At 44.5% G+C, this 72,089-nt stretch overlaps 1 protein-coding gene across 1 annotated transcript; it reads left to right on the top strand.

Annotated features, from left to right (window-relative positions):
* The first annotated feature begins 36,147 nt into the window (after positions 1-36,147).
* IGF2 (insulin like growth factor 2) lies at positions 36,148-59,900 on the top strand. The gene is made up of 4 exons (XM_083425750.1): positions 36,148-36,545; positions 48,227-48,389; positions 54,568-54,734; positions 55,518-59,900. The coding sequence occupies exons 1-4, from the start codon at positions 36,342-36,344 to the stop codon at positions 55,758-55,760; spliced, it is 777 nt and encodes a 258-aa protein (XP_083281876.1). The 5' UTR covers positions 36,148-36,341; the 3' UTR covers positions 55,761-59,900.
* The last annotated feature ends 12,189 nt before the right edge of the window (positions 59,901-72,089 follow it).

The following is a 72,089-nucleotide window of genomic DNA, read 5'->3' as shown; positions in this document are numbered from 1 at the left end:
TCGCAAGACGAAAAAACTCGCATAACGGAAAAAACCTCGCAGAACGAATTAATTTCGTCTTGCGAGGCACCACTGTAGACTATTGTATTTTAATATTCTGTTGAAAGCTGCCCTGAGTGGCTGGGGAAACCCAGCCAGATGGGTGGGGTATGAATAAATAAATAAATAAATAAATAAATAGCTGTGTGGAAACAGCCTTTATTGGAATATTCTGGATGAAACTTCATCAGCTTTCACATGGGGCAACTGGACTCGGCTCTGATTTGGGAATCATTTATTCATTGAAATTGGAAGCTCTTTGGGGCAGGGACTGGTAAACTGAAAGCAAAGTATTATCCCTTATTTTGGAAGGGCAAAACGAGTAACCTTTGCAGAGGGCAATTCAGCATCTTTCATCGTTCAACAGTTGCCAGGTTAAGTAGGGGGATTCCTGAAGCAGGAATGCTTCATGGCCACAAAACAGAGCATCCATTTACACTGGGGGGGAAAAGGTTTGTGTGCATTTTTTTTTTTTACATTGTGATTCTAGAGAAGAAGGGGGAAAACACTATATACACATCCACAGAGACTAATTTATTCTGACTCAGCAACTGCTTTTAAAGCAATTTTGTGGTGGCAGCAAGGCACCATGCCCGGCTAAAATATCTTGGCTCCACTAGGCTTAAAACAAATATGCCAAGGTCTCATGCCAGTGGCAGAGGGCAATTTGAAGGGAATGCAAATAAAGACTTAAGTTCATTCATATTGTTTGCACAGAGAGCTTGAAAGCTAATCTGGAGAGTGGGTTTTGTGAGATGGAAGCCTTCAGGCTGAGGCATTGTTAGCATTGCCTAGAAAGGCCAGGAGTCCTTTTTCCTCATCTGTGTTTGCCAATGCATACCGAAAAAGATCTTGCTCAAGTTTCTAGGAAAAAAGGTTGAATCATTTTGTGATTACTGGTCCAAATATAGGACGCTGGGATCTAGGTTGCCTAACAATTCTGGAAAGTAGTGGCGGGGGGAAGAAACGAGATCCAATCCAAATGGTAGAGCCCTTCCAGAGCCACATGTACAAAAGGAAATTCCAATAAAACTCTCCACTTGTGCAATCAGTAAGGTCAGGTGTTGCGTTCTCAGATAAACCTTGCTGCTCACAATAATGGTCTTTAGCTGTATTTGAAAAGGAAGGGGGAGGTGTTTTTGCTTTCCAGTTTGCTAAGGTCAGCATGGTATGTAGCAGACATTGTTGGACTTTGCCAAAGAAGATGCGACTCCAGATCTCTTGTTCACCTGTGAAGCTCACTACATGCCCTCGGGCCAGTTACTATCACTCAGCTTGACCTCCATCATAGGGTAGTTGCGTGGCAATACCCGCCCCCTCCCACATGAGTAGAAATAAAGACACGGACACCAGAATTAAGGTTAATGGGCGTAAATGGCCACAACTTTATTGATTACAGGTAAGAGAGGTATTGGCTTTAGGCATTGGCCCTAACAAACTATCCGGTCTGACCGGGAAGGGTTAAACACCAACAGGGGGAGCCCCCCGTGATGCACATCCGTAGGCGCCCCCCCAGGGGTTACCGCTCGGGGGCGCGCTTTAGGCCCTAGCCTCCGTAGGTTTCGGACGAGGCGACGCCCCTCGGAGTCCTTTAACGAACTACCCTTCGTGATATGGGGGAGGTGATGGCGCTCCTCCCCCCCGACCTCATCTGCATGACAATACCCCTGCCAATGCCTAACCGCCAAAACCGGGAAGTTGTGACGTTTTGCTACGAGGTAGGCGAAAAAACCAAGAGGCTTCAAAACATAGCCAATTAGCCAAATGGAAAAACTCCTACCAGGCCCCTTGCGGCGACCAGCCGAAGCCCATAGCAAAGTCCAGGGCAAGCCTAAAGGGAGGGTGGGTGGGAAACAAGCTGCTGCTGCTGCGAAGAGAAAGGGGCGAGCCGGGGGCTGCCCCGACCTTATATGGGCCTAAGGACCGCCCCCCGAGCCAGCTGATTGGCTGACCCGGGGAAACCTATGATAATGAAGGGGAATCCCTTGGAATCCCGCGGGGCTGACTGGCCCCGCGATACTGTTGTCGTGGGCGCGAGCCCGCAACCCCACCCCCTCTCTATATCGGGAGTGGCTTTGTGAAGAACAAAATGGGGAGCCCCCTGGAGAAAGCAGGATATAAAAAATGTACTAATTCTTCCCCCTATATTTCTTTCCTCCTCCTGAAAGTCATTGATAAGAAGGGGATTCCTTTGTGTCTTGCAATGAAACATCTATTTCAGACCACTATTTTGGTTCGTTTATTCTTTGCTGGCCACAGTATTTTGGAGAACACGTCCTTTGCTACAGGCAGCAAAGTGTATTGGACTGTCCCTTGGAATTTCATGTCTAACTTCCGTAACCACTACACTTCGCAAACCTAGTAGCACTCCTGCCTTGAACAATAGCTGGACTGAAGACATCATTTGAATGAGATGGTGAAATCTTGCTGGGCAGAGGGTTAGCATTGCTAGTTTGTTCCCATTACACTGAAACATTCATCAGTCAGGGTTGAATGTTTCCTTCAGCCATCGCTCTGTCGTGTATTTTCAGTATCCTGGCATAGGAACACAAAAACAATTCAGCCCTTCTCACCATTTGCTCTGGAAAAAGGTCTTAAGTATCTACATTGTATTGCAGTGGTGAAGCCTCTGGCTCTGATTTGAAGAACCACTGGGGTGGTATGGAATACTCATAAACATCCAAACACTAGGTGAACAAACCAGTCTGAGGATTTGCTGTTGAGCTTCTGTGAGAGAAAGGAAATTTGTTTGGCTGGAATTGAAATATCAGAAAAGTCCAAGAGTTTCAGCCTTTAGGAGCAGGCATAGGATTGGGAAGAGGTTCCAGGAGGCAGGCAAGGCACTGAAAGGCAAGTTGAATGAAGAGCACAGGCTAGTCAACATACTGAGAAAAATAGGAATCTGATCTGAGGGATGGGCAGGGGAAAGGGCAGAGGAAAAAGGAGTCTTGGTTGGAATTAACCAGCCATCATTTTCACAGCAGACATTTATTTTTTCTTAATTATTTGGGTGTTGGGGGCCACCGGAAAGCTCACTATAGATCACTAGCAGGCTGCAGACTATCATTTAAAAAAATATATTTTCATTCCTCTGCTTTTTAGAGTTCCTGGAAAATCGTAGGTGTTGAGTTTGGGTTCAGGGTCACTGTGATGGAGAGATCAGGAGATACATTCTCCAGCCACCTCTGTTCCTTTTTTCTGCTTGCTACAAGGGGGTAGCCATCTCACTCCAGCCTCTCATCCCTACTGGTCAACAATGGAGAATCCCAGCCCTCCTTGCACTAATAATATCACCAGTGAGTCATGTGAAAACCTGCCAGCCCAAAGGCATCCTCGTTTGGGGATCTCTCAGCTGCTGAAGAGGCAGGGGATGGCGGGGGGGGGGGGGAGAGAACCAAGGAAGAATAGAGCCTGCCGATGTCTGTCATGAGGGGAGACCACAGCTGTGGATGTGCCGGTGAGGCAAAGCAGGATAGAAATCTCTGTTTTCCACTCCAGCAGCTGAGAAAGAGAGTGTAGGGAAAGCCAGGCTGTTGTCTGTCTCCATCAGTTTGCGGTCTGGCAAGAAGGAAATTCCATCTCTCCTCTGTCACACCAACAACTGTGTCGCCCAATTTGCCATACGCAATGAGCAGAAATAGAAATCTGAGCACTTGTGCTATGCCCACATCATCATCACCCATATTAAGGGATGAACATTTTTGCAGGAGCGCTGCAAGCATCCCAAGACAGAGAGTTATCTGGTTGTTATTGTGGGGGAGCCTAAACATCAGGCGCACACTTCCAAAATCTTGGCCCCACATCAACATGACAAAAGTTCTGGGGAAATCTACTGTGAAACTGCTTTTGGGACACAGCCCTAGTCGCGGGTACAAGTGCTCCTTCTGCACCTTACTCTCCAAGTGACAGTGGGGAAATCGAAATATTCAGTTGGCCATTCAGGAAGTAGTCATGCCAAACTGTGGCAAGGAAGCCATCAGGTGCTGTGTGGTGACGGTGGCCACATGCCCTGCTTTATGGAGGACAATCCTCTGCCTAAAGGTGTCCTCTATTTAAAAGGCTGTCCTGTCCAAATCTTTAAGATAAAGAGCCATCAGTCAGAACAGCAAGCTGAGCAGGCATCCAGCTTGCCTGGTCAGTCTTCTTTCATGATGGGGAGATATATCTTATTTCCATTTAAATCACAGTGGTTATCTCTAAACTTGCATCTATACATGTAAGTTAGCATAAGCAAATTTTATGAAAATCAGTGCCCACTTTTGTCCTCTTTCTTTTGGCAAGTTTGCTTACAGTCAGGTGGTGTTCTGGCCTGGCTGGCTGGGGAGGGCTGTAGGCTGTGGACTGGCCAATTGCAGGCAGGCTTGGGTACAGGAATTCCCCAGGAGGCAGGTCCAAATGGCCAATGGGCAGAGCTTAGCTCTGCTCCCAGGGGAATAAATTGAGGCCAGTCCAGCTCCCCTCCCCAGCTTTTCCATTGGATCTCATAGGCATAGCTGTCAACTTACAAATTTGAAAATAAGGGGCCAGCAGCCTCGAAAATAAGGCAGCAGCAGCCAAAATAAGGGATTTTCCAAGCACAGGTATGTTCAACTTCTGAGCCCCTCCGAGCCAAAGGCAGAAAGCCCAGCCAGCAGCCAAACGAAGCCTCAAGCCTCAAGGAAAACCACCGTCATCTCTCCGCTGGGAAGTGCTGAGCAAAGGCAAGTCGCCAGGCAACGCAGCTGATTTGATCAGCACAAGGCATGCAAGCTCTACCCCCCAGTCGTTCTTAGACTTCTTATTGGGTGAGCAACGCAGCCAAGCAACACAGTTGGAGCCTCCCTCCTCCGTGGCCGGCAGGAAGGGAGGGAGAGGAGCTGCTTCCTTTGAAACCTGTGAAATTTAAGGGACATCATCAATAAGGGACAGCAGCGGGACATGGTGCTGGGATAAGGGACTGTCCTGCCAAATAAGGGATGCTTGACAGCTATGCTCATAGGACAGAGATTGTCCATCGTGGGACAGAGATTAAGGACACGGAGCATCATGAAGGAGCATAAGGGGTTGTGATCTGGAGAAAGGCTCCCTCTTTCATCCTCTTTTTTTGGCAATGTATAATTAGCCACCCAATATGCGGTGAGCCTGGATGGGGTCAGGAATGCCTTTGAGCCTGGCTATGGCATGAGGTCCTGTCTTCCCATGTGCCGTGCTGCTGCCTGAACCCAAGCTCAGTAGACTAAGTGTTCCAGGGTTCGGAGTGGTCAAGGGCACCCCAGAGACGGTTTTAGGTTAGCAGTTTCACCACATTGGGTGCCGCACTGCAGGGGGCACTGCAACAATGATGCAGAACAGAGTGCAAGAATTGGTGCTGAATTGTAGCGTTGCACAGGGCCCCAATAAAATTTGATAGCCCCAAGTCCTCCAGTGGGGACCTTCCTGAGCCCTTCTTTACCTTCAAGGAGCAGCCTGTGCGAAAGTGAGAATTCTTTGATTTGGCCTCTCGGCTCCTTGGCTATGCCAACAGTGCAAAGGGAGAATGCTTGACCCTGGCAAATGCCACCATCTGGAGCCAGCTCTCCAAAGCATGGGGCTGGCAATGTGTCCTGCAGCATGCATGAGGGTGGCAGCATCTCTGGACATGACTTAGGCAGCACACTTGCCAGAAAGGTCAGCCACCTTTGTACCGCTCTCTCCCTCCCCAAGAATCCCTGGCGCAGGCTGTGTCAGAGCAAGGCCAAGGGTCTGAATTCCAAAGTCTAAAGCCCATCGCAGAAAATGCCCCGCCAGCATTCCCTTTTCCTGTGACCTGGCAGTGGGGACACCGGTCATACGTCTTAGGTTGCTGCAATTCCTCTGCTCCCTTTGCACTTTGCTTTTCAAATTACTCAACAATGTAGCTTTTGGCACCCCACAGGAGAGCAGGGACATGCTGCAATCCAACAGGCATCTATTAAGAATGGTGTTTGTGGCTGGGGCGGAGCATGCTATTTTCTATCTCAGCTTTCAGATTCTGCCCCAAGAAAATCCAAAATCTTGCACTGACAGTTCAGATTCTGTGATCAAAATAAATCATCCATGGTGATCATCAATAAGCTTTGTGTAATATTGCTTCTGTTATGTTAAGTGGCTCAGTTTCCATAATGCTGCTCCTTACTGAAACAAACATGGTGGTAACTGGAGGAAAGGTTCCCAGTAAAGATACAAAAGGAAGAAAATCTACATTTCAGGAGGTGTGCTTCACTCATTTATTGGTTTGTTTGTTTGTTTTCAAAACTTACACCTCTCCTATTTAATTATAAAATAATTCAAGGTCTCTCACAGCCATTCAGTATCAAGCATGCATTATACCACCATAATAACAAAACAACCAAGGAGCCAAAATAGGAAGCAAAAAAATCTAATAAGCGGGAAACCAGAAACAAATGGAGGGCAACAGAAACAGCATTGATATGCCCACATAAGAAGGAATACTGGAGGCCCTCATCATTAACCAGGTGCCAAAGGCATACAGCATTGAACGTTGGCAGATCTCAACTGAGGGAAGATGGGCACCACCACTGAAAAGGCCTTGCTGCCCACTGCACCTCAGACGACCGAAGGAAAACTTTGTGAAACTTTAATTGAAAACGTGGACACATTTTCAAACAATGAGGATGAGAAACTTGCTTGTTTAAAAATGATAGCTGGCATTTTCAGGTATTCATCCCAGGAAGCAGATAATCAACCAGTCATTAGATCCCACCCAAAATGTGACATGTGCATTGCAGAAGGCCAGTGGCCTTGTGTTTAGCACATTGCTGCTACTGAAATCTGCCCATCTGCCTGTGAATGCTAGGCAGAGCCCTGCTTTTAGCCACCGTCCCCACCACCACTGCTTACTGCAGCAGCTGCACATTGCATGCAATGGTTTGTTGAAAAAACCCCAACAGCCAAGGACCTGTAGAGACTCCTGGGCCACCAGGTGTCATGATCACATGGAGCTACTACAAGCAAATAGGTCCTCGTCCATTGGGATTTCTCTGCAGACAACCTTCTGTGACGTGTGGTCGCTATAGTAAGCTGTTACAACATCAGAGGGGGGTGGCTCTGAGCAGGGCCCTGTTCTGCAGTCGCCACAGAAATGTCCTACATATGAGGAAATCACAAACTGGGTTATTTACATGTTCCCCTTGAATATTTGGGGAGCATGGTTGTCACCCCACCATAATTAACTTGTGTGCAACTTTATTTTTGAAGGGAGGTGTTCCTTTTTGGAAAAGAGCAAGTATTGTTTCAATGCAATCTGACTCCAAAATAGCTTAGAATTGATCATACCTTATATTTATTTGTGAGCTGTGCAATTATGCTAGAGAGTGAGTGGGAGAGTGCAAAGATGCTCCACCAGTGAGCTATGATCCTATCGGTTATTGTTATGAGGTATTAACAGTGGAGATTGGTCCATGGGGGCAAATGGGGCACTACCCCACCAACTTCAGCCTGCCCTCAGCCAATCGCCACCTGCCTACCTCCTTATTTACAACCAATCAGGGGGTGTCTCTGCCTGTTGTTGGCTCTGACTTCACCTACCCTTGCTTTCTTTGCCTTACACCCAAGTGGCACCAGTCACCACTGGGTATTAAATAGATCAGCCACAACGAATGTCCTTTAAATAAATGGGGGCTTGCTTTGTTGAAGCCTGAATGTATCTAAGAGGGGTCCTTTGACCCTTGCTGTGAATGCTGCCTCCATGCCAGGAGACCCGCTCATTTTCTCCTCCTAAAATGGCAACCTTCTCCCCACATTGCAAAGCTGTTGTACTGATAAACTGGAAGTGCAACTGTACGCAGGCATAATCTGGAGGCAAATCTCATTCAGATTAACAATTTTAGGACTGGGTGACAAAATTTGATTTGTAAAGCACTTTACAGTGGTACCTCGGGTTACAGATGCTTCAGGTTACAGACTCCGCTAACCCAGAAATAGTACCTTGGGTTAAGAACTTTGCTTCAGGATGAGAACAGAAATTGTGCTCCAGCAGTGCGGCGGCAGCGGGAGGCCCCATTAGCTAAAGTGGTGCTTCAGGTTAAGAACAGTTTCAGGTTAAGAACGGATCTCCGAAATGAATTAAGTTCTTAACCCGAGGTATCACTGTATGTGGTGAAAAGTGCCATACTGATGATGGCAGTCGCCTTTTTACCAAGGTGCTCGGTGCTCACCCATTCAGAGAAACTTCCAGCTCTGCAAATACCACTGATTCAATAAAAGTTATGCACAGGGGAAAATAAAGGACCCCACCTGCATTTCACAGTCATTGAGCAATCCGTGTTTTAACAACATAAAGATATTTAAGAATGCTGCCACACCGGCCATGTAAACAATAAAAAAAGGTAAAGGTAAAGGACCCCCGACAGTTAAGTCCAGTCGCGAACGACTCTGGGGTTGCAGAGCTCATCTTGCTTTACTGGCCGAGGGAGCTGACATTTGTCTGCAGACAGTTTTTCCGGATCATGTGGCCAGCATGACTAAGCTGCTTCTGGTGAAACCAGAGCAGTGCACAGAAATGCCATTTACCTTCCCGCTGGAAGAAGAAGAGGAAGGGTTTGGATTTGATATCACACTTATCACTACCTGAAGGAGTCTCAAAGCAGCTAACATTCTCCTTTCCCCTCCTCCCCCACAACAAACACTCTGTGAGGTGAGTGGGGCTGAGAGACTTCAAAGAAGTGTGACTGGCCCAAGGTCACCCAGCAGCTGCATGTGGAGGAGCGGGGAATCGAACCCGGTTCACCAGATTACGAGACTACTGCTCCTAACCACTACACCATACTGGCTCCTGCCGGAGCGGCACCTATCTACTTGCACTTTTGGGCGTGCTTTTGAACTGCTAGGTTGGCAGGAGCTAGGACCGAGCAACGGGAGCTCACCCCGTCACAGGGATTTGAACCGTCGACCTTCTGATCAGCAAGCCCTAGGCTCAGTGGTTTAGACCACAGCGCCTATGTAAACAGTAATGTTATATAATAAAATATTCCAGGAGAAAATTTGACCCATTTCCCATCCACAGCTAATGTTGGATTTTAAAGGACCAGAATGTCTATGTTTTGTGGTACACCAAGAGTGACTTCTGCTAGGGTTTGGACTATGGATGCAGACTTTTCCACTGCCAGCAAAATCTGTTTTCCAACAATCCTAACCTTGCAGTCCCAGACGCATCCAGGAGATGGAGTAAAAGTTAACCAAAAGAATACTTCTGAAGACTTGGCTGTGTTTGGATGGAGAAGCAAATATCTGTCCCATGGCCATTTTGAGCTCTCTGATCAGTAGCAAATGCTGCCTGACGTGACACATGGAACTGCTCGCCAAGTGGAAATAAAACCCATGCTTCATGAAAGGAAAAACATGTTGTTGTTGGGTTTGTTTAAAAAAGAGAGAGAGAAAAAAGAGAAAGAGAAGAAACATCAAAAATTCATAGGACGTATGATGACTGGCAAGCTGGACTCATTAGGCTCAGTTCAGATCATGTTTACACTTGCATAAATCCAAAGCGGTGCCACTGAGGTCTAGAGGGATGCTCCAGTAAAGCAATCTGACTCTTCTCACTAGCTTTAACCATATCCCAGGAGAGGGGCCAGAGCTCAGCAGTCAAGCATCTGCTTTGCATGTAGACAGTTCAGTCTCTGGCATCTCCAAGTATGGCAAGGATACAGCCCTTTCAGAAACGCTGGAGGGCTACTGCGATTCAGTGTGGATGGTTCTGAGCTAGAGGGACCAATTGGCAGCTTCATATGTTCCTACGTTGTGCAGGATATTAGATATGGTGTGGGGTGTGGGGGCATGCGCATGTCCCCCAAATCTGTAGAGCATGGATAATACGGTATGACAGTGCCTGTTACCAATAGCTGTTTGAAACTAGCAAGATGACCATCATTAGGATGCGAGATGAGTCTGCAAGTGCACCCATGTGGTCAACATGGTGCCGTCCAAATGCTGTTGGACTCCAACTCCCACAAGCCCAATGGGCAAGGATAATGGGAGTTGGAGTCCAACAATATCTGGAAGGCATTACTTTTACATTACTGCCATGAATGGTGGTGCCATTCTGTGGTGCTTTGCAAGCGCTTACTTATTGCTCTGCCTTGAAGCAAGCCTTCCCCAGTGGCAGGCTTGAAGAATAAGCTTTGACCTCCCTTCAGCATGGCCCAAGTAAGCTCCTTTTCCCTCCTGCAGTGAATGGCTTCTGTTCACTTGTATGGAGTACATGGGTGTACTCTGAGATGTCACTGAAGTGAGGATTAAGCCTGCTGTTGTGAACCCCCAGCTCTTGTGAAGCAAGCCTGCTCTGGCCTGTACAACCTCTGCTCTTTATTTGCACAGATTCTTTCTCTCCCCACCCCCACTAAAAAGTGGGACAAAATGCTAAGCCATAGCTCAGTAGTGATGCAAAAGATACCATGTTCCATCTCCAGCATCTTCAGGTAGGGCTGGGAAAGACTCTCTGAAACCCAAGAGAGGTGCTACAGTACGCTAGTACAATGGTCTGACTCAGTAGGCAGGATCCAACTAATGCATCTCTTCAGTGGAAGGATTTCGGCTAGCGCAATGGGACTTTATCCCTCTCTTCTTCCCCCACGTGTGCCCTACAACCTCCCCAGATCTTCTTGTCTGGGGAAACCCCTACAACAGATTTAGGGGCTATGCAGGGGAAGGTGGAGAGACAGCCTGTTGCACAAGCATGACTCCTTATGCTGATGGAACATTTTACCCAGCACTACTTTGGATACAAGGCAGCTTTCTATGCTCAAATACACATCGACGCCCTGCTCAGGGCGTCATGCCTCAACAGGAAATTTCCACCCGCGTCAAAGGTAGGAGGACCACACATGCTGGGCCCACTCCCAAAATATCTGGCTCTGCCTGCTCATTCCCAACCTTCGTGCGTCGAATGGGAAAGCTCTGAGGGGGGCATTTGCCCACGTTTGCTTGAATGTGAATAGAAAGCTCCCACAGGAAGGGGAATCCAGATTAAACAGGGTTCCTGGTCGCCCAGGGAGTTATACTTGCATTTAAAGGAGGGCAATGCACCTGGCCCAGGCCTCCTGCGTGGGTATTATGCCTCTATTTATTGAACCCTAGAGAATGTTCACCACTATATCAAAAGACACAGAATGCTGTCATCTTGCCATTTCAAATTTCTGTAAATATTTATCAAGTCCTAGGGGTACGGCTTGGGAGACTGTGGCAAAACTGGGTGATGTGTTTGCTTTGTCTGCCATCTGTAAGATAGACAGGCAGATACCGACAACCACAGACCCGGCAAGTGACATTGGGTCATTGTGTTTCCATGGGCCTTCCGCCATCTGTTTCAGTCTGCATAGTCTAAACATGAAGGCCACAGTTCAGAAGAACCTGACAAATATCTCTGTGCACCCAGCAGATCTGAGTTCTGTGTTTCTCAGAGAGCCCTCCCTGCCGCTCAGCAAAGCACTTTTCAAATCAAAAGCCGTTTCTGGTGCAGCAGGTGAGGGCTGCCCTCGCAAGAAAATAAGCGGAAAGCAAGGCTATGCCAAACTCCCTTGAGAAATTTCGCTCATCTGATCAAACTTTCATTTGACCTCTCTCAAAATTCCTCAGATGTTTTGGCTGGAGAGGGGCCTCTGTAGTCACTTGAATTTTGCTTTAAGCAAAACCTGGGGCTAATCCAGGAACGATACATGGAACCTGGCAAATCCAAGGATAAAACTGCCTGGATTTGGAAGGCAAGTGCATTTAGAGTACTACTCTTCTCCCAGACATACTAGCAATCCACACGCAGGGGCATTTGATGTAGGCTTAGGGGTTTTTTTGGGGTGGGGGCAGGTGACAGAATTCAAACCAGCAATCCCCTCCACCAACATTCTGAGATGGTGCTCTGCTCTCTCATAAGGATATTTTCTGAATGCTTGTACCAGCTCTCAGTTAAGTAACAAAACAACAGAGATCGCACCTGCAGCTCACTGTTAAACAGATCAGAGAAAATAATAAATATAATGATCTAGGGCTGCCATACATCCAGGAAAACCCAGAAATGTCTTCTTTTGGGGGGCCAACATGCCCATCTGGGTGGATTTTTACATTTTAAAGGAAATGTCCTTTTTTTGGGCTTGGGTGGCTAAGGCTTGGGCTGCTCTGCACATTACAGCTGTTGCCAGCCTGAGCCAGCGAAAGCAGGCACAGTGGCAGCCCCACATGCCTCTTTCTCCAGCTCAGGCTAACAGCAGCTCAGGCTGTCCTCTTTTTTTTGCTCTTCAAGATATGGCTAAGGCTGTTTAAACTGTGGCGCGGCTGGGGAAGCAGCCTCCTTTTGCCTCCATTCTTGGAATCTCCCAGCCCAATCACCCTCTTTTCTTGTGTGGATTGACTATGGCCTTGCTATCACTAATGTCGGTCGCCTGGTTGTGGGGGAGGGTAGGAATTTTTCCACTTGGCAAAACTGGCCATTTGGTTTTTGCCTACCTAGTAGCAATTGTCACAACTTTGTAAGGTTAGGCATTGGGTAAGCCTTATTATGGGAGGAGAGGTTGTTGCCTCCGCCTGCCCCTCCTCGTTAAAGATATCCTGTTAAAGGGATCCGGTTCTTGTCCGAAGCCTGGGCGTGGGTTAGGGCCATGCCATGACCCCAACGGTGACCCCGGGGGTGCTCTTAATTGATGTATATCATATGGCTCCCCCTTCCAGTGGTTGACCCTTATGAGACTTCCTGCAGTCGGGCAGGAGTCAGGATATAGTCTTGCTTCATCCAGTTGCCTAAGCCAAACTGCTCACATCTGTATCCAACCAAGTTGTGGCCTTATTTTTCCCATGAACCCAATATACTTGTGTTGGTGTATTTATTTCAGAGTGGGCTGCAGGGCCCTGGGCCTTGCTGTGCAATGAGACATCTTTCTTATTGTGGATTCATGGTGATTTCTGCCCCTGATATTATCAGGGGAGTTAAGTGCAAGAATGTTTTCAATAATGTTTGCATCTTCAAAAGTTTGGGGTGCTCATCCATTCTGTGCATGTCCTGTAACTTCCTGCTGAAATCCTGCAACTTTTTATACCTCAGTAGTTCCATATGTGTGTTTTGTCCTACTTTTGTTGCGCTATAGTGCAAGAGTGCCCATAATGTGACAATATTAAGGAAGCATTGTAGAACAACTAATAAGGTGGAATGTTGTGTGAGTGGCAGACCCATGCAGAGAGGGCCTTAGAGGGCTAAGCCGGCTGTGAGGCATGGGCTGCCAGGCGCCTGCCAGACTTACACTGTCATACCAAAAACTTTACTTTAACAAGACTCCTGCCCAGGGCCCCAGACAAGCTCTGCAAGAGCCTGGTGGGTTGCCCAAGTATAAATCTACCACTAATGTACTATTAGGGCTTATTGACACTTTCCCCCTGGGGAAAACTGCTCTTTAGCACTCAATCAGAGCAAACAGCAATTGGGGTTTCCTTCCAGACTAACGTTTGCTCTGATTTAGCAATAAAGAGTGGATTTCCCCTAGGAAAGAAGCAAGGAAGGGGGAAACCACTTGGACATGTGCTTTCTAGGCCTGGGACAAGCGAAAGTGTGAACAAGCCCTTAGTGTATAAATGGCATGTTGCAGAATACCCTTGCAAACACATGCCAGTCTGGAAGGGCACTATATCTGTGTTATATCAACCTGTGCAAATTAACTATGTCTTATTAGATTTGCAAAGAAGATCACTCCTTGGAGGCAGAAATGCCTTTAGGACAGACCTGTAGATGAGCGCAACGCAGATCACACCTTTTGACTCTGCAAAATCTGTTTGACCAGAGGCAACAATGGGACAAAAGAAATGCGTGTGTACACTGAAGGAAGTGATGCCTCTCTTAAAGCACTTTCAACTCTTTTAAGAAATAAGTGATTCATGATACACTCAGCCCCCTATTCTCTGCTAAGCCACTGGGTATAAGGTGACCTGGAAAGCAAAGCGATTACGATCTTCTGATTAGGATTAGGCCGGCCTGGCAACACAATTATCTTCCCCCACTTCTGCTCTTCTGCCTACCCTTTGTAACTCTGGCCAGTAAACATCATTATCATTGGTTTCCCCGTGAGAAAGTCAGCTTGTTGCTGCACCATGCTTACGGCATCAGTCAAAAACAAAAACCAAAATGTACATTGGAGGTGTCTCTAAAACAATCGCTTTGCGCAAGAGACGGCATAAAGTGCTAGCACCAAGGACAGAAGGCAAAACAGTAACTAGCAACAACCTGACTAATGAAGGGAATTACACATAAATTCACGGAGTACTTCAGATAAAGAATTCAGCAGTTTTCAGAGTTTGGTAAACAGGATACAGACAACACACCATATCTGTTTGTAGAAGCACATTTTGTGACCTCAAAGCTGCAGCAGCGAGCAATTTTGTTAAGAAAGGCATTTGGTCAAAAATAAAGATATTCTACATTGTAACGTTGCATCTCTCATGTGGAGATTTGTTTTTGCAGCTAGTGGCATTATTATTCAACTTTAAAACAGGAAAAAACCTGATACTCAGATATAAGAAATACCTAATTGCCAGAGATCTGGACATCTTTGATTGAGGATGTGGAAATAAGGGGGTGCTAACAACCTGACCTTAGGCAGTATTTGTGAAAGGTCACATAAAGAAAAAGCCAAGGTCTTAGAGAGAGATACAGAGAAAGTGGCAAATCCAAGGATAAAACTGCCGCTTTCCAGTCACTGTCATCATATTCATGACATCAGACTAACTGGCCTGGAGGAAAAATGATATTGTAAAGAAAATAGCTCACTTGAAGTCATTTGGAGCTGGTCCCTTCACCCCAGAATTGTGCATGCACTCTGCCCCAGTGGAGGGAGAAATGTCTTGTGCTAACTGGCTCTGCTATCTAACAGCCAATATCTCACAACTGCGTAAGGCATCCCAGGCAATCAGTTTCACTTTGTAACTTTGCAAAGGAAAGTTCCAGTACAAAATGGTAAAAAGGTGAAGGACCCCTGGACGGTTAAGTCCAGTCAAAGGCGACTATGAGGCTGCGGCACTCATCTCATTTTTCAGGCTGAGGGAGCCAGCATTTGTCCACAGACAGCTTTATGGGTCATGTGGCCAGCATGACTAAACTACATCTGGCACAACAGAACACTATTACGGAAACCAGAGCACATGGAAATGGTGCTTATCTTTCCACTGCAGCGGTACCTATTTATCTACTTGCAGTGGTGTGCTTTCGAACTGCTAAGTTGGCAGGAAAGAGCAATGGGAGCTCACTCCGTTGGGGGGATTCAAACCACCAACCTTCTGATCAGCAAGCCCAAGAGGTTTAGTGGTTTAGACCACAGCAGCACCCATGACCCTAGTACAAAATTACATATACTGGCCATGCTGGTGTGTCGGTGTCAGGGCAAAATTATGAGTTCTGCTGGTTATGTTGAGTGTTCCTTAACTGAGGCAATCACCCATTGGCAAGGGGAATGAATAAGCTCAAGTCAAACTACAATGAAATTTCACAGCTCCCATGTTGACTCAAAATGGGTATCTTGGAGCATCTCCAGTCAACTCCTTAAAAAGCATTTACCTCTTAACAGCAGATCTTAACTGCAGATCATGCTGTTAATTTTTAAACAAACCTTCAGGTGAGATGAGTGGAAATATAATCATCGATCATGTGCTGGTATCACTTTGAGTTACTTGGGAAGGATCAACCTGATTCATTTTATTATTTTAAAATTAAACCTAGGGGATCCAGAACGTGCGTGTGAAGTATTTCACACAAATGGGTGCCAAATAATTTAGGAAATGATAGGGCTGAGGAGCAGAAAGGGACTGAGATGTTTCTAGGGAAAGATATATCCCCAAACTCTTTATGAGTAAGAAGCGGCATATTTCTAATTTTTTTAAATGCCTTCTGAAAAGAAGGAGAAATGTCTGTTTGAGATCCTCTGCAATCTAGGGAGCCAATGTTGAAGATCAAGTTGGTCTATGTGGATCTCAGAAACCCACAGATCAGTGCATGATATGGATGCAGAAGGTTCCAAGAACAATCCCTAGCGTCTCCAGGTAGATAAAACCCTAGAGAGCCACTGACACTCAGGGATCAGGGATCAGAGGCCCTCAGAATGTTGCTGGACTACAACTCCCATCAGCCCTAACCATTGCCCATGTTGGCTGGGGCTGTTGAGAGATAGAGTCCAACATCTGGAGGGCCTTCACTCCTGGTACAGATGATACTGAGCTATTGTATAAGACTGCTTTCTGATCTTTGGCTCCTCTGGATGCAACACCGCCTCAAGAAAACGAGAAAATCAAGGCTATTTTACTATTTTTATCCCAAAAGGTATAGGGAATATTAGGTCAATTTTCCAGTTGAGAGGATCATCTTTAGTCAATAATTTACCAGATGAATTAAGCTTCTGTTTGTGGAAAGTCTCTAGGCAGAACTGGGATTCTCTCTCTTTGTCCTCCCGCCCTTCAGTCAATCAAATGTATTTGCTTTTTCTAGCTACTGCAGGGATAAAATACAGATAAAATGTTTTGCTGGAATTTCCAAGGTCCCAACAGCATAGTTCCTGAAAAGTCTTCTGTGCATTCCTGTGAGGTAAGGAAATTCTGCAATATCCATTCTGAAGGGAAGAAGAACGATGTAACTAAACTAGGTGAAAAGGCACATTATAAGCCCATCAAAGGCCACAAAATCAACTCAGTCATTCTGTGGCTTTTGCTCATTTTATGGGAAACAAAACTGTCTTTTTGTACAATACGTGTGGTGTGTGTGTGTGTGTGTGCGTGCGAGAGAGAGAGAGAGAGAGAGAGAGAGAGAGAGAGAAATATCTTTATTATGTACAGGCGGCGAAAAAGAGATGTTTCTTGACATCTAACTTGTAAAAAGCCCAGCTTAACATCCAAACCACTCAATGCCTGAGGGCAACGGTGCTCTTAGGGCAGCAGTATCTAACATGGCTCCCACCCAGATCTTTTTGGAATGCAGCTCCCACCAGTCCCATCCAGCAAAGTCAATGGTGGTGGTAGTTGTATTCCAATGACATTTGGAGGGAACCATGTTGGCTACCATTGTGTTAGGGAGCGACCCATGTGGCTCTGTGCCTCAGTGCCAGGCCCCAGATCTCACACTCCTTCCCCTCTCTTTTCTAAAGAATATTTTTTATAAAAGGGGAGGGGGAAGCATTATTACAGGGTGCAAGGCCGGCGCAGAGCTTCAGGCTCACTCTCTGTTCTGAGAAAAGAAGTGATTGCTGTTTTCTGCACCACAAACTGCTTTCACCTTGCCTGCTTCAAAGAAGCTCATTATCCCCTAAGTAAAGTGATGGGCACAAACAAGCAATGGGAAAGGGTCAGAGTAGGTCCCTGCAGATATGTGGGGTGGGGGAGTTCTCAGAGGTATGCAGAAAACATTGCTTTATTGAAGGGAAAAACTCTCCTCTTCCTCTTCCTCCTCACTTCACATCTACAAAAGATAGGGAGGGCCAAGGCTGCACTTATGCATTGCCTTCATGCTGTCTGGCAGTACAGAGCAGTACACAATCCATGAGCCCACAGCTGCTGCCTTAGGTCCATCCAGGGGATACGCAACTTTCAACACACATTCCCTTTGAGCGCAGTGCTGCCCCTTTATGCTTCAAGGGAAACAACCTTGGAGGAACAGAGAGAGGGTCAACAAATCGTAAGGCCTGCGTGCCTTTGGACATGCATCCTCTGAAGCCAATTCTCTCCCTCACCCCTTTTAAGCCTTTTCCCCTTCAGCCAGGCCAGGACTCTGTGATGGCCTCAGGGGTATCACTGTCCATCCTGATTTCATTGTTGGGTTTTGAGTCCAGGGGATGAATGTGCTGTGTTCATTCCCTAAGCCCAAGACAAGTCGTCATCATGGTTTCAGGGTTGAACAGGGGGAGGGAGCAAGGTCTCTCCCCCCCCCCCCACATACACAAATCTTCAGACCCTGAAACCATTACAGGAGTTGGACAGCTGCCATTCTAGCCCCTCTGTTTAAGCAGGGAATTACTTTGTTCCCTCAGAGTTCTCCCAAGTCTACTGAGTCCTTTGTTACCCAAATGGCATAAAGAGGCTGATGTGGATGGTTCTACTTGCTCTGCCTCTCTTCTCTTCCCTTCTCCCTGCTCCATGGTGTAAGAACAGGCATCCCCAACCTGCGGCCCTCCAGAGGTTTTGGTCTACAACTCCAGTGATCCCTAGCTGACAGGACCAGTGGTCAGGGATGATGGGAATTGTAGTCCAAAACATCTGGAAGGCCAAAGGTTGGGAATGTGCAGACAGGCATCCCAAGCCCCGTGTCCCATTTAAAGATGGCAGCACGCAAGGAAGTGATGTCAATCTCCACTGGGCTCATCCCTGATCGAACCTGGACACACATGTGTCCTTCTTGTTATGAAGAATATTCTTGTCTAGAATATTCTTCAAAATTATCATCATAGAGAGTCATTTCGCACAAAATTTCCAAGACAAATTTCACATTTAACACAAAAATTCCAAGACACACTTTCCTTTGTGTAGGGAAAGTGCATGTTTGCACACTGAGATGTGTACAACAGGCACATGTCCCTGAATGCATCTGTTTTGGGTGAAGAAGCAGCCATTATCCAATCCCCCAAAAGTGATAAACTACGGGGACAATGTTCAGCTGCCTCCTACAGCTTCAGATAAGTGTGCACTAAAGACAGGGGTTTGGTTCAGTTAATGACACCAGTGGTATGAAATCTGTAGACTCCTTGGAGCTTGGTTTAAAGCTTTTCAAATGACTTTTCCATCATGTTATATTAATTCACATAATTCACTCAATATGTGTCCATGCATATGTATTTTTCCTTTGAGTCTTGAATGTCAACATTCCCTGCACAGGTATTTATAGTTCCTCAGCACATTTCCCCCCACAGACTGCTGCTGCTGTGTAAGTGTGAGGGGTATTTCTCTGTCTCCCCCCTCCTCTTTTTTTTTTTAAAAAAAAGCTATTTTCAAGCCTAGTTGTCTAGATAAACAGCTCATCCTGTAGTTAAAGTGTTTCTGGACTGTACCACTTCAAGCTGCAGGTAAAAGATTGAATGGTTGAATGTTCTCCCAAATTAAAAACTACCATCACATAGAAAATTAGATTCAAAGAGAGCAAGAGATCTAGTTTAACCTTCTCTCCTAGGCCTTCAATATATAGGATACGCCCCCTCCAGTAGGGAAACATTTATACAGTCTGAAATGGTATAGTCCAGAAACAGTTTACCACATGCTGAGCGTTCTGTGTTGGGACATAGGAAGCTGCTTTTTACTGAGTCAGTCCAGTGGTCCATCTAGCTCAGAATTGTCCACACTGACTGGCAACAGCTTTTTTGGAATTTCATACAATGAACCTCTCCAGTCCTACCTGGAGATGCCAGGGATGGAAACTGGGACCTTCTGCATACAAAGGAATGTTCTACCACTGAGCTGTGGCCCTTCCCCATATAGCCTCCTCATTTTCACCCATTGCTGCCATACTTCCTGTGTGACCTACTTCACCATGCCTCTGTTTCCCTATCTGTAGAAGCAACAACACAATTTCCCCTCCAGAACACCCCCACTCCACATCTTGGGATGACACATCACCTCCCTAAGCTTCCTCTCACCATTAACTTCTGACCCCAATGCATGTCTTTATGACAGCATTTTATTCCCATTCCCTGTTGACTTCAACATTCACGTTGACATCCTGTCTCCACTGCTTCCGTCTTGCTAACTCCTCGATCATCATTATGGCATCTCCCAACTGGTTTCCCCAGGCACTCCAATGACTTTTCTTAAAGTCATCTTCAGGGAGTTATTCTAAATTCTGAAGAAACCACCTCTTGACCTTCTTTGGAAGTGCTCTGAACATTTTGCCTAGGAAAAGCATAAAAGCGTACAGTGGTACCTTGGGTTACATATGCTTCAGGTTACAGACTCCGCTAACCCAGAAATAGTAGCTCGGGTTAAGAATTTTGCTTCAGGATGAGAACAGAAATCGTGCTTCGGTGGCACAGTGGCAGCAGGAGGCCCCATTAGCTAAAGTGGTGCTTCAGGTTAAGAACAGTTTCAGGTTAAGAACAGACCTCTGGAACGAATTAAGTACTTAACCTGAGGTATCACTGTATTTATGCATTTATGTGAAATTGTGTTTGAGACTTGCCAGCACAACCATGTAGTGGGGAAGGATTGTACGTCTAAAAATTTGCCCACCTGGAAGAGGGTCTTATCTAGCCAGATGGAAAGTTTTACCCCTGGTGGGAAACTTGCCATGAACAGCCGTGTCTAAACAACGAAGAACATCTTAAAGGCTAACAGAATTACTGAGCGCAAACCTTTGTGGACCAGAATCCACTTCATTAGATGTGTGAATTGTAAGTATTATCCACAACTGGTGTTTGCATGCATACATATACAAAGGTATAGATGGGGTTGAATGGGGCCAAATAACAAAGAAGTGCAAAAAATTAAAGTCTTTGACAAATTCTTTCAAAGCTTAAGATAGGCAAAGTAACCATTCACAACTGCATTAATGGGTGATGACACAAACACAGCCATTGGGATGGGTGATAGCTCAGAAATCTCTGGCGGGATGATTGTGTTATCCTCAGTTACAGCTATTGTGAATGATCGCATTGCTTATCACCAGCTTGATACAGAATTGTACATTTTTCTCATTTCATGGTGATATGGCCCTATTCCCCCCCTCTATTGATGGATGCTTTAAAGATCCTCTGTATGTGATGTGAGAGAGAAAGATAAAGCACCAAGTGATAAGACTTCATGCACTAGATGCTTTTAGGCCATTAAAAAATTGTTATTATTTAAGGTGCCACTGGGCTCTTTTCTTGTTTTACATCCAAACAGGAATTCAGAAGAGAGCATGGGCAGCAAAGAGAAAAATGGGTAACATGACAAGAACATTGGAGGAAGAAGTGTGAGGAAGAGGAAACGGTAACCAGGGTGCAACCTAAGAAGTATCAGTCTAAGCAACAATGAGTTAGGGAAGTAAGCTGATAAGTTTACTGGAATAGTCTTTGAATGTTGATGTCCCTCACCTTGTCTTAACCCCATGCAAACCCCTCTTCTGCAAGCTGAGTTGCACAATTATAAAAGACATACCTTTTCTAAATGCAGGACACTTCCAGACTGTCACTAGTTTTTCAATGATATATCTCCAAATTCAGGTTGGACAATTCAAGTTGATGGGGAAGTCTTGGGCAACAAAGCCATTTCCACCCAAAAATTGGACTTGTTGCAATAAGGAAAGTGGCAAGGAGAGGCAATGGCAAGTGTGGGATGATGCTTGTCACAATTGTCATCTAACTTCTCTGAAAACAAACTAGAATGAATTCTCAATAAACAACCAACAACATCTGCTCTCACGGCAAACAAATCAAGATGGATGTTCAACAAACGGGTCATCCAGAAGTGACTTCAGATTTTCTCTTGGAGAAGACTGTCAAGAGTTTGAAATGTATTGGGTTTCTGTTACATTTTCTTGTAGCTTAGCTTGGATTCATTCATTCTGATGAGCTGGTCCTAGCCATCTCCCCTCTTCTGCAACATAAGATCAATGCTGTCGTCATCCTCAAAGGAGAGACAGTTGCATCTGCATAGCCAGCCAAGGTGTGCAGATAGAGTTGCAATCACAGCCGTGGTGGAGAGAGCTGTCAATGGCTTCTAGTCATGATGGCTATGCTCTGTCTCCACAGTAAGAGGCAGCGATGCTTCTGAGTAGCAGTTCCTGGGAATCGCAGGAGGGGAAGAGTTCTTGTGTGCTTGAATCTTGCTTGTGGGCTTCCCACAGGCATCTAGCTGACCACTGTGAGAACATGATGTTGGGCTAGATGGGCCATGGGCCTGACCCAGCAGGCTTTTCTTATGTTTTTATGTTTGGTGTTGTATGGTAAACCATATATTAATCAGATGACAGATGCTGAGAACTTGTGACCAAGACAATTGTAGGGTCTGTATGCAAATCTCTAGATCCAATGAGGTAGATCATATGCTCATCACAAGGTATTTTGTATGAGAATCTTGCATTTATTAAAGTCAAATGTCTAGCCCACATAATTACTGAGGAAATGATTTTTTTTGTTTTACAAAAGCACAAGAACATTGATGTAGTGAAAATGGGATGAATTTGAGCAACAGCTTGCCCCATAACCTGCCCAGTATGGTGGGTGGGAACTATTTTTCTTTGTCAGAAATGATTTAAACATAAAATGCCATAAGCAAGTTTCATAATGGTTAATGGTTGGCATATATATTATTTGCAAAATCACTTTGCACCAGGATTTAGCGAAAATGCTTGTTTCTCAATAGGTTTTGATGATGAGCTCCTCTTTTTATTGCTATAGGTTTAAAACATCGGAGGAATCACTAGCATTAAATGAGAGCATTAGGGGAGAAATGTTAATGGACTGGATCACAGGGTGTAGTTTGCATAGAGAGGTTTTTTACGAAGTACAGCTTCAATCTTCTTTGTACTTAGATCGAGTGTTATCTTTTATTACATCATAGTTTTCCTTTAAGCTGTTGGGATGTTGGATTAGGTGAGGAATTCCACCGTCCTTTGCTTTTAAATAGCATGGCTATGATATCACTAGATTCCTTTCTGAACCCCCCACCCTGAATTCTCTCTCTCCAGTTCTCCACCCTGGTTTCAAAATCCCATTTGACCCTTTCATTACCATGGTCTACAAACCTTCTTGTGGCAGTAAAACAACATGGGTAATTGTGCTGAAAATACCAATACCAACAACACAGTTAAAATACATAAATCTCCGAGGACCAGACCATAAGATTTCAGTTATTTGGGTGAATGAGAAAGACTTTTACCCAGCACAAAAATGACCATAAGGTGGCAGATGAACCATAACCAGGGTGCAAGTACCAACAAGGTCCTCTCCCTGGTAGTTACCTGCCACATTTCATTTAGTGGGGGAATTCATAGTGGGGCTTCTGAAGAAGATCTTGCAAACTCTCCCCATACACTACTGCTCAGTGGTTGGACTCCTTGCACACATGGTATTGCCGGGTGCATGAGTGACACTGGCAATGCCTCATTCAGTCAGCGAAAAGCTCAAATTAATTAGAAGTCAGTGACTGGTTTCTGGAGGAGTAAAGCAGCACATTTCAGAAGGAATCTCCTAAGTGTACAGGAAGCATTCTCAGTGCTCAAAGTCAGCATTCACTAAATGCCTTTATGCAGAAGAGGCTTTCACTAGAAAGGAAATTGTTTGGAAACGTTTCAGTGAATGTCCAGAAATCATTAGATCTGATAAGGACGTTGTCCCCCATCCATCCATTGCTTAGCTATGATGTAGACTGGATTCAGATTTCCAGAGTCTGGCTGAGACCCTATCTGCCTGCAGACTGCCTCGCCAGAGTGGTGCATGTTCTGGTTATCTCTCGCTTGGACTACTGCAATGCTCTATATGTGGGGCTACCTTTGATGGTGACCCGGAAACTACAACTAATCCAGAATGCAGCAGCTAGACTGGTGACTGGGAGCGGCCGCCGAGACCACATAACACTGGTCTTGAAAGACCTACATTGGCTCCCAGTACGTTTCCGAGCACAATTAAAAATGTTGGTGCTGACCTTTAAAGCCCTAAAAGGCCTTGGCCTAGTATATCTGAAGGAGCGTCTCCACCCCCATCATTCTACCTGGACACTGACGTCCAGCACCGAGGGCCTTCTGGCGGTTCCCTCACTGCGAGAAGGCAAGTTACAGGGAACCAGGCAGAGGGCCTTCTTGGTAGTGGCACCTGCCCTGTGGAACGCCCTCCCACCAGATGTCAAAGAGAAAAACAACTATCAGACTTTTAGGAGACACCTGAAGGCAGCCCTGTAGGGAAGCTTTTAATGTTTGATGTATTACAGTATTTTAATATTTTTTTGGAAGCCGCTCAGAGTGGCTGGGGAAGCCCAGCCAGATGAGCGGGGTATAAATAATAAAATTATTGTTGTTGTTGTTGTTGTTAGTTCCTATTTTAATTATTGTAATTATCTCTAAATTTGAATTACATAAGCAGATAAAGCTCCTAGGTCCTAAGCAACGGTAAGGACATAATCAGTGCAAAGCATATTGGGCACGTAGAAAACTCTTTCATGCCAAGAATAGGGTGCTGCTTGCATCCCCTTCTTTTTTTACATTAGGTCTCAAAGATGGGCATTTGTGAGGGACTGAATTGGTGGTATGGGGGATTTGACCCCAAAGAATGTTGTTTTGTGCTATAGCCCAACCTCTAAAGCAGGTGTTGCTAACCCATGGTGGGCCCTTCATAGCAATTTTTCTGGGACACTCCCAACACCCAAACAATTTTGGCGGCTGGAGGAAAAATCATAGAATAATACAGTTGGAGAGTTGGAAGGGACTATGCTCAACTCCTTTCAGTGCAGCTATTATTTGCCCAAGGTGGGGCTCAAACCCACGGCCCTGAGATGAAGAGTCTCATGCTCTATTGACTGAGTAGATATGGCACCCCCTCACACAAACACCCTCCTAAACTAATCCACTAGAGAGGGCTGTATCCTGATTGTGTGGTATACAGTATGCATGCCATGCATATGAGAGAGAGAGAGCACATGCCCACATTTGACCACTCCTGCCACTGGCATGTGGTACCCGGAGGATTGGCTAAGGGTGAATTGGACCAAGAAAGATTAGCCATCCTTGCACTTAAGGTCCTGTTCAGATCCATTTCAAAACAGATCCAGATCCAAAATAGATATGTGAATATGAAGGGTGGAGTCTCAAGATCTGGGGGAGGAGGGTGTTTGAGTCCAGGGAGGTTTCGTGAAATTAATGGGCATCTTTTAACTTGGGAGACAGGACTCTAGAATTATGTAATTGTCAAACAGAGATTATATAAAACTCTGGAAGATTAATATTTTCTTGAACTGCCCTACAGAGCCAGTGTGGCAAAACAGAATGGGGGCTGAGTTTAAAGAGGCAGAAAGTTCAGATCTTCCATGAAACTCTCAGGGTGGTCTTGAACAAGCCAAAATGCCTCCTCACAGGGGCTGTCTGTAGGATAAAAATAAGATAGCCCCATGTATACCACTCTGAGCTCCTTGTACGAGCACATGCCATAAATATAGACTTCATAAAGAAGGGGCACTAAATTCCCAATCCACCACTGATAAAGGTGCCTAAAGTGGTTGACGGCTCTACAATTTCTGATAAAAGCCCATACGAGGAAGCAAATGTTCTTAATAAGCAAAACCCACACAGTCACCATTATCTCTCCAGTGCTTAACATTCTGCTCTGCGCTGGACAAAGAATAAAACAAAAGCTGGCTGGAAAGTCTTAGCAATTTAATAGGAAGAAGGGTTTGGAGTGAGAAGGAGGAAACAACCAAAATGAAGTACATGAAAACTGTATAACATAGGAGCCAACTCCTAGGGTCCGAGGTCCCTTCACCCCTCCAATAAAATATTTGAGGGGGCGCCCCCCCCAATTTGATGGGCATTGCCATTCAAATGGTGTGTGTGACCATATCATATGATCAATCATGTGGGGCAGGTACCCCCCCCCAATGTTTCATTCAAGTTGGCACCCTTCCTGTCCAGTAACCAGGTGGTCACTAAAGGAATGAGTTCTTTGACAGGCGGGGCCAAGAGGCAGTTAATTGCTGCTGATTTGACAATCCCCCCCAGCCCCAAATCATTCACACACAATGTTTGTGTTTGTTCCCAACCACCACTTTCCTCCATTGCTGCCACTTTGGCACCATTTTGTTTTCTTTAATCTCAAGCAATCTCAGCCAATCGGGGGACATGTAAGCGATGTAATGACATATGCAGTGGTCCATTAGGGAGAATGGTGCTGCCTCACCAACCTCAGTGTGCCCTCACTCAGTTCTCACCTGCCTGCCTTCTTACACACAACCAGTTCAAGGGAGGGTACTGCCTATCGGCTCCCTCACCCCGAGCCTCAGTTTTGCCCTTGTATAACTCAGCAGGGAGAAGGGCAGCTGGTTCCACCTATCATTATTAGCTGGTTCCATCTGTTGTTGGTCTTCTGCCTTTCCAGCCCCACTGGGCACCAGCCACCATGGTGTCATGTGTGGCACCTGTAGCCAATCTGGTTTAGCTACCAAGGGCCAAGGCAACAGGGCCAATGCTTTTGTTTTGCCCTGCTGCGCTGTGGCGGTCTTGTTGTTGCAACACAAGGAGCCTCAGCTTGATTGTCTTGGCAACCAGGACATTTTTCTTCTCTCGCCCTCTTTTGCAAGACTATGAAAAATCATCAAAAAGGGGGTAATTCCTGTACCCCCACCCACCCAGAAACAGTATTGGTTCCCTCTTCCACTTTTTGGCTGAGCACTTGTTTTCAACTTCTCTTTACTTGATCCAACAGCATGAATCACTTGATCCAAATGAAGACTACAAATGTTATGGCTGCCGCATTGCTTAGATTGCTTCACAAGGTGACTGTTCCCATGTGATAAGCCATTCATATGGATCAGGCTATGGTCACCATGCCATTGCAAACGGCTTTAAAAGAAAAAAAGTGTCCGCATTGACATGGACAAAAATCATTCAATCAGTAGCAGTTGGAGAAATTTAAAGTGACAGCACACAAACACACCTGTAAAGTCATACTTTGCAGTAGTCCTTGGATTGCAAAGTTTTCCATTTACTCAAGAGAGATAGGGGTCTAATGAAACCAACAAAGAAACAGTTAATAACATCATGCAGATTGCAAGTTACAGAGAGACAAACTGCCCCTGGAGCTACCTAGCGGGTGGGGTCTTTTGCCTTTCAATCTGGCCTCCTTTCCTGAATTTTGGAGCAAAGCACCTACAAGGCACTTCAATGGTGGGGTGGGGTGGGGTGATAAACCCTCTAAATGGCTTGTAAAAAAAAATGCCACCACTATATTAACAAACTATTCAGTGATGGTTGTCAAGTAGCTCAGCTTGTCCTCCACTCCGCTTTGGGAGTTTTCTTCTCCTGCAAGACAATAAGAAGGTACAGGGAGGGATCTTTATGGCCCCATAGCCACAACCAAACAGCCCTAGAATAATGGAACCACTGGAATGTTAATTGGTCAAGCAAAGACTCAGAAAGACTTTCTGCTCAAACAAAAAAGTGTTCCGTAATTATGTTTCCTTGTTGGTGTGACACCTCCATAGACCCTACTCAGCACCAAAAGAGGCACTATTCCAGAAGTAAGGCAGTGGGATGACGCCCCTGCTCCCTTCTATGAGGTCAACAACTTAGGCTCAATGGAAGAGTACAAGCTTTTTAAGAATAAACATAATTTAAAACAGGGAGGGAATCATCCCTCAACATGCCTGAAGAGAACAGAGGATGGAAGTTAGTGATCTTGCTCCCCTTTATAAGTTGGGAGGCAGTGGTAGGGCTGCAGCAGGGAAGGGGTTAAGGATCACCAAGTTCATACAAAAAAATTCACAATGTGGTAATAGGAGGGAGCTGAGCACTCATCACTAACTTTGTCAGGGGCAGTATCTAATGTGACACTTGCACTACCACATTCCACATTGCAAACACAACAGCAGTTGCAGTTTTCCAGGGTTGTTTTTTTATCCTTATTTTAAAAAAAAAAAAGAATCCACATGGTGCCAAGAAAATGTGATATCCCCACAACAGAACCATAATCTTGAGCAAAAGCGTCTGGGCTGTTTGCAAAATCCTGTACGCATTTACAAATTACTAACAAATGTGCATCATCCTTCCAGCTAAAAAATAATCATCATAAAAAATGTGATAAAAAATGAACATTGGGTTGTACAGCATGGCACCCACCCAAGGTGTGTAATATTCAGATTTGGGAAGTTCCCAATTGCAATGATTGCACTCAGTGTTTCATTCAGTTTCCTTGAGTGTGGCCTGAGTTTCCCAATGGTGTAGCATTTTCGGGAAGAATGTGCATGGTTGAAATATGTAGGGAATTCTGAAGAGGGGAATAAAATCTGTTTTTCAACCAAGTTGGGGCCAGCATCAGTGGTTTGATCTGATGCGATTTTGATTTGATTTACTATTTGTATCCTCCTTTTCCAACAACAACGTTGAGGTCAAAGCAGCTGAAAGAGCTGAGCATTAGCCAAGGTCCGCACCACATCAGGAGTTCCACTGCCAAACCCCAGAGCCCCCTGACCCTACACCTCTCCCTCCTTGCTATTGAGGCTTGTTCACCTGCCCTCTCTGAACATGCAACCACAGATAAAAGGAAGGAAAATCAGAAACCCCGGCTTGCCTTCGCCTCTTGCTCTCTCTCTCTCTCTCTCTGGCTAGTGTTACTGATTGGTCCTAGAAGGAGAAGGCAAGCAAATGGGCATTGACAACCCCAGTGAAGAGGAGGTGGGGTTACTCAGGAAACCCCACCCAAAGAGCATCTGCCCAAGACCCCCCCTCCAACCCAATACATGTTCTTTATTTTCCTGCTGCTTCGTATGTGCCTCCTCTTGATTACTGTTATTACTCTTTGTGTACCATATAATAGAAATATATGTGATCAAGCAAAGACATAGGTGGCATTTCACTGGTACAGTTAACTCAGGCATAGGCAAACTCGGCCCTCCAGATGTTTTGAGACTACAATTCCCATCATCCCTGACCACTAGGGATGATGGGAGTTGCAGTCCCAAAACATCTGGAGGGCCGAGTTTGCCTATGCCTGAGTTAAATCCTTGTTATCTATGGGTATTGTGCATCTTCCATGTTTGCTGCAGCATGGGGATGAGACCTCAGCCCTGAGAAAGCAAGTCTCTATGCTGTTCTCAGCTCTCAGCTTCTGTCCACTCCACCTCTCTGGCAGCACGACACTCCTAGCTGCCTTCCCTTTCCATCAAGAGCCAGAGCGGTGCAGCGGTTAGAGAGTCAGACTAAGACCTGGGAGACCAGGGTTCAAATGCCCTACTTGGCCATGAAGCTCACCTGGTCCATTTACTGCCTCTTTGACTAACCTGACTCCCAACCTAACTTCCTCCCCTTGCTGCATGCAACAGAACTTAAATTTGCCCGGCAGCATGTTGCGCAGGGAACTGGAAGAGGGAATGATGGCGGAAGAGGGTACCAGCATCATTCTTACACTGATATCCCATATTCCCTCCAAGGAGCTCAAGGGGGTACTAAGGAGAGGTAGGAGGCACAGCAGTGGCCAAGGAAGCATGTGAGGGTTGACACAAAGGTACCACCATCTTTGGGTGAGGACCTAAGGTATTTCCATTCCTGGAAAGATTGCTCCTCTTGAGATTTGGCATGTCATATAGCTGAAAGAGTGGCAGAAACCCTGCCAGAAAAAAAGTCCTCACTGATATGCCCTTTAGGTTTATTCAGGGGCCTTGGTAGCACCTGGGGTCAAATATTTTCTTCTTTTTTGAACACACAAACACACACTATTTTCCAAAAGGAAAAACATCGCAGAGGCTCACCTCAGAACACTCACTTTCTTTTTTTGACAAGTACACATGTTGGATGCCATGCCATACACACCCTGCTCCCTCTCTCCGATCCCCTATCATACTTTTTCAGCAGCAGAATATAAACATTTACAACAAAATGCACTTAGCCTCTGTGGTTATTTGCCAAGAGCTGTTGGCTCCTCACCTTGATTATGAGAGAGCCCATGTTGTGGGGCTTTGTGTGTGTCAGAAATGGGAAAAACAAATCATTCAAATTCCTCCTACACTGCTTCTCCATTTACTGAGAACATCCGTTTACAAACGGTACAGGATATTTTATGCACTAGCACTGCAAAGCTATTTTCGATGGGAAAGTCAGGTAAAAGCTATCAATAAAATGCCCCCCCTTTCACCCACCCACCCAGTAGATTCATTAGGCTCCTCCAGACAACCTGCTCATTAGAACTTATTAGAGATTAGACTTCCCCAGTCTTTATTGAGCATTTGTTCTGATTTGTTTGTGGGGAGGTTATACAACCATGAGCGTTTGATCTTTATTTCCTTGCACAAAGCTCACACAATGGTTAGACTACGTCTAACGTTTATTAAGCATTCTCTCTCATTTGTTTACAGCATGGTTATAGGAGAAGGAGCCTTCCACCCACATTCACCCTGATTTGCTCCTGGGGTGTTTATATGTCCTCCCAGGGTTGGCCCAAGACCTTTTGACACCTGAGATGAATCACAAATGTGGTGTGCCTTCTGCCAGGGAAGAAGGAGCGAGTGAAGATCAACGTCGGGAACAGGTGGGGGAAATGAAATCAACTTTAACCAGTGGTTGAAGTAGGAATCAAAGGCCGTCCCAGGGAGGAGGGAAGATGGGGCCTGCTGGGGGGGGGGGGGTGCAGAGTCCAGGAGACCCCAGAGGCCAGCCCCTGCCATTTCCTCCCTGGGGGTAAGAGGAGACCAGCAGTGCCTTCTCTTCGTTGAGAGGCCACCTTGGGGTGGCACTGAGGGGGCTGCTGAGGAGGAAGGAGATCCACTCTCTGGCAAACATCTCACAGCTGTTGTTGTCACTGCATCAGCAGCAGACAAAACACTACGTGGAGGCTGGATTTGCTGCCCCTGTGGATCATCTCACCTTGCCTCTTGAGTGAGCCAGTTCTGTGTTTTCCCATTAACCATGCATTCATCTCACACATTTCAGTGCATTTAACTGTCAATTTCCTAACTGCCAAAACTCTCTCTCTCTCTCTCTCTCTCTCTCTCTCTCTCTCTCTCTCTCTGTGTGTGTGTGTGTGTGTGTGCGTAAGTAGATTCATTGCACTATGGTGACAGAGCACTTAAATCCATTTTAATTCTGCAACCCTAAATGTCTGGCATATACTTAAATTCCTCCCACAAAATAATGACAATCTGGAGGCACCCCTAGTCTGGCCAGATAGCAAGTCTCCAAACTAAAATCCAAAGAACCTAGAATTAAGTATCTGCAGCAGAGGGTTGTTTTTTTTTTTTTAACTTTCTACTCCCAGAGAGCACTTCTCACATTGATTTATCTGCCTCCACCCCCTCCCACCCTGGGATGTTGCTGTGTTTTCTGGAGTGCGTTGCAGGGTGCAATTTTAATATATGTGGCTGCTGGCTGGGCTGTCAAGAGTTCAGTGTTACCCCACACATAACAGCAACACATAACACGGGAAGAAAATATCTTACAGATGCATACCTGGCATTCCAGAGCTTTTCCGAGGTATTTCATTTTAGCCAACATGCTCTGCTTTTAAAAAGCCATTAATTTCACAACCCAGATGTATCTCTCACCACCACACCCAGCTTTCACGGCAAAAAAAATTAAAAAATTAAAAATGTATGTCTTCCATAAAATGCATAAAACACAACCTCCCAAGATCTGCAAAATATTAATCACACATATACACATCCTGCCCCAGATGTGCCCTGCATGCCCTGGCAGATAACCCAAGAGCTTCCATTGAATAACAAAGTGCAGGAAGAAAAGGCCTCAATCCAGCAGAGCCAACTCACACCAATTGTATACATGGGTCTCTTGAGGAATAGCTCCCCTCTTGCTCCTTGCTTGAGAGGTGAGCCACCCACACATTAAATGAAGCTCCTCACTCTTTCTCTTCCACTGCATGGAGGCTGCTTTGTATGGTAAGCCATTCATGGGTGCTGCTAACACGATGTTAGTTTACCTGCAGAGATGCCAATATAGGTTTCTGAGCATATGAAGATGCTGAGGTGCTACTGGCTCTAATAGGGGATCCCAAAGGCTGGGAGCTGGGCTCTGCAGGATCCCAAATAAGTCTCATGGGCATTAGCTGGAACAGGTGCAGCATCAGGTCAGGATCAGGCCCAATCATTCTGCATCGCCCATGACGGCTGTTGTGAGCAGCAGGGTTGCAGATGTCACAATCTTCCCTGCTACAGAGAGATGTATTATATTTTTAAATTATAGTAACTGTTTATAAGTTTGCATCTGTACACGTAAATGAGCATGTGCACATGGAAACAAATGTCTTCTTTTGCATAAATGGTTACCCTAGGCTGCACCAAAGGACTGCAGACTGAGACCCTTGCAAACTGCCAGAGTAGACAGTACTGATTTCAATGAACCAGTGACCACACAGCTTCCTCTCCTCCTGGGGAAGAGTTTCCCACATGGCTAATGGTGTGTTTGTATGGGGCCTTTTTCCTGGGACACCAGTTTAACCTCATCAATCAGAATGCCTTGGCTCCTGGTGCTAACTTTCTTAAAGAATTGGCTAGTTGCTGTATGGAATGAAAATTAGTTTAGAAATTAGCTTCGGAGGGTAACTTCTAACTACAAAATGATGGAAGCTGGGGAACAACTTGAGAAAAACTGGTATACTGTTTTGAACGTTGGGAGACCAGGGTTCAAATTCCCACCCAGCTTTGAAGCTCATTGGGCCAGTCACCGTCCCTTAGCCTAACCTACCACACAGGGTTGTTGGGAAGATGAACTGGGGATGAGGAGAGCCATGTACAGTACCTTGAGCTCCTTGGATGAAAAGGTGGTACAGGAATGTAATAAATAAAGGCAACAACTAATTGACGCACACCTGATCAACGTGTAATCATGCATATGATCAAGGCGCCAAACCCGGAAGTGACCAGAAAACATCACTGAAGCATCACTAAAAGGACAGAAAGGGGGTGGGGCAGAATGCTTTATGCAGGCCCCACTGACATGCATGGGGCCCCAGAATGTAACCCAAATGCTAAATGAGGATTGACTGTAAATAAAAACAAGTACTTAGAGTACATACCAATCCATAGAAATAAAAACAGATTTTGCCACCCTTTAACTGCCAACCTTTTCTCACAGCCAGTGTGGTTAAAGAGATGAATTTGCCCCCCTCTCCATGCCTGTATCCTTTCTATTCATTCTTATGGATGGAGTAGGCACTTGATTCTGCAGAATGGCAGTGGGGTTGGGAGATGGAGACTGTTCATCACGGAGCACAACGAATGCGAATGCTCTTGTAGATGTGGTTTCAGAGCTTGCTTGATACAGTACAATTTTTAAAATTGCCATCTTGGATGAAATGGTTAAATGTAAATGCAACCATGTATTGACTGTGGGTGGTGATGCTTCAAAGTTTTGATGTGATTCTTGCCCACTGTTAGACTTCCAAACAGGAAGGGAAAACAACCTGTCTCTTGTGATCAATAGCTCTTGTCTTGGGCCATTCTGTCCTTTGTGCCTTTTTCTTCTCCAGCATGTCCTATTTACTTGCACTCAGGGAAATCTAAGCTGCAATTAAGATCAAAGAAACAAACACAAGCACACCAATGGCAGCTTGTGACGCTAGTTACGTAGCTTGGACTGGTGCGGAGACTTGTCAGTGCTGGTTGGCTTTTACAGCTTTGGAGAAACTAACACGCTCTGGAGAGTCTCCATTTGGTTAGAAATATTCTGCTGTATTTTCCATCCTTCTGCTTGCAGTTGTTAGCTACAAGCCTATTTTGTCTTCCTTAGGGCACAACCCCCCACCCTTTATAAATTTCCTTTATCTACTCAAGGGAGATGCCTCCAACGGGCAGAGGGGAAGAGAATCAATGGGTCAGCTCTCTCTCTAAACCATTAGCCATTAACCACAGATTACAGACCAAAGGACCCTTTCCATTACGCAGTATTTGTCATCTGTATCTATCTATACACATTACGTACAGAAAAAAAACATATGTGGACATTCACCATATCATTTCCTATATTGGAATATAATTTGTTAAGAAGTTTAACCTTTCTTTCTAGCTAGCTAATGGGTTTCACCGAGTGAATAAATAACCGGCGCCTTATAATTTTGGACATAGTTTTAGGGAATGATAAAGCATTTAAAATCATCGTCACCCTCTGGGCAGTAAGGTTAGCTTGTGAGTAAAGCATTCCTAAAAGCAGTGACAGTGGCTTCAGAGACCAAAGGAAAACAGCTATGTAAAATCTCCCCTTCCCTCTGTCCTAATTTTCCTGACATTTACATCTTCTCAATGTCACAAATATTCCAGCATAGAAGTACGTATTTGGAAAACAGTGTTGTGATGCTGATTCTGGAGACACTAGGTCACCCGGTTCCCTCTCACCTACTTTCAGATTATCCGGTCTCTTAGACATTGATCCTGGAGACAATGAAAAATCCTAGCAGGTAAGTGTTTACAGCATGGATGTGTTTTTGGTGATGCTCCTCTGATTTTGCATTGTGTGTTTTTGCAGCATAACCCATTTGATCTGTGGCAAATAATGGGCAACATTACTAGCCAATTTAGATCCCATTCATGCCAGGACTAACTTCAAACATCTGGAAAAATTAGACCCCATTCATGCTGACTTTAAACAGGCGAAAGAGCCCCACCGGCTGATAAAAGTGTTTGTGACTAAGCCCTGCTCAGGATCAAGAGCTTCATAAGCAAAAGCTTGTTTACATGTGAATGTGGAGCCAGTGTACCTTCCAAGGTATATAAGGATCATACTATGTCTCTCTGAACAGGCGAGCCAAATCAACAGCGATGTTAATGAAGTTATGAATGATTAACAAGGATGCCAGTCACAAGGAACCAATCCCACCATGGATTAATCTACACCGGATTTCAAAAATGGAACCGCATCAATATGTAGGCTATATATTAATGGTGTGTTACTCAGCTCGGCTAACTGAGTGATTGAAGTTCTGTATGCACTAAAGATGTATCATTAAAATAAAGATAGTTAATAATTCAAGGTTTGCTACTCTCAGGCAGCACCAAAGCTGAGAAGAAGCAGCTCTATCCAGCAAGTGCCAAACTCTACAATTCTACCAATTCCTAGATTTGGTGTTTCAAAGGTTAATAAAAGTTTTGTCTTGTTACCGGGGGGGGGGGGGGAATAATGTGGGGAGCAAGAATTGTGGACCTATTTTGATATAGAAGAAGATCGTCCTACATTTTTCATAAAAAATGACAAAAGCTTATCGGTTTAACACTGACTCCATTGTTTAGATTTTTATGGGAAAATAAGACAATTGATCAAAAGAAAACTGAACTGTCAATTTCAAGGAGAAAAACCCATTCATAATTAACAGCACCTTTTAAAAAAACAAAAGTTTTTAAGTTGGATACGGCCCATAGAAACAATTTATAACTAAGCTGCCCTTCCCAGGTTCTGTGGGGCTACAACAGATCACCACTAGAGGACAAGAGGGCAGGTCTTTTTCCCAAGGGCTCCCTTATTGGATTGTGGGAGACTGGTGTTTGTTTTGTTTTTTCCGTTCCTTTACGGCTTTCTGCTATGCTGACTAAGAATCCATCTGAAACGGCGTCTACCTTGCTTCTGTTAAATCCACATGAAGGCTGTTACAACTTTAGACAGGGATAGTGTGGGGCTGAGTAAACATACTAAGAAACTGGCAAGCACCCTGGGACATCTCCCATAGAGGAAACACCTTGAGAGCCTCTTGTAGGGGATTGAGAAGTTGGTGGGTGGGTGTGGCAGTGGCCAAGATCTCCTCTTGGGTCTGCCTTTTCTCCTATAGAAATTGAGGTGCACTTGGGCGAAGTAGATCCCCTCCACATTGCACCCACTCTTCCTAGGACAGTAAGTTGGAGTAAGATCTTGAGGTCAGGAGCTTTTGGGTTGATCTCCCTTCCCCAGAGCAAGTTGGCAGGGCCTTTCTTTAGTTGCACTTACATATAACAATTTAGGTGGGCAATAGCCACTGATAAACAAGAAGCGATAGGTGAGCAATAGTCATTGATTAACAAGATCAGTGTGCCTGGAGCATGACTGCAGAGATCTTTCCTTGACCTGAGCTTTGATTACATTAAAAAAGAAGGATTAATTCAATCAGTGAGATGAAAGGCAAATCATTGTTAAACATTGGGTAGCCTGAAGGTGCTGACATCTCTCAATCCCAATAGCATTTATTTAGTTCACCAAAGAAATATATAGCTATATAGCCTGCATGCATGCAAGCAAACCCACCCTCCACATTTCCCCCTCTTTCCTGTGAGGGGGGAGGACGAGGAATGCTCTCCATGAAGTAAGAGCCCCCAACCATACTATTGGAACTTTTTTTTTTTGTCTTCCAAATGGGAGTCTCAGGAGAGCTTAAAAAAATTAAAAGGGAGGAGGTTAAGAAAGGAGGGGGGCGAATGAGAGGGGTTAGATAACCTCTGCGATTTTATTGGCTGCTACCTTGATGGCTGGAAGTTTGAGCATGCCCATTGGATGGGTGTATAAAAGAAGGGACAGTGAGCGCTCTCAGTCTGTCTCCTCAGCTGTGGAGCAGTTAATTGAGGCTCTAGCTGCTACTGGGAAGCCCCACCAGCGCTGCCTCTGGAAACCAGACCCACGCAAAGAGGCAGCAAAGACAGACAGGCAGACAGAGAAAGAGAGACAGAGAGAGGTGGTGGCGGTGAGGGAAAGGAAACCTCTTAAATATATGCAGACAGACAGAGATTTCTCTTTCAAAAAAGGGACTTGCTATACCAAATACAGCCAGAGAACCCAGCAAAGCAGCCTCACGATGTCAAGAGAGCAGAGGAACCACATGGATGAATGCTACAGCCACCCAGCCTTGTTCCAAATCTGCACGCAAGAAGTTGAGAGCGGCGGCGGCAGCAGCAGCAGCTGTGGCAGTTCAAAGGTAAGGGGAAAAGCAAACCAGCCGGGACTTATCTCCCGTTTGCAAAGCAACCGGGCGGACGGAGGGCAGCGAGCGGGAAGGGTGCAGGGCGCGGAGGGCAGAGCAGCAGCAGCATCTCGGAATAGCAGCTCTCCCCGAGAGCAAAGCTGCCACATTCGTGCGGTTTTTTCCCCCCTGGGATGCTCTTTTTTATTTTATTTTTGCGCGCTCCGTCTCTTTCTCTCGCTCTCTCCCGTCGCTCCGTGGGCTCTCGAGTTCACCGAAGGACACATCGATTGCAGAAAAATAGAAGCCAATAGCTGGAGTCCGGCCGGGGATGGGGAGCCCGTCTTGGAGAAGAAGCACAAAAGTTTCTGCGCTCGGCTCCCGAGAGGGACGCGAGCACTTTTCCAAGTCCTGGGCTCCTTTGGCCACCCACAACTTTGCGCACTCTGCCTCGGAGTTGTGCGGTCCGTCTCCCCGCCCCGCCGCCTTGCACACCTTTTTTTTTCTCCCCCCCCCCCCCCTGTGAGGCGGTTTTCCCCTTCTCGCAACGGCTGTGCAAGCATTTTGCAGAAAGTTCGCGCTGCAAAGGGGACCGGCTGCACGGAGCGAGAGTTTGCATACTTTTTTAAAAAAACCAACCATACCGCACAAACACACACAACTTTCGGTGGGCGGACTTCGGGTTAGCGGAGCAGTCAAGAAAAACAAACCCCCTAAGACCCCCGTTCTGCAATATTGGCCTGGTGACGCTAGAGGGACCCCGAGGGATGGGTCAGAGTCCCCTGTTTTGGACTCCTTGCAAAGGTTTGCACTCTTCCAGTTTTTGCAAGCGTCCAGCTCCGGGAACATTCCTGCGCTGTAGGGGCTGGGGGCTGCAGGACTGTTAATACCCAGAGCGATGAAACGGGAGGCAATTTCACGGGGAAGGGGCTGGTAAATCTCACTTGAAGGCGCGGGCTGCACAATACACAACGGAGAGTTAGATCTGTCAAAGGAGACTGGAGGCAACCCTCCACTCCTTCGTCACTTTTATGAATGGAGGTGTTGCTGCTGGCCAGAAATTGTTTTGCAAAAGCTGTGCGCCTCGTTTTCTGCCCTTTGTCATTGTTATTACTGTTGTTATTTTTTAAAAAGCAACCTAGGGACATTTTTGTATGCCAAAGGTCTTAATTGCATTTATGGTGCTTTGAAATGAAATAGCCGGTAGTCCTCAGGTTGTATGTGGACCTTTTGGGTGGAGTACCGAAGGTGCCCTTTGTATTTTGCCTGTGGAGAAGTGTCTAGATGAAGTTAGGCGTAAGTCCTCCTACATGTGATTTGGAGATCTGGATTGCTATTCTGTGCACAGGGACATGTAAGGTCATGTACTTGTTTGCTGGACGGAACACTAAGTCGTGCTATTATTATTACTGGTATTATTATTACAAAATTATTGCCTGCTTTTCTCAAGCTGCTTAGAAGTGGGGAGGGGGTGTTTGAAGATTTGTGCATTTTGTATGAAGAACACACAGTTCCTTAGTCCTGGCAGTTAAATTCACTTCTTAAAAACAAAACTACAGCATGTTAGGTCTCTGAGGGATGAAAACACTGAGAAGGAGGGGGGTGGGGAGAAAACTGGAAAATAAAGCCCAAAACTGACCGAGAGTTAACTGCTGGCACATGGCCTTCTACTTTGTATAGATTATTCTTGTTGTTATTCCCTCTCCTTTTCCTTTTCTTTTCTTCCAACTGCTTTCCCCAGAAGTAATTGTTTTTGAGAAACTTGGAAAGGTTTTAGCACTCTGCTGAGCTGGAGGGATTTGGGTGACCTGAGGAAACTGTAGTTTTCAACATAACTGTACCAGCAGATGTGTCTGAACCGCTTTCAGCCAGGAGTACGCTGACAGGGTTCCTAATCTGTGGCTTAGAATGCTGAGTGTTTAAAAAGAAGGGAAGGAGGAAGGAGGAGTGGGCGGGGGAAGGTTTGCATTGGTGGTTTTAGCTGAGATAGTCGTAGGGAGAGAAGAGAGCGATGCTTCAAACCCTGCGGCTGGTGCTTCACTCTGCCCTACTGTAGACGACTGTTTACAACTCATGCCTCCACTTCAGCACCACTAGTGTTTGTCAACAGTTGTTCAGGTTTCGGGTTTTTTCTTTTTACCCCAAGAGATTTTAGCCAGCCACGGCACAAAATACTGTCTCGAGGGGAGACAGTTGAGTTGAGGGGTGTGTGAGGGAAAAGGGCTTCCCTTTGCTAATATCCAGATCTTTATTGGGGAACCATGCAACGTAGCTTCTTGCAGAAAGAGACATCTTCTCCGCAACTTTCTTTAAAGTGAAAAGCTGTTTACCTGTGGTTTGCACAGAAGGCTGTTACTAGAATAGTTCTTTCTGACCTGTTGAGTGATCTACAGCAGCTCAAGGGAGATCAAGGGGAGTTTACAGTGCCGTCTCAGGCAGCCAAAAAGCACTCATCTTTTATGGTGCAAATATTTTCTTAAGCTGTCTGTGGAATGGGTACAACAGAGGCATTGCCTGCGGGGAGTAGGGGCGGAGGGGGGGTGACTTGTGTGCTTTAACTTGCTGTTACTATCTTGAAATTCTGTGCTGTGGCGGCTTTTAGACTGGCTGCCTTATTGTGCCAAGACGTTTTCTCGGCAAGAGTCTGCTTCGTCAAGGAGTAAAGTGAGGAGGAGGAGGAGGAGGCTGTGAAACAAGAAGCTTTCAACAGGCGGGAATTTTGTCTTCTTGCAGGGCTTTGGGAGAGTTAGCTACGAATTGCCAGGAAACAGAGCCAATTTGAAATCTGTTTGGGGGCAAATTGCGTGCCAGTCGACTCCAGCTCACCATGGACTTTGCTTGCAAGGGAGAGACGTATCCCCCCCCCCTTTCTTATTGACTTCAGGTTTTGGAAGCAAATGCAGAAAAGGAAAGGGGGGAAATAAAGAAAGTTGTTAACCTGAGCAACTGAAACTGATCAGTCACCTGGGTGAAGACTGACTTTTAAATCTCCCTTTTCCTGTCTCCTGCCAGATGCCTTTAGAAAGATTGTTCCTGTTTTTATTTAATGTACTAAATCTCTCCCCCCCCCCCCCCCAGGCTGAATACCAAAGTTCAAGCAATACACTTATTTCAGTGGTAAATGTACACAGATTGAAGCTTGGTGCCTGAATATGATGTTCCTTTGTGACACAGGAGGCTGAAGGGGGAGCTTTCTGCTAGCTGAGTCCCCTTCCCCCCTATCTTGTCTTAAAGCAAAGGACCACCTGAAGAGATGCACTGAAGACTGGTTGTGTCCAACTAAGGTCGCATCCATGCCATACATTTAAAACTCATGGCTTCTCCCCAAGAATCCTGGGAACTGTAGGGTACCCCTCCCCCCAGAGCTACAGTTCTTAGCACCCTTAACAAACTAGAGTTTCTGGGATTCTTTGGTGGAAAACCAAAGAACTTCAGAGGCATGTTTTGGATGTGACCTCAGTTTAATGAGACTACAAATGGACTCAAGTCAGACCTGCCCATTAATTTCAGTGGAACTACTTGGAGTATCCTTCCATTTAGCTGAGATTCCTGCATTGCAAGGGGTTGGACTAGATGACCCTTGGGATCCCTTCCAACTCTACAATTCCAAGATTCTATGAATACAACTCATTTTCATCAGACTCAGGTGGCTGAAGTTTGCTTTGGTTCTGCAGGTGTATGTGTGAGAGAGGTTGCAAGGGAGGACCGAGTTATATATAATTGAATGAAAACGTATATGTAGCTTGTGTTGGTGCAGGGAGAGCCAACCCCCAACACTTTCCACATCTGAAAGCAAAAATAATAATCTGTGTTCTTCCAGCACAACCTGTTTTCACCTTTTTTAAAAATGGCATTTTGAAGGCCCTTCAGATAGGACTTCTATCAGGAATGGGAGGTGCCTTGTGGCCTGCTTGCTGTTGCTGGACCTCAACCCTGACCATTTGGTCCTGATGGCTGAGGCTCAAGGGCAACAGGTGGAGGGCCACAGTTCACAGAATCATAGAATCTTCTAATTGTAGAGTTGGAAGGGACCCCAAGGGTCATCTAGCCCAACCCCATGCAATGCAGGAATCTCAACTAAAGCATCCATGACAGGTGGCCCTCTGTCTCCCACCCTTAAGTCATCTCAGGTGAAGCCAACTTAAAGCAGCCTTGCAAATCAGTCCACAGACCTTCCTAGTAGAGCTGTCACTTGGAGAAATGTTGGTCAGTTAACAGCATGACCTCTTTACTCGTTTTATTTTGATGATGTTGATTTATTAGTTTATATGCTGCTTAATGCCAAAATGAGCTTCTGCCTGGTTTCAAACTATATAATTTGCATAGGAATTAAACAGTTGCTAGCTCTTTTCTTAGTTTTAGACTTTGAAGCCTAGAGGCTGCACACATGTCACTCCAGGCACCATCTCAGAAGCGGCTTTCCCTTCTGTGTGAGAAAGGAGGAGGGCTGCCTCTTCTGATAGGTATACACATATGCCTGCATTGATAATTTATGGCATCTGTGACCTGAAAGGACCTGGCATTTATGACCTGAAACCACCATAATATCCATGCCAGCTTGCCTGGAGGCTATTATGACTTGGGATGCTGGTGACAAGGAAAACAGCTACGTGTAAGCTAGAGGAGAAGTGTCCAGTGGAAGCAGCAGACATAAATTAGACCTCTAATTTCTGATATTATGCTTTTGGGGTATGTGGCTTTGCTGTGGAGCTTTATCACATCACACTCCAACATACTGAAATCCAGGGATACATAATAAAAGTTAACACCTCTGTGCCTCTTGCCTTTTATTTTTATCGTTGCCATGCTAATGAACTTCTGTTTCAAAGCTGCCTTTTTTATTGTGACACATGGAAAGGTTCTTTCCTGTACTGGCAGTGTGTACACACACACACACACACACACACAGAGAGAGAGAGAGAGAGAGAGAGAGAGAGAGAGAGAGAGACACCCCCACCCACAATGGGGAATTCAGTTATTCAAGTGCTATTCCTTTTGTAGCTAAATCAGAATTTAAAATAAATAGATAAATTATAAGGGAACTGGAATTGAAGGGTTGGAAATCCAAACAGGAACAGCTTGCACGACAACATTTTGTTGAAGTTCCTGTGTGCACCTAGCCAATTAAGATCATACAAGTACAAGAGTTAAGGGGCAACTAGATGTAACTGTAGCAGGTCAATGTGACAGGAGCAGGGTGCCATTGCTGTTCTCTAAAAAGGTGGAGAAACACCTGTAGGCATACAATGGGAAGCTAGAGAATCGTTCTCCCTCCCCAAAAAAGAAGCTTCTTCCATTTCCTCCCAGCTGAACCTGGAAGAACCTCTACCAGGAGAAAAAAACAGCTGATAATTGAAGCATCCTCTTCCCACCAGCTTATCCTGTGATTTTTAAACCCTCCCACCAATGGCTTTATAGGAAATTGGCACAACTCACTCTCTGGCCCATGACATTAAGTAGGCCCCTTAATATACACGGGCAGTATAATCTTAACAGCGGGGTGGAATTCAATTGTGGGGGACAATTTCAAATGCAAGATTCAGCAAGTCAGCTCTTGAATATATCTGAATTATAACTGTAAAAAAAAAAAAAGTTGCGGCTTTTATGAGCAGTTGCTACATTTTAAAATGAAATGAATGTATTACAGTGTTACCAATCTTGACGCAACCAGGCCCCCTTTGCTCCACTTTGTTTTGGTTAAAGCAAAGGGATGTGTTATTTTGGCATGCACAGCTAGTAATATAGGTGCTGTACCCACTTTGTTGGGAATAAGACCCATGGAACCTAATGGGCTTTATTTCTGAGTGGACTGGTATTGGTTTGCACTGTGAATTGTATAGGAATTACTTGGCATGTAGAACCATTAACCTGCTCTGAGATCCAGGTACTACTGAGGAATGTTCTCATGTGGCCTGTGCTGCTCTCTCCCCGTGCCCTTCCTTAGAGTCAGCCCTCTATTTCAAGGTGGCCTCAGGCACACAGGAGGGAACTTAACTGTGCTTATTTCCACCTTTCATCAGCCCAGACCTGATGGCTTTCCTGTGTATCCACTTGAGACAAATCCACAAGGTTGGAAATATCTAACTGAGGCACTTGACAAGCTGTGGCCACTCGTCTTTGATGCTGAACCCTTACCAAGGTGCTTACCCTGATTCCAACCTGCTCCAAGGGAGTGGAGTGTGGGCTCTGGCCTGAGTGCTTAGGGGCAGGGGTGAATAACCTGGTGTCAGATGTTGCTAAACTACATCACCCAGCATCCCTAATCGTTGGCCATTCTGGCTGGTACTGATGGACGATGGAGTCCCAGCAACTTGTAGAAAGTCACAGTGTCCACATGTTGTTGCTGGGAGGAGCAGGAGAGCTTGGCAGCAAGCAGGCCACATGGCAGCACTGGCTCTTAAGCCTGCTACTAAGCCCTTGTTATCTCTGCTGCCCCATTGTCTCTGGACTCCTGTGGAGTAAACACAAAGATGCAAGGTTGTTTGCAGAAGATTCATCTAGGGATGGGAAAGAGCAGGGAGTTCAGCACCCTGTAAACAAGGGTGTTTTTTTGCTCCCTTGCTGTTCTCAGCCTGGTCTCCTATTACATTGGCCTCTGGTGGTGAAGAAGGGAAGGGGGGGGGGGAAGGGTAGGAAATCTGCCCAAGGTGAACATTGCTGAGTTGTATCTGAAAAGCGCAGCATTTAATTGTGGGAGGAGAGATCACAGGATGGGATCATGCAGGGCGTCCATTTTGGTGCTGGCTTAGGTTACAGTACAAGTACCATACTCCCCTTTTGCGCAGTGTTTATTTCAGGATGCTTCAGAAATGGCTCTCCTAACAGAAACCACCAGCAAGAGAATAATGTAAGTGCAGCTTGTTTACTTTTGGCCCAAGGGGAGGAAGGGAAGCAGCTATTGTGAGGAAGAGGGAATTCTATTCGAATGGAAAATGGATCAGTTCTGTGGTGAGGGGAAGCCATTCTAATTTCAGTCTGAACATTATCTGAAATTACTGCTGCTGATGACAGAACAGTTGCTTCCTCCTCTCAAGGTGCCTGCATTAGCTCCTGGGCTGTGGCTTGGGCAGGAGAGAATAGTTTAATGACGGGATCAAAGGACAGAGTGGAAAGTTGGATACCTAGAACCATGGAAGAGTTCTCTGGCTGCTCACTTAAAAGTACCATTGACTTCCACTTCAAGAGAAAGGTGGAGATAATAAGCTAGCAGACAGAATATGTAGTGAGAAGTGAGGAAGTGGGGGTGAAATAGTTGCTTCATTTGGGTTTGCATCTCCCCACTTGCATTTTTCTATGCCGATATTGCTGAGTTTTGCCAAGATATTGTTATGAGTGGGGGTGTCTGCATTGCTGACATGCCATGCCATTTGAAGAGCCACATGACATACCTCCTGTCGTTGCAATGCCCACATAGTGTGGAGGGATAGAGCGGGGATGGCCAGAGTGGTGCCTGCAGGTGAGCCCAGAGGTCTTCTCTGGTGCCCACAGGGTCTTTCCTTCTCCCAAGTTAGGCTTGAAAGAAGCACTCTGTGGGATTGGCTAATAGTCTATTGGTCAATAGACTAGGCTGCAGTGTGTGCTTGGTTACAATGTATGTCTGCAGAGATGCCTTCCCACCCCCCAAATAACACACACACACTTGTTTAGCCAGTTTGTCAGAATTAAGCAACCACTTGTGGGCGACTAACTGTGACCAGGGTCAATGACAAGGTGGTTAAACTAACAACATGAGGCAGAAGTTAATTTGGAGCTGGGATTTTTGGCTGTCCTTAAGCCTCCTTAGCAAACGGAACACAGGACTGCGGCCTACACATGCGGCCTACAAGATGAGCCCAGGTAGGCTGGCGGGACTTTTGCTTCATCTGATGCAGCGTAGGTAGGGCTAGGGAGCACAGGTAGCTCACTGGGACGTTTGGGACCACGTGGCAGAATTTCTGCCTCTACTTAGCCTCTGAGTTTTGGGCAGTTCACCAAGTCACTTGTTGGCTTCCCACCTGTGGCATCCACCACCACACTCAGGATTTCAACTTCTGGCATGTTCCCGTGGACAGTTGGACAGGCAACATGGTACTCCAAAAGCTAAATCCTGTCCTTGGTGATGGCTGCACTTACAGGTACCCATATGTTTTGCCCTGTGATGCACATTGGGGGCAATGGTTTGTTCTTAACCAGGAAAATGGCACGGAGACCTAAGCCCTCTCTTCCCTGGCAGCACAGTTAACATCCTTCCCCTATTCCAGCTACAATCACAACACAAGAGATCCTGCTCACAGATCTCTATTTGCAACAATATCTCCTTTATTTTCTTTAAGAAATACTGAATCCCTAGAAGGGGGAGGGAATAACAGTAATCATACCTGTAATATGGGCGAATATAGCAAAACGCTAAAATAGTGCATTGCAAACACCTTGTTACTGGTTGTTGTGGTTATTTCTTTGTTTAGAAGCCTGGATAGTCTGCGATACTTGCACCTTCCAGAATTAATATAGGACAGGCTAAATCTATACCATTGATTTGGACCAATTGCTTTGAGCAAGCTGAGCCTCTCTCTGTTTACAAAAATCACTTAGAGAGGCCACTTAGCCACACAGATGCTTGCATGCAGCACTGCATGCCAAATCACAGCAGCTCTCTAATAATGAAGGAAAATCAAATCACCATGTGTTGTAAACTGATAGGTGGTGTTGGTTTAGACTCGACTCAGTGCAGTGTTAACCATTAACAGAGGCAGAAGATGTTGGTAGCATGCACACATTAAACATTTCATTGTGCTGCTTCCAGACTATATTGGAGGCAAAATAGGGGAGCTGCAAAGGTTAACATACTGTACCGAAATAATCACAAATATATTTATCCCTCAAGAGCTTAGTTGTGTGATCCTAAAATACTTTGGACAGACACTGCTTTCATTAATAGATTTCATGACCTACAAGTTGACGCACACACCAATTTATTAAGATCATTATTCTGGGTCTAAAGGAGAAAGCATTTTAAGATTTTTAATTCCAAGGTGAATCTTATGAAACAGCACTTGATCCAAGACCAAATCAAACTGTTTTGAAATAATATACCAAACTACCTTTGGGCCATCACTGTGTTGCTCCTGCCTGGTACAGCAATTATTTCCCTGCATCTGCATTGTGGGACTCCTCCACTGGGGACTGAGTAGACTGTAAGTTACTAGAAAGTTGGTAATCCAGGATAGGTGGTATGGATCAATGGATAGAAAGCCGGCCTTGGACTCTGTCTAGGGTCACATTAGAAAGCTTGGGGCTAAGCCAGGAATAGATTGAACTAGATCACTGGTGGGATTCATTCCAACTCTACGAAAGGTCACCCTGTCTGCCTTGTGCTGTTGTGAATGATGACCATACGTTAGCTAGACTTTCCAAAGAACAGCAATGCTGTCTCTGAAGGCAGTGTTAAGTCTGGTTTAAAGTTGTCTAGAGCAACAGTCTAGCAATTAGGGGAGCTATATTTGATAGGTCAAAATACCCACTTTTGAAATTTATGATTGACAAAGAAGGTGCCCTGATTTCACTGAACAGGAGGAGCAACGTGTTGTTATAGATGGCCAAGTATTGTTTGAATTGGTTGTTGAATTGGTTTCTACCAGGTGTTGCTGTACTTTAAAAGAGCAAGATTGTTTCATTTTTTTAAATAACTGTACAAAATAACTTTTTGCAGCACGCCACAAATATAATTACACACTTTAGAGGTCCTGCTCAAAAGTAAAGAGATGTCCCTCTTTACTTGTATGCCACTAAAGACTTTTATCAGTTGACACATGCTTGGTGAATCATGATATTCATAACACATTTGATTGGTGCAGTTATTATTGTAATATGATTGTTTTGTGCTATTATATACTTGTATTTTATTGATATGGTGCAATACAGTGGTGCCTCGCAAGACGAAATTAATTCGTTCTGCGAGTTTTTTCGTCTTGTGAATTTTTTCGTCTTGCGAAGCACCGCTGTGTATTGACAGTTTCCCATAGGAATGCATTGGCGGTTTTAAAAAAAGGGCGCAAGATGTTTCGTCTTGCAAAGCAAGCCCATAGGGAAATCTGTCTTGCGAAGCAACTCAGAAAACGAAAAGCTCTTTCGTCTTGCGAGTTTTTCGTCTTCCCAGGCATTCGTCTTGCGAGATACCACTGTATATTGTTATTGTTTATATCTGTATATCTCTCCAGAAGACTCTAAAGTCATTATATGGCACCAATTATATATATATATATATATATATATATATATATATATATATATGTACCTTTATTTTTGGCATGGAAACTTGTGGTCTTTTTTGGGGAGGGGAAGCCAAATGTTTATAGTATGGTGTACCTCCACCACAGGGTCTAGACCCTGATAAGCTTTTACACTCTCTCTTGTTTGGAAATGCAGGTAGCACTTCTGTCCTAGCCAGGGCCCCATCTGAACTATACATTGAAAGCAGTATCATGCCACTTGAAACAGTCACACCGGATGTTCCGCTTCCGAAAATCGCTTGAAAACTGGAACACTCACTTCCGGTTTTCAATCTTTCGGGAGCCGAAACATATGAGTTCCAAGATGTTTGGCAACCAAGGTACGACTGTAGATTGTTAAGGGTGCTGAGAGTTGATGGAAGATCCCTATTCCCCTCACAGAGCTCCCCTCTTTCCAGGGTACTCTGGAAATGGTAGCTCTATGAGGGAAATCGGGGTCTCCTAACAACTCGCTGCACCCTTAACAAACTACACACCCCAGGATATTTTTTTGGGGGAGGGGGAGCCATAACTGTTAAACTGATATGATACTGCTTTAAATATATAGTGGAGATGGGGCCTGCCTTGTATCTGGACTTGGGGGCCCTGCCTTGAGTCCTTCAGTGAAACAACTGTTCATCGCCTGGCTTCAGTTTTTACAAGGTGAACTGAAGTGGCTGCAGTGAGCTTTGTTATGTTGGTTTCTTCAACGTATGTTTTATGGCAGGAATGTGGAACCTGTGGCCAGATGTTGGACTCCAACTCCCATCACCCTGGTGGCTGGGCTGATGGGAGTCAGTATTCTAGCAACATCTGGAGAACTGCAGGTTCCCCATCCCTGTTTATGGTATTTGTAATGTGAGCTGCTTGTGTATTGCCCTATCATTGGCGTGTGTCTCTTCATCCCCATTGTCAATCTTGTCTGTTACATTTGACTCCTGATAGGCTATCCAGAGAGAACTGCAAGAGCTGAGGGAGGCATTCCCTTTCCCACCAAGAGATCTCTCTCTAGGCTACCTCTCTGTTCAATATAGAGGTGTTGCTTTTTAGCTGACAATCGGGGAGGCCATTATCTCGTTGGAAAGTCACTTGTGGCAATTTGATGCTCAGGACCTGAGCTCAAAATTAATTAACTCTCAAAGCAAGGCAAGGTGTCATTTCTTCCTTTGCACTTGAAGAACTCAATTTTGGGAAAGGTATGGTGGGAAAAGCCTCAGGCAAATGATATAGTATGGATTGCAGAGTTAATACTAATATAGATTATACAATATTAATTACCTATGCTTTGTTGGGATTGCTTTGGTTTTCAGAATAAAAAAGACCAAACAAACACACACACACACTTATTTTGCTACTGTATTCCGTTTTCAACATTTCAGAGCTGTTTGGATAATATAGAAGGAACCGTTCTGTAGCCATTCTTAATGTCTTTGAACATGTGTCTCTTAGGTGCAGAAGATGTGCACCTCCAGGAGGATACTGCTGCTTGCCCTCACCTTCCTGGCCTACACAGTGGATTCTGTTTCTGCATATGGTGCTCCTGAAACCCTCTGTGGGGGAGAGCTGGTGGACACGCTGCAGTTTGTCTGTGGAGACCGAGGTTTTTACTTCAGTAAGTATATTCTTTATGCACGGCCTTTGTTGATGTTGTTTTTATGTGGTGTATTTCAAGTTTTGAAAACATATACATGAAATACCATCTCAAAAGAAGCCCTATAAGGTAGGCCAGTGCTATCTTCCTATTACTGGGCAATGTGACACGAACGAACCTGTATTCATCACATGTAAGCTACAAGTCTTTCCCTCATAACTGGTATGTGTGTGTGAATAAAACGTAAAAGTTGAAATCCTTTGCCCACTGACCTGGGACGAAGCCTCATTAAAGTTGGTGGGACTTACTTTTGAATAGATGTGTGCAGGACTGTGCTATCAGTTCTCTAGCTCTCCTGCACTCATTTTCCTCTTACAGCTCATGGGTCTGTAAAAGGCCCTTCCTTCCCTTGTTTGCTGAAGACCTATGTGTCCTGAGGGAAGGCAGAAGCCAGGGAGATCAAGCCAGGGAGCACACAGACAATGGGCTCCTGGTGGAACTGAGAGTCACCACTGGCGGACTTTGGGGTCTCAAATTCACACACCCTGCGCTTCTCACCTTCCATTCAGCATCATAATGGTGGCACCATTGAGGCTCTGTGCCCAGTGCAACTGAGCCGGTTGAGCTCCTTTAAATCTGTCTCTGGAGTCACTCTACATTTTACATCATATATTTTTTAGTGTTTTAAAGTTGTGTAAATGCCCTTAGATGTCTTTTCAGGAAGGTGGTATATAAATCCAATAAAATAAATAAGAAATGAGAAGCAATTCCATCCCCACCCATTGTTTACCCCAGCAGTGCTGTCGGCGGTGATGCCCTGCTTTATTGCTTTGCTGTTGACTGGAGAGGCAGAAGTTCTGTGAGACATGAAGTCTAATCCCATGGATGCTGCAGCTAAACTGCTTAACCTAAAATGGGACTGGGGGTTATCTGAGATTAGATCCCTGTACCATTTTGAGTCAGAGCTGTATTTGAGCAAAAGCACAGCTTACCTGGTTTCAGAAGAGTTTTGCCTTGAATTCGGCCAAAGTTGGACTCTTTACCCTGCAAAGAGTGCCCACTACCACCAGAAACTTACATTGATGGGTAGCCACATACAATCCAATAATATCAATACCATCCCTGAAACAGTACTTTTGAAACCATCACTTAATTTCCCAATGAGAAATCTTTAGCGAGCAAGGAGTTTTCTTGCCCAAGGACAAGTCCCTCCAGCACACAAGATGATGGGGTCTGTGCAAGTGTTCCTTCAGTATAGGTTGGTTTGTCTCTCAGAGCACCAATGTGTTGAGCTGCTTATGTCATTCACCCTTGCAACCACCACGTGAGATCATTTGTGATTGATGAGAAACTGGCCACTGTAAAGCATTTTGTTTCTTAGTCACACAGAAGATTTAAAAAATGTGTTGCTATGTGGGAATCCGGTTGCGTTGCATTCTTCTGCACCTCTATGCTTTTGTGCCATTCTTGTATTCATGGTGCACTGGGAATGATGAAAATGATATTGGAAACAATGAGGGTGCCCCCCCATGGTGTATTGGTACATCAGTCTGCGCATAGAGCCCTTTTCACGCACTAGCCACTCTTAGCCCACATGGCTTCATTATATATGTGTGTGCGCGTGTGCGCATTGCATTGCATTTTAGAAGTGCATGGATTGGAGCTAGTGGTTGACATTTTAAAAGATCAATGACTGAGCTCAAAGCTTGCCTACAAGCCCACCCATTTTGATTGGGACACCTTGCCTTTTAAGCCTAGATGTGATGTTGCTTTCTGGTTGCAAATCAGTGAGGGAAGCATGCTCAGCACACAACCAGAAGCATTCTCCAGTTGCTTCATATGTTCCCAAGACGGAACTCTTGGAACTGAATCTGGGTTCCAGGACATGGATCCCTGACTTAATAACTGGGTATAATTCATTCTAGAGTTATCATCATAGAAATGACAAGCTTTTTGGCAAGGTGGGGGGAGGTGGTCAAGGATACAGAAAATTACAGAGTGCTCGTCAGTGAGGTCCAAGTGTTCTGCTGCAGTAGGAGAACAGAGGGTAACTTGAAGCACTTCAGCACAGAAAGACCTGCCTGTGTTTGCTGCCATAACCTAGACAGGAAGCATAGTATCTACCAGAGTCTGTATAGTAAGAATGCTGCACGGCTCATTGTCCTGTCTGGCATCAAAAGATGTCCTTCCCCTACTTCCCATGTTGTAGTAGGTGGTCTGAAGTCTCCTCTGAAAACATTTTTAGAAGGGAAGTTGCTTTTTAGGCTCTTTAATCTACCACTATGTCCGAAGGCCCCAAAGGTCAGGAGCCCAGCTGAGGCAATTCATCATAGTCCTATTGAAGTCAGGCTTGCACTGAGTCCTAAGAGAGTTTGGCTCTCAGATGTTTTAAGTACCATTTCTTTCTTAGTGGGGGTGGGGATGCTGGTGGCGGCGCTGGAGAGAGGGGCTAGAGAGCTAAAAATACTCTCTGGGTAGGGCTAGGAAGCAGATACTCCACAAGAAGCCTAATTAGTATTTGTTTTGCACAATGTTTGCAAAACTAGTCACTTAAACTGCTGCAAAAATGTATGAAGGGAGATGCTGCAGACGGAACAGCTCTTGTTGCTTCCATATACCAACACCAACCATAGACACAAAATCCAGAACACTGATCAGCATTTAAAGAGTGTATGTATGTATGTATGTATGTATGTATGTATGTATGTATGTATGTTTGATTATATCCCACCTTTCCCAGATAAGGAGCCTAGTGTGGCGTGTGGAACAGTGGCTGGTACTTGGAATAAACATTTTAGCTCTGAGGGGATTCCTCTCCACTCCCACCCAAAAAATTAAATCCCTCTCAGAAATTGGTAAGAGAGACCTGAATCTTCCTTCATGGACTAGGACAGAAGAGGCGTCTGATTTCTGTAAACAACAGCTCCTGTTTCTTCCTTTCCAACAGCTGATAAGAATTTAGCTCTTTCCAGCCACTTATGCTGACAAAGCACATTCTCTCTCTCTCTCTCTCTCTCTCTCTCTCTCTCTCTCTCTCTCTGTCTCTGCGTCCTGCAGAATAATACTAGGAAAAATAGGGAGGGGGGGAGAGAAGCTATTTTGGGGGAGGGGTTTGGAACAATGGCTGCTGCTGCCCAGCCATCTGACAAAGGACCACTTGTTGGTGCCCACATTCCTTTGACAGGGGAAGAGAGGATTGTTTACACCCAAAGTCTTCTTCCGCTTGACTTGGTGCTTGATTGATCAGCCAGAAGTGGTGGTTAGGGGGCGTGCGAGGAAAGCGGGCACAGGTTTTGCTGGATCTTACAATTACTCGGAAGTGTGGCACATAAGTCCCTATATGCAGGCACATACACAAGACACTTCTTCCTTGGTACGCACATGTGCATTTGCAATACAATCCCAAACAACATTGCAAACACAACATAGGCTAGTTGCAATTCCTGATGGGGGGGGGGGAAGTGGGGGCAAACGAAAACCCCAAGAAGGCAAGGGGGACTCTGATTCTTCAGCAAATTAGTGTCTAGCCACTGTGTCCGTGTCTGTCGCCTGCTGCTATGTGGGTGCAGGATGCAGAGGCTGTATGTGCTGTTGAATGTGACCTCCTGGGTCTTTTCCTGAGAGGAAGCTCAAAAGATTGCATGACAGTGAATGGACCAAAGGGGCCCAAATATAGCTTCCTGCTGAAAGTCAGCCAGCTTGAGCCTGAGTGATCTCTGGCTGGGGGACCTCCTTCTTTATGGGGCCCCAGTAACACCTCTCCAATAAGAAAAGCAGCCTTCATAATGAAGGCGAGTCAACTGAAAGGAGAAGGGACAATTTAAAGGAAGACAGCCACCTACTCTCTGATGCGAGCTGGCAGGGTGGGTTAGTGCCTAAGCTGTGGAGCAGAAACTGCCCAGGGTCAGATCTCATTTTGGCAGCAAGGCAGCTTTAAAGGAGGAGTTCTCTCAGCCTCAAGCAGTCAGCAATGTGGGGGTGACAATGCTGGCCTACCTTACAGGCAGCTGTGAGGATGGATGGACTGGTGCAAGTGTGCTTTGGACACCTGAGAGTTGTATATATGATTGCCCAAGTACTTTTATTACTGTGTGCTCGTGTTATAGACTTGCTTTGTTTCATCTTCTCTAGTTAGCAGCAAAATCTCAGTTGTCTGCATGTGACTCTTGCATCACAGACTAAGCTGTTGGGAAACTCACCGCCTGACAGTGTGTATACATGACTGCATTCTGGAATGAATGCTCAAACTAACCAGCGCTATTTGTTTTCCCCCCACTAGAAGTGCATTGCTTTCATTCATGGTGTGCAGAAATAGTTTTGATATAGAATATCCTTGCTCGCTTCCCCCCCCACCTTTTATTGGGGTGGGGGTGGGAGTCTTGCATTGAATGGAAGGATATACTGAATTTTGGACAGTCAAATCCCTGTCCAATTATTTAACAGGATAATTGGATAATGTGGCCTATCCTAGGAAATATTTGGCAGTAACCATGAAAGAGAAAATAGCAGATGACAGATATAGAAAAGTTAATTCATTTCAGGCCAGGAAGACAGAAACAAACACCCGTAATAGAAAGCATACTAGAATTTCTCATGAAATGCCATGATGCACATTATATTTTGAGCTGCAGAACAGTGGACACAGAATTGAGCATGAGTCAGGACAGCAAAGAGACACTTAACTCTAGCATGTTGATGCAACGTACTGTACATTAAAATGAAAGGATCTTGTTTCCTGGAATGCTGAAAGTTGCGTATCCATTAGCAGCCAAAATTCCAGCTAGGTCATTTTCCCTTGCTGTGTTTCAAATCACATTGGCACATCGTCTACACATCAGTATGGTGGAATGTGTTTCCAAATCACCTGCTCTCTGTCCACATGAATGAGCAGAGAATGGGCACGAATGTCTTCCATTGGTTTCTGTTTTCAAATCCAATTGAAGCTGGTTTGGAGGAAAACACATCAAAATGCAGTATTTCTCAAGAAATTACAGGACAGATGTGGCTGGTGTCATATGTACACAGCTTCACAAACCAGCAGAGTGAGCGCACTGGCTGCAGAATTAAAGGGAATGTGTACACAGAGACAAGCACGGAAAGGGTTTTTTTCCCTCAGGACTATCTCGCCCATGAGGCAAGGTGACGCCACTGCCTCAGACGGCAGAATCCACAGGGGCAGGAGATCCTGATGTAGATCTTTACTCACTCCTTCTTTCTTAGTAGGGAGGGGGCATTTTGTGCTTCACCTCAGGGGCAAAAATGCCTTGGGCTAGCCCTGGGGCTCCTACAGTTAATAGTTGGGTAGAAGAAGAAATTTCACTCTTCTGTGCAGCTGTTAAAGCTTCAGGAGTCTGGCCACTCTGATATTTGGCTACTGTTGTTGCTATTGTTGTTGTTGTTGTCGTCGTCATCTTTATCTCTGGCAGGCGGCAAAAAGAGGTTCAGTGAGTTCTTGATGAGCAGCCATTGCAGAGTTGAAGTTGCAGCTTCCCACACTTTTATGGCATGCCAATACTTTGCTATAAAAGGTGGGATTGTCTGTAACATTATTTTGTACACTGCTCTGGCCCTGATGGCCTTAGGCTACAAAGTGGTTCATAAATAAATATTTTTGTGAACTACTTGGGTGAGGCCAGTCTTAAAGCACACCAACAACAAAAGATTAGCACCCTGGTCCCCTTTCCCTCCCTTTCTGTGTTCACTAACCAAGGGCACAACACGCACCCCATGCTGATGACGGGAGAAGGGACAGGATGGTGTATAGCTACCTCTCTGCCAGCCTCTGTCAGTGGAGAGGAGTGCTACCAATGGAGGGGGCTGTCTTTGTGGCAGAGTCCACAGCTTTGCCCAGCTTGATGCGAAGCTACTACTGGGGGTTCTCATTGGTAGTAGGCAGTAGAAAGTGCCAGAACGGGATGACTGGAGGAAGAACACCAGTGGCTTTTGAACTGCTGTGTCCAAAGCCCTGTTCCCTAAGCCCCATAGCCATGCCAGCTTGAACCTGGTGTAACAAAAACAAACACCAACCATTTACACCTTCTGCCTTGGCTGGCATGAACTGCCAGATCTTTGGATGTAGTGGTGGATTTGCTGCTGTCTTTTCAAGGTTAGGGTTGCTTTTTAAAAATGTGCCATGTGCAAATAAATAAATGCTCTTAATTTGTTTTCTAACTTTAAGGTGGCATTTCTGCTATTACAGGTAGGCCTGTGGGCAGAAACAGAGGAAGGCTCAACCGTGGCATAGTAGAGGAGTGCTGTTTCCGGAGCTGCGATCTTAACCTTTTGGAAACTTACTGCGCAAAATCTGTCAAATCGGAGCGTGACCTCTCGTCATCTTCTCTTGTAGCCTTACCAGCACTGAACAAGGTAAGTGGAGATGCTATCTGAGTAACAGGAGGCATTTTAGCATTGGACAACCAGGAACCCGTATCTTTAGCATCTGCTGCTTTTGCAGTTACAGCAAAACAGTTTTATCTCTGCTTGAGGTGCAGATAATGTCTTACACACAAGCAGATCGAGAAATTGCTGGGGGTGGGAAAGAAAAGCAATATCAAGCAAATGTGTGTATCATTGCTCCTACTTTATATACACCATAAAGATAGCAGGGCCTTTTTTCTAAATATGCACAGGATTTTTACTGTCAGTGAGCGCTTGTTGATAGGTTATGGGAGAAATGCTACTGAGCAGCCTTCCGAATGTGGAGTTCTCCTGTTCAGGGTGCCACTGTGTCAGCCACTCACACTCTCTTCCAAAGGTTGCCAGGTCTTTTTGGCCCAGTGGGTACCAGTACAGTCATACCTTGGTTGCTGAACAACATGGAACTTGTACGTTTCAGCTCCCAAACGATGAAAAACCGGAAGTGAGTGTTCGGTTTTCGAACGATTTTCGGAAGCTGAGCATCTGGTGCGGCTTCCATTTGGCTGCAGGACGCTCCTGCATCCAATCGGAAGCTGTGCCTTGGTTTTTAAACAGTTCCGGGAGTTGGAGGGACCCGCGGAACGCATTCTGTTTGAGAACCAAGGTATGACTGTAGCTGCTATTGAGTGGGGTGACATTTTATGGTGAATTCAAACTGCGGATATCTCTATTTCATTGTTGCAGCATACTGATGTTCCACTTCCATTTCTCCCCCTCTTGCTTTCCTTCAAGGATCCCTTTCAAAAGCCCTCTCATGCCAGGTACTCAAAATACGACATATGGCAGAAGAAAAGTTCACAGCGCCTTCAGAGAGGGATTCCCAACATCCACCGGGCCCGTCGGTATCGATGGCAAACTGAAGGACTGCAAGAGTCTGAGGAGTCAAAGATCCATCGCCCCTTGATTGTCCTGCCTACCCAGAAGCCTCTTGTTGTGCAAACCACCACCTCAGAAACATTGGGCAGCCAGAAGTGAACTGTGACGAACAATTTCCAAAATGGACTCTTTATTTTTTATTTCCTAGGCCTGGCCTCACCCTTTTCTCTCTCCCAAACCAAGGTGGAGGGGTGAGGGCAAATGCCCTTTCACACCAAGGAGTAACCACAAGGGGCACCATTAACACCAAACAACTGACATAGAAAGAGAAACAGGATTACAACGTTGGCGGTGGCAGCAACAACATTTCTGTGGCATTGTCTTTTAAGTATTTTTTGTTTGCTGGTTCTTGTTCCTTTCCTACCCAGTATTCTCAGCCTTTACTTAAAAGGGACAGTTAAGGCACTTGAACTATTTAATATTGGGCCACTGCCTGTCAATTTACCAACCAATGAAGACAGAGAAAGAGAAAACAATGATATTGAAAGAAGCCCAGTTTATGTCTGTATTGACAATAAAAGTGAAGTTGGGGTGGGGGGTTGGAGTGGAATATCTGAAGGTTTAAAATGTTGGCCTCATTTTCACCCCACTAGTTTTTTTCCTTTGGAAATCACAAGTCTACAGTATGTGTTTGAGACTTCTTCATTTTTTTCCATGTTTTAAAAGCCAGAGAAGAAATGATGAGGCCCACTACCTTTTTTAAAATTACACAATTCCAAATGTACTTGCACCTTTAAAAATCACCGATGAAGTGAGAGTGTGTGAACGTTAAGTTCACTTTAATGGAGGAGGCGTCTGCATTGCACATTTGCCACAGATTTAGTTGAATTATATGAGATATATATTATATATAACTTTTTTTGGCAGAAAAAGCACTATTTTTAATGGGACCATTTTTGTGTGTGTGTGTGTGTGTATGTGTGTATGTAGTAACTGAAGAGGGATTGTAATGTTTAAATGTTGTTATGGTGCTAATGTAAGTTGGAAAAGGGGAAAAAGAACCCAGAAAATTAGAAGAGGGTGGGGTGGGAAGGACAAGATCTCGAATACTGAACTTGAAATTTTTTAGCTTTTCGTTTTAGGAAAGTGTGATAAGTGTGTTCTTTTTTTTTTTTTCTCTTCTGAAATATAGCTTGGTCATGACCATATGAGCTAATTGCCTTTCACTCATATACACAAAATGCATGCACATGCAGAAACACAATAATACATCTATATGCATTTTAGATCAAAATATTTTTTTCTTAAGTCCTTCACTCATTCCCTGATACCCAGAGCATGCCAAGTGCAAAGGCATATGCATGTGCTTTGTGAGTTACCTGATTCTGTTCCATGGAAGCAGTCATTGTACATAGAGTACTCGTTTTTGGCTTTTGCAGCCTGAGAGTCACCATCCTCCTACCAAGGTGTTTTAAATCAATTTTCTGGCCACCTCTGCCATCTTCTCTCTGACGCAATGCCATTTTTCTGGAAAGCGACTCTTCGCATCTATCAGGTTTGGCAAGAACGTAGATTTGTTGTTGCCCAATCGAGCCTTATTAGGAGAAATGGCTCAAAACAATTGGCCATCTCCTTATCTTGCTTCTGCTTCTGCTTCCTTCTTCCCTGTCAAAAGGGGAAGGTGCAATTCTTCTGAAGGCTCTCTTGCGCCATCCCATAATGACAGCAATAACAACCACTTAAAGCACCAAGTTTCCCCTTTCCCTGCTAGAGTGAGGAAGAAGTTTTGGGGGGGAGGGGGTTAGTACAAAAACTCCAGAGGAAAAGGAGGTAACCTAACAAATTTGAAGGAAAGGTTGTTCTTCACTGCCTCATAGGACCTGAGGGACAGGAGAGAGTTGATGCATCAAGGACTGGAACCTTTAAAACCCAATTATCTGCTCTAAACTCAAGGCTTAATTGGAGAGGTATGAAGAAGGTGGTATAAAAAAATAATAATCAAATGTTCTATAGTCAATCACTTGGCTTATCTAGAACCATAAAAGCAATGCCACATATATAAATTGCATAGAAAAAGGGGAACATCTTATCAGTGCTGTACCTGCTTTGCCTTATATCTATATATCTACATTTAAAGAACATAAAGATTACTTGAATTTTTTTTGAAGAAAGCGTAAGGTTTTTTTTTTTTTAAAAAAAATGTTATCAGTTTTTAAATTGTTGCAATCTTGAGCCATGAAACATTTGGGGATTTTTTTTGTTTTCCATGGCCCTGCACACCACAAAAAATATGCTCCTTAATCATTTACAAAGGAGTGGGGAAATACACAGCTCAGATGAAAATGTTTTGGGGTTGGGTGGGGTGGAGTGGGGAAAACAAAAGAGGTTTTTTTTTTTAAAAAAAAAAAAGTTTCCAACACAGAAGCTTTCATAGAAGCTCTTTACCAAAAGTCCCCCTTTGATTTTTGTTTTTTTAAGGTGACAAGTAAAATAGTCGCTCAAAGATGATCAAGCTGCCTTTATAGCTTTCTATATATGCTTTGGTAGAGGGAACAGGGATGGTCTTTTTTTTTTGAGAGTGAGGAAAGAGCAAAGGGAATTTTATATATAGTCTGGGCTGAGTTCTTAACAAAGCGAGCCCAGATACTGCAAAACAGTTAAGTACCTGCATGCTTTGAGCTTCCGGCATATTAGTCCAAGTCAGTGGAATGTCCACAAAGTTAATACATGCTCAAGTGCTTGTCAACTTGTGGGTGGGAGGCAAGGAGTCTCAACAGACAACACTGAGTGAAGGGGCACATGTAAATGTTTCGTGAAGGAAAGTGTATGTTTATACATTGGCTTTGGAACACTTGCTTCTTGCAGGCTGGTTCACTGCCCCCCTCACAGTTGATTTCTTCCCCCTCCACCTTGTGTAATCATTTACCTTAGTACCTGGTAAAGTTAAGCGTTTTTATCATACCTTGCCAAAACTTTTCAAAAAGCAAAGCAAATGTAAATTCAGGGCCCAATCAGTCAACATGTTAGGCCCAAATTCCAGGATAATAAATCCCAGGAAGTTTAGAATCTTGGTATACTCTAGAGAGGCATATTTATTGAGTGAGTTCCCACATTGATTTCTTTGAATTGGATCCAAGCCTAAACTGTGCACAGGAAGTAGAGCTGGGTATTATATGGACAAGACTTTCCCCGAACATGATCAAAACTTATATAGCATCTTGGCTGTTGGGCTTTCTTTTTCCAGGCTTGCATGCACTCTCTTTAATGCTTCACTCCTATGTGTGCATACTTTGGTTCCTTCCGAGTAAACATACATAGGCCTTGGTCTGCCTGCTTTATACAAAAATAGTGGCAATGCAACCAAAGGAAATGTGTTCGCGTACTGGGATAGTTGAGTACACCCTACGGAACACTCAGTTGGTTGTTCGAATCACCCAGGTGCCTTGGGAACTACTAATCTTACAACACTGTTCAACAACCTGCTGACCCAAGAGACCTACAGAATCTGTACTAAGGCATGTAATGTTTGAATGAGTGGTTGATGGGTATTGATGTCTTCAAGCCTTCTGTTGCAGTGAGCAAAAGTGTAACTGATTTTGTGAGGTTGCTCCTCCACTACAAGCGTAATCGTGGAAATGGACCCCTGCTGAAGAGCAACCAAACCAAGGATGGCTATTTTTTTTTCATAGTAGAAGCCTGTCTGAGCACAACCCGCTAGGATTAAGATGTAAAAATACCTTTATCGGTGTAACACAACTGATTCTTGGGGCATTTGTCGTTTACAAACTAGTGTTTTGTTCTGGGGTGGTTTTTTTTTGGGGGGGGGGGAGGGTTAAAAATGGACACACAAACACTGCTGAAACACATACTGGTCTGTTTTCTTCCAACCTCTGGTGCAAAGCCACAACGCTTGAGGGAGGGAGTCTGGTTCCCCCAACTGGTTCCACAGTCTTACTGGCCCATAAAGAGCTTCATCCATTTCATCCTGCCTGTTTGCAAAGGCTCAGACTTTTGGTGATGGACCTAGCTGCCTCTGCACTAAATGAAGGGAAGAATTGTATTTGTTGTTTTTTTTAAAAAAGAAAAAATGTTCTTGTTTTTTTGTCATATGTATTATTGTCTGCTCAAGTTTTATATGGCGGGGAGGGAGTGGGGAAGGGGGGGGATATGGGTGTTGATGTATCTTGAAATATTTCACTTGTGTGCACTCAATATGCAAGAGTCAAACTGCCCGGATTATGCACCTATTGTACTTTTCATTCGTAATACAGTATCAATAAAGCAATCGGCTACAATGTTCTTCCGCCTCAGGTGGCTTTCTGTAAAAATGGTCTTCTCTTTAATCCATGCAGCGGATCACACTTCTTCCAAACAGCTCAGGCCTTTGTTGGGGCTGACTTACTGGCCTGACATGTCCTTGTGCCTTTTAAGTAGTGGTTTAAAGATAACCATTAAAATGGAGAGCCAGGGGCCTTGGAAGTTGCCCCTCAAGAGTATCCAGACCCACAGACTTGGCTAGGCATGCAGTCAACCCAATTACAGCTACCTTCACTATAGTGAAATGGATTGCATTTCTATTCAAATTTTGGCAATGTCTAAATTCCCACCTATACATATAAATTAGCATGTGCATTTTTAAAAAATTGAGTTAGTGCCCTCATTTTGTTTTTGCTTCCCCCACCCCATGTGTTTCTTCTTCAGGGCTGTGGATTCGAGCCACATGTTGGGTAAAGATTCCTGCATTGCAGGGGGTTGGACTGAATGATTCTTTGATTCATTTTGGCCACCATTGCAAGCATGCATAGGGTTGTACTGTAAGGCAGGATGGGGAACCTTGGAACTGGGAGCAAAACAAAGCCCTTCAGACCTGTCTATGTGACCCCTGGGACTTTCCATTGGCTGTGCCCATCCCTTGGCCACATCATCCATTGGTCCTGCTGTGTACCTCCCCAAGAAGAGCTTTTGCCTGGCGACATTGTGTCTTTCACCTGCCATAATGCATGGAGGATGGAGATGTATATGTGGTTGTGTAGAAGCCTCTTAACTTCTGTGTGGCTGAAATCTAGCCTACTGTACAAAAACAAGAATCCCACCCATTGCTCTGGCCACTTTGCCTCTGGCCCCACTCACCAATAGCATGCACCCCCCCTCGCCACAAAAAGAAAAGAGTTTGGCGTTTGCCCATTAAGTAATGTGCCTCTCCACCTGAAAAAGGTTCTTTAACCTGCTTGTAAGTGGTGGTGAGATCGCACCTTTCTAGGCCATTGTCTGTGACAAATGCCAACTGGGGAATTGTGGCATCTCATGGTGGTGGCCTGGCCTGGCCACCCATTGCAAGGCTTCACATGTATTGGTAAGTGGGCTTATCAAAGGCCTGTTCCCACCTTAAGAAAATGCAGCACACTGAGGCTGCCAGAGGGAAACATTGCCGTTCAAGACACTCTGTTGATTCCTAAGCAAAGTTTAAAACTTTAATGCATTAAACAGAAGATTCATTGGCAGAAGTCAGTTCTGGTCTTACCATTAGCCAAAGTGAGGCAACTGCCTCAGGTGGCAGTTGCTGAGGGCAGCAATGCCCCTTGACTTTTCCACCTGAGCTCCAGCCGTTCTTCTCAGTTAAAGGGAAGAGCTGTGTGTTCCTTCCCTGTGCCCTGTGAGTTAGCCTGCTGCTATCCTCACATGCGGTGGTATATACTATCCTGTCAACAGCGTTGAAGTATGATTGAGCTGCCAGCCTGGCTGGTTTCTGTACCCAGAATGGGGCCTGAGGGAGGCATTTTGTCCTTCGCCTCAGGCAGCAAAATGTCTAGTCCCAGGCCTGGGGAAAGTGAAACGTGCAGCCTTTTTTTGCACAACCAGCAGCATGTAACTAACCTGTGATTTGCCAGAGAGGTAACAGAGCACATTATCACACCTACTATTTTTTTTTTTAAAGAACAATATGGAGCTGAGCCATGTTTGAGCTCCCAGGTGACAGACTCGGTCCTGAGAGGGTAGGGGGGAATAGTTGTTTAGGGCTATGGCAAAAATACAGGCATGCCTCTCCTCATATTCCAGGACACAGAGCAGAATAACCCCAAAGCTGGCCATACTGAGTCATGTGGAACTTGGTCCTATTGCAAAATTTCAGCTCATGGCTTGAAACAGAAAACAGATACTGGAATAATTTGTGGGAGAAATTAATTAATTAAAGAAGTTTATATACCGCTTAATTAAAAAAACAACAACACCCCACCTGTAAGCAGTTTGCATAAAATGATATAAAATATTCATAAAATCAACAGACTTTAAAAGCCAAGAAATCCAATGCTTTTGTCAATTATGCAGCTGTATGAATTAAAAAGTTTGCTTCACAATTGAAGGATACCCATGGCTGTTTAAATGGAGTCCTCCAAACAACATTATGTCCAGGGTCTTACATTGCCTTTAGGTCCAACACTGTATTTAGAATAACTACTGCCCACTATGCTGCATTCATATTTCCAGAGGTTTACTGAATTATTGGATAACTACTAAATTAGATACAAGCAGATGTCATAAGAACACAAAAGGACCCCGCTGGATCAGAACCCAAGGCCCATGCAGGTAAGTATCCTGTTCTCACAGTGGCCAACCAGATGCCCATGAGAAACCCACATGCAGAACCGAAGGCCAACTCCTCCAGATTCTCCATTCTAATTCATCACTGTTTAGTAGGCTGACTCTACCCTGCTTTCTCTTCCACTTCTCTTCTAGTATGATTTGGAGAATTTCTAAAACAAATTCTAGAACTGGTGCATGCACAGTTTGTCACAGTTTATATCTCCCCCTTCCCAGGTTCCCAATGCAAGGGAAAACTTTGGTGAAAGCACAGTACATTCCCTTTTTGCTTTGCTTTTTCATAACAATTTATTGATTTTCCAAAAACAACAATACCAAAAAAAAAAAAAAAAAACCAACCAGAAAAAACCCATAACCAAATTAAACCATAAATTTTGGTCGACTTCCCTCTACTCCCCCTCTTGGTTCCATTATAATATACTTGTTTAGGCACGTCCGTAAAACCTTATATATTTAACAATCCAATTTTAAAACCTCCTTCGTATTATTACAAGTGACTTTTACAAGTTATACTAATGTAAAAATCCATACACAAAGCTTAAAAAATATGCTTTAAACAATTGCCATTTTTTTGTAATAATTTGTCCTGCATAGTTCAATAATTTATTTTGGCAGTCTTCATCTTTATCCTCTTCTTTATGTTCTTTGGCCAAGGCTTCTCCCTTCCATAGGGGCTGACTGATCTTGGCTTGGAGTTCAATCTCGCGTATCGGAACAAATACTGGGTCATTCCCAACCAAGTCCAAAAATAAATATTTAAAATCGAGAAATAGTAGCTTGCTAACTTGATACTTAATTGCGAACCACAATAACCAGATGCCGAAAAGGTTTCCGGGGTTGCTACTAGAACAACAACAACAATTTAAATAATCCCTGCACCCAGGCTTACAATTGAAAAGGCACACCACAAAATGAAAAAGGGATGCAGATCAGTAGCAGTCAACAGGGCACATTGGGGTGGGGCAGCAACATGGAGGTCACTGTCAGTAACTGAGAGGGAGCAGGGAGGTCAGCATGGTGCAGGTGCAGTGGCTGGAGTATCTGATTGGTTCTGCCACCACACCTGCCTCTCCGCTGCCTTGCCCCTCCCACTTTTGGTTATCAGCTTCCCTGTTGTGAAGCCAGGTGAGCAACACTGCCCTACCAGCCACTGCTGATGCAGAGAGAGGAGTGGAAAAAGCAAAGTCAGGCAGCGGTTCTTAAAGCTGCCATGTTTTCCTGAGGACCTGCTGATCTTACCCTGGTCTCTTTAGCACGGCAGCACAATAAATGTGATATTGCTTTGACTTAGAGAACAACTGAGATGTTGATCTTTGGAATCGCCTAAGAGAAACATCTTCATAGTTCGTAGCCTACTACCAACTTATATCAAACTGTGCCACTTCTTAAACTTTTATATTTTTAAAGGGAAACAATTGGTTTCTAACATGAACCAAGAATACGGGCCATAGCTTGTTACAAAGACCTTGTTTTTGCCAATACATGTGCTTTTTCCTCTTATAGCAGCACCAAGGTGTCAGCTGGGTCCAATTTATTGTTTACCCATAATAAGAGATGATAAAACCAGTTCCAGAGATCTGTTTATGAGTCAGGCTATCTATGGTTATATAATTAAACAAACCTCTCTGCCAATTTGTTGTTTGGGGGTGTAGGAGGGGAAAAAGGGAAAGACAATTAGATCATTTCTCAAGGCTGCAATGTTGCACAATAAACGCTTTGTGCCACTGTGCCATAAGCCCCAAATTTTGGCACTTAATGGCTTCTGTGGACAAGCATTTTCCCCACCCTAGAGCGGTTCATAAATCACCTCCTGAAATTCTATACTCTATTTGTAGACAGTTAATTTGTGGGCACCATTTCACCAAATTTTGTCAGCGTTAGAGAAGTTAGCGTCAGTGGCAATAGCGCAACATTTTCCTTTCTTTTCCTAAGGGAGGTGGGCGCCAGCGCAAATCACATCCACGACAACATTGTTCACAGTTTGACTACCATTTTGTATCCTACACAACCTGGATCCAGCCTCATTCTAGGGCATTTTGATAGTGGTGAGGAAACGGCAATAGTGGAGAATATTTGGAGACCCTTCTACAAAGTGGCCTTCTTGTGGAAGTGCAAAGCGGGGGAGGCGATTAAAAAAAATAAAAAATCTCCCAAATTTTCTGGCGGGAATGTCCTCTGAGGAATTTTGCCTGAGTTCCTTTAAAAATAAATAAATAAATAATACAATCTCAGATTAGGAATGTGGCAGGAGCAGCAGTAATAATAATAATAATAATAATAATAATAATAATAATAATTTATACCCCGCCCATCTGGGTGGGTTTCCCCAGCCACTCTGAGCAGCTTCCAGCAAAATATTAAAAATACATTAAAACATCTGTCATTAAAAACTTCCCTAAACAGGGCTGACTTCAGATGTCTTCTAAAAGTCAGGTAGTTGTTTATTTCCTTGACATCTGATGGGAGGGCATTCCACAGGGTGGGCGTTGCTACTGAGAAGGCCCTCTGCCTGGTTCCCTGTAGCCTCACTTCTTGCAGTGAGGGAACCACCAGAAGGCCCCCGGCGCTGGACCAGGCTGAACGATGGGGATGGAGACGGTCTTTCAGGTATACTGGGCCAAGGCCGTTTAGGGCTTTAAAGGTCAGCACCAACACTTTGAATGGTGCTTGGAAATGTACTGAGAGCCAATGTAGGTCTTTCAAGACCGGTGTTATGTGGTCTCGGCGCCCGCTCTTAGTCACCAGTCTAGTTGCCGCATTCTGGATTAATTGCAGTTTCCAAGTCACCTTCCAAAGTAGCCCCACATAGAGCACATTGCAGTAGGCCAAGCAGAAGATAACCAGAGCAGGCACTACTATTGCAAGACAGTCTGCGGGCAGGTAGAGTTTCAGCTTGCATTCCAGATGGAGCTGGTAGACAGCTGTCCTGGACACAGAATTGACCTGCGCCTCCATGGACAGCTGTGAGTCCAAAATGACTCCCAGGCTGTGCACCTGGTCCTTCAGAGGTACAGTTACCCCATTCAGGACCAGGGAGTCCCCCACACCCACCTGCCCCCTGCCCCCTCAAAACAGTACTTCTGTCTTGTCAGGATTCAACCTCAATCTGTTAGCTGCTATCCATCCTCCAATGCCTCCAGGCGGAAAAAGCAGGTGGAAAAGAAAAAGGAAATAAAGTCCCAGTAAATGAGTAGGGTAAAGGAATATACCAAGATTATACCATGGAGAAAGTTTTCATGCAAACTCTCCATTTGGCAGATAGTTGGGGTAGTATCTGATGTTACTAATAACTGGCTGCTACAAATCGTGCTATGACGATCCAGTTCTGCAGAATTGTATATATCATGCCATTTATTCAATTTCAGATGTGGGAGCACCTTGGAAAATGCACCGATTCCAATATGAGGACCACATAAAAACTGTGGGCTTAGGCTACCTTTTCATATTATAGATGAGAATAATCCAGACAGTGAGAGACCAACGTACATCGTCATACATCATTATTATTTCAGCAGCCTAGCAGGCCCACAACTGGGTTCACATCTACCAAACAACTTACAGTGGACTAGCCAGGTTAGTTTATTACTGTGGCAGAAACAACCAAGAATCTTGTGGCGCCTTAGAGCCTAACAAACCAACAATGCATAAGCTTTTGTGTCCTAGTGGACACTTCACCAAATTCAGGTAGGTTCAGCCTTAGTTAGCATGTGTTTGTATTTCCACACACACAGGTGTAGAGAGAAGAAAAGCATATAAATAATGGTGTCTAATGGAAATGAAATGCAAAACTGTAGCCTGAGACCATTCACAACAGCTATTAATTACCACTTGCCATGTTCACTGCAGGTACATTCCTTGGTCATAACTCCATGACAACTTGGGGTTCAGAGTTAATGAAGCTCTCCATTAGCATATTCATTGGAATAATAGCAAACTGGTTAATGCAACAAGCTTTCCATTTGGAGCAACTTTGAAAGTGTTCTCCAGCAAAGGTCTGTTTTGGAATACAAGGGAGGCTGAAAACCCTTTACTTCATGAATCAGCAGTTGGTTAGGCAGATAGGAAGCCAGGGATAGAGATGAAGGGCCAGTTTTCACAATAGACAGAGGTAAACAGCAGGATGCACGAAGTCTCTGTGTTGGGACCTGTGCTATTTAACATCTACTCATTACTGACCTGGGAAGGATGTGAAAAGCAGAGTCACCAAATATGCAGGTGATACAAAATTAATCCAAACGCATCCTGCCAAAGCAGACTGAAATCTTGGAGATTACATGCAAAGGTCAATTAATCACATGCGGCATTTCAAATCCTCTGGATGTAGGAGCTACTGAAACACACTGAGTCTCCCAAATGGTGTGAGTCCTGCATACTAAAGACTCTTTGGGTATTGTGAAAAGGCACTCATTCTCTAACATCAACATATAACACCTCTGTCTTTTAGCTTGCTACCATACTCCATTCTTATATGTCCTTTCCTTGACACCTCCAAGAAATGAAATTGCATAACGTACCATTGCAGATGGATTGTTCCACTGTGCAATTAGGAAAAGTGTTTCAAACTCAGAGTGTCGTGAAGATCAGACAAAGTATATATTTCTATTGATTTAAGAATGTTGGAAAATTGTGTCCCTTGCATCATCAATAAGGGGGAAAATAGACCAAATTTATACATTTCCCATTTAGTACAGGTTGGGGAACACAGTGAGATAATTTAATACGATCATTGCTATTATAAATATTTCCAAATCATCTCAGAAGAAAACAGACAGCTCTGCTCCATGTATTTGGCATAAACTACTGCCGGAGAACAAATATGTTGTTAACACCACTTGCCAGCTCCCTTCAGTTTTGAAAGATTTAAAATCCCAGTGACTTATGAATTAAGAAAGCAGAAATGATGAGTGAAGTCCATATCACTTGGCTAATTCATTTCTTACACATATCTTGGACACTTTTGATGCTAAAGCAAAAAAATTAAATTTAAATAATCGTTGGGACAAAAAAAGGAGAAAAGAAACCAAACAATTTTTGGGATTGTGTTGCTACAGGGAAGGGTGGAGTAGAGCCTTACTTCATTTGACTCTTGGGCTTTATAATCTTTATGACTGCACATGTAACTCCAGATCCTATTCTTAGAACCAGCAGATCTAATCTTTAAATAAATCTAAGCCATTGACCTCAACAATAACTTGTGGCAGGCAAGGACTCTGTTGGCCAAGTAGTCCTGTTAACTGTAAAAGAAAAGAGGGGGGGAAAGAAGACCCATCTAAAAGCAGCCATAGCACTTAAAACAAAAATAAAAGGAATGTTTTTGGGTGGGGATAGTGAATCAACAGTCAGATGTCCCACCCTCATGAATAATACCCTTTCACTTTCCTTGAATTGTACATTGTGATAAGACCAGCCTGCTGGTTTTGGTCTTTCGGTGCCACGAACAAGCCAAGTTGCGAAGTTGAGCTTCCTGCCCTTTCAGTATATTTAATTAATATAAGCCACGCATTGTCACAAGTCAGCTGGTTTGCACCAAAAGGTTTATTAAATTAGCAGATGCTTGTTATTTAGAGATTAACTTTGCACATTGTCGGTTTTGTCCAGTTCAGTTAAAAGGATATGCGCAAGCAGAACCTGTGCTTTCTTAAATGGCAAGGGCCAAGTGTCATACTGTAGTTTGGGGTCCTCAAGTTGCTATTGCCATGACTTACATCACAACTGCTGGCTCTGACACTGATTGATCAAGGCGAAGGGTGAAGAACCAAGGCTGTTACGGGCCCTCTTGGTCAACACATTCCAGTTATGGGTAGATCCAAACTTGCATGTGGAGCCAGAGACAAAGGAAAGAACATGGCTTTTCCTGACCATATTTTGAGGCATGTCTCCTCTGGCAGGCCTATGTTCTCCTTGCTTCTGAAATCTACTTTGATATCAAGAACATTGGCGTCCTCTTGATAGGGTTGCATTGTAAGTGGTTTTACAGAGGATAGACCTCTCTTCAAAGGGCTATCAAGAGGAAAGCCCTCTATCTGAAAGTGTTTGAAGGGCTTACTGGTGGAAGTCTTCCTTAAAGACAAAGGCTACCAGAAAGGGAGAGCAGGGGGTGGCACCTGAAGTTGCCCATCAACAGGTTATTTTATTTATTGAATTTATATCCTGCCCTTCATCCCGAAGGAGCCCGGGGCGACACTGGTGTGTGTGTGGGAGGGTAGCAGTAGTATGCATTGGGCTAGCCTTGATTTTAATGAGGGGCAGGTTCATATGTGCAAGGTCCTTATTTATTATTACTTAATTACATTTATGAATAACCAGTGCAGAAAAATTCTGTAGGTGACATGCAATGTAGTAGCATCATATCAAAACACACAGAAGCAACTATTAACAAAGGAAACCTCACAGCAAGCAAAACAATACACATACACACACACACACACACACACACACAAATCTCTGTCAAACCAAACAACTCCCAATAACAATATTAAGCACTAGCTAATTAAATATGTTTAAAATTGCTTAAAACACTGGAACTATAGGGAGGCCTAGGAGAAAATACTAAGTCTTTGCCTGACCCCGAAGTGCAGCATAGAAATTTTTCAAATAAATAAAGGAAAAAGCAGTCCTTCATATATTTCCCCTAGTTAATTCCTTGATCGATGTGCACTGTGAGTTCTTTTGATTGTGGCCCTTGTCCGCAGCAGCTCTGAAAAGCAGCTTGACAAAGTCTTAGTGAGATTGTATGTTTAAGAAATGGACTGGATAGCAGAATATGGTCTCTTCTTTAGGGGCTTTTATAGAGAGTAGGAAACCTCAAATTAGCTTTTGCATTAGGCATAGCTCATGATACATTTGTCACAGCTCATTTGAAAGGATTTATTTCCCGTGGCCTTGTTGGAAGTAACACCTTTTAGCGAAAGTGGATCCATTATGTTTTGTACAAAGGAGGTATATGGCTGTTTCATTCTTCAGCGCCTTCTCACAGGGGAGGGCCATAGCTCAGTGGCAGAACATGTGCTCTGAATGCAAAAGGTCCCAGATCCACTCCTTGGCCTCTCCTGCGTGAAACCCCAGACAGCTGCTGTCAGTCAGTGTAGATAGACAATACTGAGCCAGAGGGACCAACAGTCTTACTTGAAGTAAGGTGGCTTCTTATGTTCCGTTGTGAATTCAGCATGTTACTCTGAATTTATCATGCCACAAATCTTAAGGGGATTTAGCACAGACCAAATAAAGGTTATTTGAGCTGCAAGTCAGTGAAGTAATACACAGTTTCAGCATGTGCCAAACACTGCGTATATCTGCTCAAACTACATTAAGCTAATGGAGTTGTGTAATTTGGCCCTCAGTGACACTAAGAGCTTATGGAGCAAAAGGAACTGAAAAATCGAGAATTTTTCAGGTCTTTATTTTTTCCTTCCTATGTGCAGTAAGGAGCTTACTTTTATTATCATATAGGAGAAAGCAGATGCTTCCTGTTTGTATCATTAAATTATTCTGTTTCCTGAAAGGAAGCTTTGATGAAAAGAAGCTGCAGATAGCTGAAATATCTAACACCACCCTTGTTTTGCACTGGTCAACATGAAATATCTTCATTCATTTTAACCCTACATACATTTTTTTTTTTGGGGGGGGGGGGTGTAAAATTAGCTCTGTGGTCAGAACCCACTCACTAGTCCAGTTCTTTTAAAAATCTAATGTATGTATGATGGAGGTGTCGCCCCCCCCCCCTTTATGCACAGGTCACCCAAATGCCTCAAGTTGCTTTTCAACATGTAGAGAGGCTAATATGGTCTTGCTGCTACTGGCATCAGCAAATCTGGAATCTTCTTGATTTGGATGGAAGCATTTTTTAAAAACAATGTGTTTTGGTTTTATGTCCAAGTAGGGAGCTGCATGCAACCCGTGTGTAGATCACATGCAACAATTGCACATGTGTTTCACTGTATGTGCAGGCACTTGGGAGCTCTGGGAAATTTTACCTTTCCAAAACTTGTATATATTACACGCTTTCAGTGAAATACATGTGTCCCATAATCCTACAGTTTGCATGTAATTTGCTAAACTGAAGATCTTCCTATGTAGGGATATTGTCCTGTTTAAAGTACAGTGGAACCTCGGCTTTCTTTCTTTCTTTCTTTCTTTCTTTCTTTCTTTCTTTCTTTCTTTCTTTCTTTGGTTTTATAAGCAAGAATAATGATACACAAATAAGTATACCAAGTTTTCTTATGTAATTTGTATATCACAAAAATAGCATATTAAATTTGGAACCTCAGTTTTCGAAAGTAATCCGTTCCGGAAGTCCATTTGACTTCTGAAACGTTTGAAAACCGAGGATCAAAGCGCTGTCAGCAAGTTCAATGGGGAAAATTGAGAAACGCACCTCAGAAGCCTTTCGACTTCTGAGGCGCATTTGAAAACAGAAACATTCACTTCTGGGTTTTGGATGTTTGGCTTCCGAAACATTTGTCAGCCAAGATGTTTGAATATCGAGGTTTGACTGTACTCAAAATTTTGGTCAAGAAGTGCTCAGCTCCATGGGTGGAGGGGGCTCTTTATTCTGGATATTAACCCTGCACACACACTTCAGACATTACCACCTTTTCTGGAACTCAAGAGTTTTAATTTTATTTTAACAGATCCTGCCTATTTGAAAGGGATAAACACTATTCCAAGGTACCAAAAGTTAGTGCATACATTCATTACTTATTGACTATAACACCCAGCAACTGAATGAGGCATTACACCTTACTTTATGCTAGTTCAAAGAGTTTATCTGAGGGAGCATCTTCTTACTTAGATTCATTCCTGCTCATAGATCTAGGACTATAAAACTCATGGCATTCCTACCAAGCATCACGCTTTATCAGCGATGCCCCCTCCCAGGAAACTTGGTTAAAGTTTGAGGTGACTAATCCAATAGATAGGCCCTTTTAGATGAACTGTACATCTTTCTCTCCTGGCAAACCTCTAATGTCTAAAATACTTTTTAAAATACCAGTTCTCTCTTTTTTTAAACTAGCCACTGTTATCATTTTTCCTTTTCCTTTAATTTTAGCCCACAGACTATAAATGTGCAAAATAAATGAAATAGCATCCAGGAGCCTGATTGGCTGCTCCTGCAGACCAATCAGGTCGCTGATTCACATCCACCTGGAGCTGGATTGGGTGGCTCCTGCGGACCAATCAGACTGCTGCATTCTGGATCCTATTGTTCTAGGATTCCGCTCAGTACGTAACAGTAACAAAGAGGGTGCACACATTCAGTTGTGAGGGAAAATGAGAGATCTCATTATGTATACGGGAATGAATGCATAGTTCCATAGCATCTATTTGAAACAAATACTACAGCTGACTGTTAATCAGAAGGTTGGTGGTTCAAACCCAGCCAGGGACAGCTGTGGGCAAAAGATTCCTGCATTGCAGGGGGTTGGACTAGTCTTTACAAAAGTCCTACCTGGAGAGACTGAGGATTAAACCTGGGGCCATTGACATACTAGGCATGTTCTCTGCCAGTGAGCTATGACTGTCCCTTGGGTGTTTTATTAAAGTGCTGCACACCAGCAACATAATAATCCTCATTTTTGAACAGTGAAAAGCGGAAGCAACTTTGCTCTCATTGCACTCTGCTAAGCTGTTTCAGTGCAGTGGAAGAATAAGCAACAGAATAAGACATGATGGTCATGAAAGGTGTTTTTACAAACCCTTCTCCTCCTGCTCAGTACAGGGGGTGATTTTTCAAATTTTTTTTTTAGCTTGTCAGGACAAATTCACCAGGGTTATTTCAAATAGTGAAACATTCCATTTTGACAGATTAAAGGTTAAACCACTCTGGATCATGTGCATGTTTGTAACATACTGTAATGCATGCGTGGAGAAAGCAGAGAGGAATTGTTA

Source organism: Podarcis tiliguerta (genome assembly GCF_965153285.1).
Source record: "Podarcis tiliguerta genome assembly, chromosome: 1".
Lineage (NCBI taxonomy): Eukaryota > Metazoa > Chordata > Lepidosauria > Squamata > Lacertidae > Podarcis > Podarcis tiliguerta.
The sequence above is the reverse complement of the archived record's forward strand: the minus strand, read 5'-3'. Positions and strand labels throughout refer to the sequence as shown.

What these genes read in the sequence shown, in the direction of transcription:
- IGF2 (XM_083425750.1), top strand. Translation starts at nt 36,342, where the DNA reads ATGCAGACAGACAGAGATTTCTCTTTCAAAAAAGGGACTTGCTATACC. An exon ending in GCAGCTGTGGCAGTTCAAAG is followed by an intron (nt 36,546 to 48,226) that starts GTAAGGGGAAAA and finishes TGTGTCTCTTAG; the next exon opens with GTGCAGAAGATGTGCACCTC. An exon ending in AGACCGAGGTTTTTACTTCA is followed by an intron (nt 48,390 to 54,567) that starts GTAAGTATATTC and finishes CTGCTATTACAG; the next exon opens with GTAGGCCTGTGGGCAGAAAC.